The sequence below is a fragment of the Anomaloglossus baeobatrachus genome, chromosome 6 (genome assembly GCF_048569485.1).
Source record: "Anomaloglossus baeobatrachus isolate aAnoBae1 chromosome 6, aAnoBae1.hap1, whole genome shotgun sequence".
NCBI classification, from domain to species: Eukaryota; Metazoa; Chordata; class Amphibia; order Anura; family Aromobatidae; genus Anomaloglossus; species Anomaloglossus baeobatrachus.
Window position 1 is genome coordinate 125,665,508 of NC_134358.1, and position 72,089 is coordinate 125,737,596.

The 72,089-nt window shown below is 45.1% G+C and overlaps 1 protein-coding gene and 1 long non-coding RNA gene across 2 annotated transcripts; one reads left to right on the forward strand and one right to left on the reverse strand.

The window, feature by feature from the left end:
* Nucleotides 1-1,782: 1,782 nt before the first annotated feature.
* Nucleotides 1,783-12,355, reverse strand: LOC142317176 (uncharacterized). The gene is made up of 3 exons (XR_012754675.1): nt 11,906-12,355; nt 3,203-3,478; nt 1,783-2,786 (listed from the first exon to the last, which is right to left on the reverse strand). It is a non-coding gene; the product is annotated as an uncharacterized LOC142317176 (long non-coding RNA).
* GGH (gamma-glutamyl hydrolase) lies at nt 12,152-57,339 on the forward strand. The gene is given in 10 exon segments (XM_075353240.1): nt 12,152-12,191; nt 12,194-12,412; nt 33,565-33,679; nt 35,292-35,342; nt 37,893-37,977; nt 44,158-44,296; nt 45,399-45,505; nt 50,590-50,680; nt 52,871-53,008; nt 56,967-57,339. Coding segments are annotated over 10 exon segments (1,089 nt in total). The 5' UTR covers nt 12,152-12,166; the 3' UTR covers nt 57,086-57,339.
* The last annotated feature ends 14,750 nt before the right edge of the window (nt 57,340-72,089 follow it).

The following is a 72,089-nucleotide window of genomic DNA, read 5'->3' on the forward strand; positions in this document are numbered from 1 at the left end:
GGAAGCCCAGTCAGCAGTATTAACAGCGACCTCTGCTTCTGAGATGGAGCCAACCTCATATCAACCTCCACCAATCCCCAACACCAGCCAGCCAGACCCAGAAGAAATGTCCTCTGATTTGGGTTTGGGCACAAGTCAATCCACTAATGTAATTGCAGGCCAGTCTACAGGGGAACAAAGTGGCCCTTCACCAGTTATTGCAGAGAGTAGTCCACAGCAACATGCAGGCACACAGCCAAGAATATCAACTAATACCATGCGCACAATCTATCCGTGGTCGCCGACATAGGCGTTATGAAGATTTACGTTCCCTGCCAGATATCATTGATACCAGAATTATATACATGATGAATTCACTGATACCAGAGAGAGATTTTGCCGCTCCCTTTCTCCCTCTCTTGCATTGGTTCATGCTGATAGGCAGGAGAGATTGAGGGCGTCCTTAATAACACTAATATCTGCTACCCAACGTGAGCCAGAACCCATTTATTGTTTTGAAGTGATAGAACAATGGAGAGCCAAGCCACGTGGCCCACACACAAACACAACTCAACAAACTGTGGAAAGCAAAACAGAAGAACATTTCTCTAATTTTCAACTTCATCCTGTAGTGCAACAAACACATATACAGTGTCCATCTTCTTCTATGGTAACTGATGTACAAATTAGTCCAACAGTTGTCCCACACCAAACAGGTACATTAATGACACAAAGGCCATCTCAACAGCTAACATTTGTCCCACAAGTACCCCAACAAACACCAATGCAAACCTCTTTTAACTATCCTAGTATTGTTTGTAATGTTCATAGACTACCTCAAATGTTTCAACAACCAACATCCTACCATGTTCCTAATAATCCACAACAACAGTACTTTCAACAACAGACTTACCCAACTAACTTCACATACACACATACTCAGCCTCTTTCAACACATCAATATGTACCACCTATACTTGGTCTTCCATCTGCTCAAACAACTGCATCATTATTTGTTCCAAGTACAACAACTGTTACTAGTGGAAACACTGATCAGTCACTCACTACAACATCTACTGTTGTGCAGCAAACATATTCTGTAGATGTCAATGCAATGGAGCCTACACAGGAAAACATCACTAGCCTAGAGGATTTAGTTGAATCATAATGTGATATTGTATGTATTATTTTACAATTTGGTATGTTTTCTAGAGTATTGCTGGTGGGGAAACATATCAAAATGTAACACATTACGTACTCTATATGCATGTGGTCATATTTTTGTTTTCCTTTACAAAAATTCAATAGAAATTACTCTATCACTTCAAAAACAATACCTGCCTGTTAGAATGATGCCTTGCTCTGGACATGTTGTTTGGACCATCCATTAGAATAAACTGGGTTTAGGGAAAAAATGCACGCACATAAACTACTACACTAACATTCAGACACCTTTATTATTAAAAATCCAGCCACTATGCAGTATCTGCATATGGTCTGGTCCCATACTTGTATTCTAATAGTGTCAAACAAATTATGTTTGCGTGACATTATTGCATAATAAAGTATGGTGTTTTGTATGGGCTAATGGCCCTGACAAAATTGTATTTAAAAAAACCCAAAAATACAGGGTGTATTGCAAAAGATAACATACATACATAGGTAAAATAATAGTTCTGGACTAACTTTTTCAAATCAAATTTGCCATAATTTTATTAGTCATGTACATTCAGTAGTAATGTTTTTAGAATAACAACAATTCCTGATGTTATAACAATATAGTTATATCACAATAGCTTATGGGGACCACAAACACAACCAACCAACAAAAAACCCACAAATTATACCTATGTATGGTCATTTTCTCTTTTGTAATACATATGTGTTTGTGCTTATGTAACCAAGTGATAAAAAACTATAACAATGTCAAAATTATACATGACTATGGCGATTTAAACTAAAATAATCTTTAAACTGATTCCTCACTTGTAGACCAGAAGTGGACACAGTGGTTCTAACACTACCATTCTCTACAAATGGTGCATTTAAAGCAGGCAACTCCTCAATGTCTTCGTCATTGCTTTCATGTAATCTACAGTAATTATGTAACACTACTGTAGCTTTAATGACAGCCTTGACGGTGGTTGGTTGGAGTTGGATGGTGGTTTGATAAATGCGCCATCTTGAGGCCAAAATGCCAAAGGCACGTTCAACATAGCAACATGCTCTGGCCAATTTGCTATTAAATAGGGCTTTTGATCTGTCCAGCCCCCTTCTGGGATATGGACGCATCAAATGCCTAGACAATGCAAACCCATGATCTGCAACCATTACAAAAGGGACAATAGGGCCATTAGTACCAGGCAATGGTCTTGGTGCAGGCAAACTTAAACTATCAGACATTAATCGTCTTGCTAAACGTGAACTTCTGAAAATGCATGCATCTGAGGCACTGCCATAGGCCCCAATATCAGCAAATAAAAAGCAGTAGTTTGTATCTACCATGGCCAAAATAACTACAGAAAAAAAACTTATGATAATTAAAATATCTTGATGCAGAGTTTGGTGGTTTCTTCACTCTAATCTGTTTTCCGTCAATGGCACCAATACAATTTGGGAAAGCTGTTTTCTCCAAAAATTCATCTGAAATGTGCATCCATTCCTGTGTTGAAGGCAGCTGCATGACATGATGCCTAAGGGTCTCCCATAGCACAGTGCAGGTATGCAGGATAATCTTGCCAATTGTGGACCTTCCCAATAAGAATTCGAAATGTAGACTGCTGATGGATTGCCCAGTTGCTAGGTAGCTGAAATAGAATAAAAACATGACATTACTTTGACTATTCATGTAATTTGTATTTCACACCAAATATTTGTATCATCCAATGACTGGCGAGATACTGTGTATGTTTTTTTATAATTTCTTTGGTTGGGAAAACATATGTGATCTTTACTTTCCATATTGGAAAAATATTTAATTTTGTGTTTTATAAACAAGCTTGTTTGAGTTAAGCCTCTTGTTTCTTTAATTTTTGTAGAGATAGAATGGTAGATGTGACTTCTCAGATCTTATTTTGAAATTGCACTGTGGTTAAGTGATCAATATAAGTTTTCTACAAAGACCATAATTTTAAATTGCATAATTTCAACTAATGATGCCTTAGCGACTTAACATGTATTTCAATATAACAGATAAAGCATGAGTATACATGACAAAACCTACCGTAAAGTCACCAACAGTCGTTCCTCAGGGGAGATGCTGAGGCGCATAGAGGTGTCCTGATGCTTCAAACGATGGTACACAAGGCCAAGGATGTTGTCAAATGAATTCATGGTGAAATGGCAGTAGGCTTGGAATTTTGGTGGAAATTTCCGCATTTCGCCAAATAAAATATTAAATTGCCCATGTGTTTTCCTGAGCTTCACAAGGGGGTGAATCCACATCCTTTTCTCCAGTGGTGGCTCTTCTTCAATAATATGTCGCCTAACCCCAAATCTCCTAGATATCAACCAGAGCAAATACATGGTTGCTTCATTGGAGAGAGACATTTTGGAGTGTGTCTAATGTGAGAATGAGCTCAGAAGCCATGTTTTTTAAGGTTTTTTCAGCAAATTTAACAAATTGGGTAGTTAATTGACCAATTTAACACACCAGGAGCACATTTTGATGGGCTAACAAGGTTATTTGTGTGAAAATACGTATCTGAAAAAACGGACGGCACATGGACTGCACACGTACGTATTTTATGTCAATACGTACCGGAGAAACGCCCCAAAAATACGGAACACGGACCCGAAAAACGGACAGTGTCATACGGACGTTTTTTTGCGGAAGTGTGTTTTAGGCCTGAGCCGTATTTATGGCACACGTGTGTTCTCCGTGTGTTATCCGTGATAACACACGGAGAACGGGAACTTTCTGCTCACCTGTCCCTGGCTTCGCTGTCCGTGGTGTTGATCTTCGGTCTCCAGTCCTGCCGACTCCCCGCTGCTAGTGCTTCCGGCCGCAGTGAAGTGGATATGCAATGAGCATAATGAGCGGCGGTCGGAAGCAAGTAACAGCAACGGCAGAGACAGCAGGGTTGGAGAAGGTGAGTAAAGTTTTTTTTAGACACATGTGTTTTCTCTGGTGCGTGTCACATGGAACACATCCGTGTGGTCCGTTTTCGTTTCGTGTGACCCGTTTGCGTTCCATGTGACACCCGTGATGCCAGAGAAAAACAGACATGTCTACGTGTGGAGCACACAGGCACACGTATGCTCCACATGTACACACGGTCCATGGCAGAATACGCAGGTGAACGCAGACCCATTGATTTTAATGGGTCTACGTGTGCCCATGTCTCCGGTACGTGAGGAAACGGACCAAACACCTACCGGAGACACGGACGTGTGAAGGAGGCCTAAACCAAAGTTAACGTCCACATGTTTGGCAGTATTATATCAAAAGCAAAAGGTGAACTTTCCAATAAAACTTAACCTTTAATGTTAAGATTAAAATATGCCACTCTATAAAAAGACAAGCAACACATTTATCTATAGCCTATTAAAGCTGAGATCATAGATCATAAGAAGTCGGACAATAGCTCTTTTCCAAATGTGTAGAAAGTACCAACCACAATGGTGGAAGTCAGTGCTTACAACAACAACCTCTAATGGAACCGAGCTTGTATATAACGATACCAAACTTTACAGTAATCACAGTGGGAATATAATTAATCCAGCAGTCAGATGGTCTGTCATGGAGAGATCTCGATGCCCTATTGGGCCCTGTATTACACTGGCCCTGGCATTCCCAAAAAGACTCCCGCCCTAACAAGGACAGTCCACAGCTGACACCTAAACCATAAGTGTCTCACGACTGTCCATAAATGGGAGACACTATTGTGGACAGTTCAGGGACACTTATGGTTTAGGTGTCAGCTGTGGACTGTCCTTGTCAGTGTGCTGTGTGCCACCCTCCAGTGCTAAGTACCCCCCAGTTCTGTATGCCCCCACAGCGCTGTGTGCCCCCAAAGCCCTCTCCATGCCCCTCAGTGCTCTCAGTGCTCCCCAGTGCTGCCCGTGCTCCCCAGCGTTGTCCGTGCCCAGTGCAGTCCATGTCCCTAGTGATGTCTGTGCTCCCCCAGTGATGTCTGTGCCCCCCAAGTAATGTCCGTGCCCCCTAATGATGTTTGTGCCCCCTTAGTGATGTCCATGCCCCCTAATGATGTCCCTGCTCCCTAAGTGCTGTCTGTGCACACAAGTGCAGTATGTGTCGCATAGCCATGTTTATGCCTCTGTGATGTGTATACCCTCCAGTGATGTCTGTGCCCCTCAGTGATGTCTACGCCTCACAATGATGTCTGTGCCCCAATGTCTCCTGTGATGTACATGCCCCAGCTCCTCCTGTTATGTATATGCCCTTAGCGTCTCTTGTGATTTATATGCCCCAGCCTCACCTGTGATGTACACTACCATTCAAAAGTATAATTTATATGGCCTGGTGTCTCCTGTGATGTATATGCCTCAGCCTCTCCTGTGAAGTATATGCCTCAGCCTCTCCTGTAATGTTTATGCTTCAGCGTCTCCAGTGATGTATATGCCTCAGCATTTCCTGTGATGTATAGGCTCTAACCCTTCCTGTTATGTATATTCCCCAGCCCCTCCTGTGATGTACATGCCTTAGCCCCTCCTGTGATGTGTATGTCCCAGCCCCATCTGTAATGTATATGCCGCAGCCCGTTTTATGATGTATATGAACCAGCGTCTTCTGTGATGTACATGCCCCAGTGTCACCTGTGATGTATATGCCTCAGCGTCTCCTGTGATGTATATGCTTAAGCGTCTCCTGTGATGTATATGTCCCAGCATCTCCTGTGATGTACATACCCCAGTGTCACCTGTGATGTCTATGCCCCAGCATCATTGTGATGTATATGCTCCAGTCCCTCCTGTGATGTATATTACCCAGTCCCTCGTGTGATGTATATTCCCCATCACCTCCTGTGATGTATATGCCCCAGCATCTACTGTGATGTATATACCCCAGTGTCTCCTGTGATGTATATGCCCCACTCTCCTATTATGTATATGCTTCAGTATCTCCTGTGATGTATATGCCACAGCTTCTCCAATGTGATGTATATGCCACAAGGGTCTCCAATATGATGTACAGTCAGGGCCAGAAATATTTGGACAGTGACACAAGTTTTGTTATTTTAGCTGTTTACAAAAACATGTTCAGAAATACAATTATATATATAATATGGGTGAAAGTGCACACTCCCAGCTGCAATATGAGAGTTTTCACATCCAAATCGGAGAAAGGGTTTAGGAATCATAGCTCTGTAATGCATAGCCTCCTCTTTTTCAAGGGACCAAAAGTAATTGGACAAGGGACTCTAAGGGCTGCAATTAACTCTGAAGGCGTCTCCCTCGTTAACCTGTAATCAATGAAGTAGTTAAAAGGTCTGGGGTTGATTACAGGTGTGTGGTTTTGCATTTGGAAGCTGTTGCTGTGACCAGACAACATGCGGTCTAAGGAACTCTGAATTGAGGTGAAGCAGAACATCCTGAGGCTGAAAAAAAAGAAAAAATCCATCAGAGAGATAGCAGACATGCTTGGAGTAGCAAAATAAACAGTCGGGTACATTCTGAGAAAAAAGGAATTTACTGGTGAGCTTGGGAACTCAAAAATGCCTGGGCGTCCACGGATGACAACAGTGGTGGATGATCGCCGCATACTTTCTTTGGTGAAGAAGAACCCGTTCACAACATCAACTGAAGTCCAGAACACTCTCAGTGAAGTAGGTGTATCTGCTTCTAAGTCAACAGTAAAGAGAAGACTCCATGAAAGTAAATACAAAGGGTTCACATCTAGATGCAAACCATTCATCAATTCCAAAAATAGACAGGCCAGAGTTAAATTTGCTGAAAAACACCTCATGAAGCCAGCTCAGTTCTGGAAAAGTATTCTATGGACAGATGAGACAAAGATCAACCTGTACCAGAATGATGGGAAGAAAAAAGTTTGGAGAAGAAAGGGAACGGCACATGATCCAAGGCACACCACATCCTCTGTAAAACATGGTGGAGGCAACGTGATGGCATGGGCATGCATGGATTTCAATGGCACTGGGTCACTTGTGTTTATTGATGACATAACAGCAGACAAGAGTAGCCGGATGAATTCTGAAGTGTACCGAGATATACTTTCAGCCCAGATTCAGCCAAATGCCGCAAAGTTGATCGGACGGCGCTTCATAGTACAGATGGACAATGACCCCAAGCATACAGCCAAAGCTACCCAGGAGTTCATGAGTGCAAAAAAGTGGAACATTCTGCAATGGCCAAGTCAATCACCAGATCTTAACCCAATTGAGCATGCATTTCACTTGCTCAAATCCAGACTTAAGACGGAAAGACCCACAAACAAGCAAGACCTGAAGGCTGCAGCTGTAAAGGCCTGGCAAAGCATTAAGAAGGAGGAAACCCAGCGTTTGGTGATGTCCATGGGTTCCAGACTTAAGGCAATGATTGCCTCCAAAGAATTCGCAACAAAATATTGAAAATAAAAATATTTTGTTTGGGTTTGGTTTATTTGTCCAATTACTTTTGACCTCCTAAAATGTGGAGTGTTTGTAAAGAAATGTGTACAATTCCTACAATTTCTATCAGATATTTTTGTTCAAACCTTCAAATTAAACGTTACAATCTGCACTTCAATTCTGTTGTAGAGGTTTCATTTCAAATCCAATGTGGTGGCATGCAGAGCCCAACTCGCGAAAATTGTGTCACTGTCCAAATATTTCTGGACTTAACTGTATATGCCCCTAGTGTCCCCTTGATGTACAGTATATGCCCCAGCGTCTCCTGTGATGTTTGTGCTCCTCCTGTGCTGCATATGCTCCCAGCCCCTCCTGTGATATATATGCCCCCAGCATCTCCTGTTATGTATATGCCCCCAGTCAAATCTGTGATGTCTATGTTCCAGGCTCTCCTGTGATGTATTTACTGTAGCCCCCATGTCTCCGGTGATGTATATGCCCCAGCCTCTCCTGTGATGTCTATGCCCCCAGCTGCTTTAGCAATATATAGATTCCCCAGTCTCTCATGTGATGCATAAGCCCGAGCTCCTCCTATGATGTATATGTGCCGCCAAGCACTCGAGACCAAAACAAACTTGGAAAAACAGATGTGAGAAGCAACATGATAAACATCACCAAGCGTCACAACCAGTCATCACAGTAGGGGTGAAATAATTGGTTGACCAAATATATTAGAGTAATTTTCAAGTTGTGTAGCACCTGAAGGTTGGTAGAAATTTCCAAATGGCAGAAAAAAGACTCCCCAACTTTACCTTAGGCCTCTTTCACACGTCCGTGTCTCTGGTACGTGTTTGGTCCGCTTCCTCACGTACCGGAGACACGGGCACACGTAGACCCATTAAAATCAATGGGTCTGCGCTCACGTGCGTGTTCTGCCATGGACCGTGTGTCTGTGTGGAGCATACGTGTGCTCGTGTGTTCCACATGTAGACATGTCCGTTTTTCTCCGGCATCACGGGTGTCACACGGAACGCAAACGGACCACACGGAGGTGTTCTGTGTGACATGCACAGAAGAAAACACACGTGTCTGAGAAAAAAATAACAAAACTTGACTTACCTTCTCCAGCGCTCCTGTCTCTGCCGCTGCTGTCACTTGCTTCCGACTGACGCTCATTATGCTCATTGCATATTCACTTCACTGCGGACCGGAAGCAGCAGCAGCGGGGAGTCGGCAGGACCGGAGACCAAAGATCAGCCCCATGGACAGCAACACCAGGGACAGGTGACCAGAAAGTTCCCGTTCTCCGTGTGTTATCACGGATAACACACGGAGAACACACGTGTGCCATAAACACGGCTCACGGAGGGCAATATGCACCTTTGACACGTCCGTGAAAAACGTGCATGATTTTAACGGACGTGTGAAAGAGGCCTTAAAGGATTTTAAGCTGCGGTCATCTGATCACTTGTGTTATATGTATTATGCACTGCTATATATAGCGAAAATCATGGCCTTCTATGAATGTTAGCTAAAAGTTGGCTTTCACAGGAGGATTGTAATGACAAGCATAGGGGTCTTCAGCAGACCACCAGTTGTCATGGTAATCCATTGGCGCCCCGCAATCAAGTCAATGGACCCATGAAATCCTGCCAATATGTTTTAAATGCCGCTGTCAGAGATTGACAGCGGAATTTAACATGTTAACAGTGACTTCTGGACCTCTTTTCCATTTGCAGCTCTTATAAGCACATGATGGCTGACTAAATCATCATCTACTCAGAAAAATGCAGGCAACTTTGTAAGCCTGGTTGTATATTTCCAGCATAAGGCAACAGCAGCGACCAATGTGTCATATGTCCCGTTTTTTATTTTTTTCTGAATTGCATCTAGTTAATTAACACCCCTTAACGACCGCGGGCCATACTGATACATCCTACGTGGTCATAGTGTAATCACCGGCGGCTGCTACGGGAAGCTGCCAGCAATCCGCGCACATGTCAGCTGATATGAACAGGCACGAGTGGATCACAAGCACGAGTGGATCCGCGTGTTATTTGGGAACCTAAAGGTGGCACACTGTTATTGGGGCTCCTGTTGGCACACTATTATTGGGGCACCTGATGGTAGCACACTGTTATTGGGGCACCTGATGGTGGCACACTGTTATTGGGGAACCTGATGGTGGCACACTGTTATTGGGGCACCTGATGGTGGCACACTGTTATTGGGGAACCTGATGGTGGCACACTGTTATTGGGGAACCTGATGGTGGCACACTGTTATTGTGGCACCTGATGGTGGCACACTGTTATTGGGGAACCTGATGGTGGCACACTGTTATTGGGGAACCTGATGGTGGCACACTGTTATTGGGGCACCTGATGGTGGCACACTGTTATTGGGGCTCCTGTTGGCACACTATTATTGGGGCACCTGATGGTGGCACACTGTTATTGGGGCACCTGATGGTGGCACACTGTTATTGGGGAACCTGATGGTGGCACACTGTTATTGGGGAACCTGATGGTGGCACACTGTTATTGGGGCACCTGATGGTGGCACACTGTTATTGGGGAACCTGATGGTGGCACACTGTTATTGGGGCACCTGATGGTGGCACACTGTTATTGGGGAACCTGATGGTGGCACACTGTTATTGGGGAACCTGATGGTGGCACGCTGTTATTGGGGCACCTGTTGGCACACTGTTATTGGGGCACCTGATGGTGGCACACTGTTATTGGGGAACCTGATGGTGGCACACTGTTATTGGGGCACCTGATGGTGGCACACTGTTATTGGGGAACCTGATGGTGGCACACTGTAATTGGGGAACCTGATGGTGGCACACTGTTATTGGGGCTCCTGTTGGTGGCACACTGTTATTGGGGCACCTGATGGTGGCACACTGTTATTGGGGAAGCTGGTGGTGGCACACTGTTATTGGGGCTCCTGTTGGTGGCACACTGTTATTGGGGCACCTGATGGTGGCACACTGTTATTGGGGCACCTGATGGTGGCACACTGTTATTGGGGAAGCTGATGGTGACACACTGTTATTGGGGCACCTGATGGTGGCACACTGTTATTGGGGAAGCTGATGGTGGCACACTGTTATTGGGGCACCTGTTGGCACAGTGTTATTGGGGCACCTGATGGTGGCACACTGTTATTGGGGCACCTGTTGGCACACTGTTATTGGGGAACCTGATGGTGGCACACTGTTATTGGGGCACCTGATGGTGGCACACTGTTATTGGGGCACCTGATGGTGGCACACTGTTATTGGGGCACCTGATGGTGGCACACTGTTATTGGGGAACCTGATGGTGGCACACTGTTATTGGGGAACCTGATGGTGGCACACTGTTATTGGGGCACCTGATGGTGGCACACTGTTATTGGGGCACCTGTTGGCACAGTGTTATTGGGGCACCTGATGGAACAGTGTTATTGGGGCACCTGTTGGCACAGTGTTATTGGGGCACCTGTTGGCACACTGTGATGGGGGCACCTGTTGGCACAGTGTTATTGGGGCACCTGATGGTGGCACACTGTTATTGGGGAACCTGATGGTGGCACACTGTTATTGGGGCACCTGATGGTGGCACACTGTTATTGGGGAAGCTGATGGTGGCACACTGTTATTGGGGCACCTGATGGTGGCACACTGTTATTGGGGCACCTGATGGCGGCACATTGTTATTGGGGAAGCTGATGGTGGCACACTGTTATTGGGGCACCTGATGGTGGCACACTGTTATTGGGGAACCTGATGGTGGCACACTGTTATTGGGGCACCTGATGGTGGCACACTGTTATTGGGGAACCTGATGGTGGCACACTGTTATTGGGGCACCTGATGGTGGCACACTGTTATTGGGGAACCTGATGGTGGCACACTGTTATTGGGGAACCTGATGGTGGCACGCTGTTATTGGGGCACCTGTTGGCACACTGTTATTGGGGCACCTGATGGTGGCACACTGTTATTGGGGAACCTGATGGTGGCACACTGTTATTGGGGCACCTGATGGTGGCACACTGTAATTGGGGAACCTGATGGTGGCACACTGTTATTGGGGAACCTGATGGTGGCACACTGTTATTGGGGCACCTGTTGGCACAGTGTTATTGGGGCACCTGATGGTGGCACACTGTTATTGGGGCACCTGTTGGCACAGTGTTATTGGGGCACCTGATGGCACAGTGTTATTGGGGCACCTGTTGGCACAGTGTTATTGGGGCACCTGATGGTGGCACACTGTTATTGGGGCACCTGTTGGCACAGTGTTATTGGGGCACCTGTTGGTACACTGTTATTGGGGCACCTATTGGCACAGTGTTATTGGGGCACCTGTTGGCACACTGTGATGGGGGCACCCTTGGCTTACTGGTGGGACTGTGTGGAGCTTTCCCCCTTGTAGCTGCCTGGCTGAGGATGTGAGAGGAGATCTTTTTCCCAGCTTCTCCCCCATGACCTCTTGGAGGCCGGGCACTCCTCGGCTGGCAGTGCACAGTGGCACCTCCATGGCTGCAGAGCTCGGTGTGGTGGGTGGGTCCATGCTGGGTGGGTGGAATATCTGCGTGGCCCTCGCCAGGAGGAAGCGGCCGCCTCATCTTCCACTACTTCCTTTGTGGCCGGGACGGAGCTGATGCAATGCGGGCTTCTCGGCTGTGACTCGGGCGGGGGCGCGGGCTGGTGTCCGTGTGTCACACTCCCCTCCCCTGGAGGCCGTGCCCGGGGATCCGGAAGGAGAGGCTCCTCAGATGCGCCGCTGCCGTCATGGGCACCGCTGCTGTGCTGGGGCTGCTGGCGGCTCTGCTGCTGCCCATCACTAGGACATGGGGCTCCACCATTATCAGCGCCAGGGCCCCCGTCAATGACAGGCCGGTCATAGGTGAGAACCGTGCGGAGCAGTGGGCGGGCATGCTGGGACTTCTAGTTCTCCAGGGCACATGACATATGGGGACATTTTCTCTTGGCATTAGCATGACGTGCCCTGTGCCAGCCCTGCCGGGGATTGCTGGGCATCTGCCGGGCACTGGCTCCTGATTATGGCTGTATATGATTTAGGTTCCTTTATGTCACTGCTCCTATATATCAGGGATAGAAAACATGGCAGAGACCGATCTGTGTGTCACTACGAGACTGATGGCGGAGGGCTTCATCCCAGGGTCCTCGGTGTGGTACACATCGTTATTGTTGTTACTATTTCTTGGTAAATCATTATATGGATGATGATCTTCACTATTATATGGATGATCATCACTGTTATATGGATGATCATCACTGTTATATGGATGATCTTTACTGTTATATGGATGATCATCACTGTTATATGGATGATCTTTACTGTTATATGGATGATCTTCACTATTATATGGATGATCATCACTGTTATATGGATGATCTTTACTGTTATATGGATGATCTTCACTGTTATATGGATGATCATCACTATTATATGGATGATCACTGTTATATGGATGATCTTTACTGTTATTTGGATGATCATCACTATTATATGGATGATCACTGTTATATGGATGATCATCACTATTATATGGATGATCACTGTTATATGGATGATCATCACTATTATATGGATGATCTCCACTATTATATGGATGATCTCCACTATTATATGGATGATCATCACTATTATATGGATGATCATCACTGTTATATGGATGATCACTGTTATATGGATGATCTTTACTGTTATATGGATGATCCTCACTATTATATGGATGATGTTCACTATTATATGGATGATCTTATCACTATTAGGATGAATATCACTATTATATGGATGAGCATCACTATTATATGGAGAATATTATTATATGGATGTTCTTCACTATTATACGGATGATCTCTATTTTATGGATGATCATCACTATTATATGGATGATCATCACTATTATATGGAGAATATTATATGGATGTTCTTCACTATTATACGGATGATCTCTATTTTATGGATGATCTTCACTATTATATGCAGGTTCTTCACTATTATATGGATGATCATCACTTTTATATGGATGATCTTATTATTTAAATGATTATCACTATTATATGGGTGATCATCACTATTATGTAGTATCTTCTCTAGTATATGGATAAGCATCACTATTATATGGAGGATCGTCACTATTATATGGATGATCTTCACTATTATATGGAGTATCATCACTATTACATGGAGGATCATTACTATTATATGCAGGATCATCACTATTCTATGGGGTATAAGGTGACTGCTTACTGCAGAGTGTAATATTTTAGGCCGTGTGCCCACAATGAGTATTTGGCGCTGTGTACTTTCTCTGCGTTAGCGTCTTCCGTTTTCCAGGCCACAACCTATCAGTTTCTTTCTCTGTAACATGGAATTTTATCTGCAGATTTTCCCCATAGATCTTCATTAGATGCTGAAAATTTGCAGGAAAAAAACTGCACTTGTGTTTTTAGTGCATTTTCGTTGTGGAAACGCATGTACTCCGAACATAAGTACAGTATATCAGTACATTATTTCAAAGCCAAATATCAGGAAGTATCAAAAACAAAGCGGCTTTATTCAAAACACGACATAACATAGTTACATAGGTTGAAAAATGACCTAGATCCATGTAGGTCAACCTTCCTCCACGTTTTGTCATTATGACATGAGACAAAAACACTATAAAAATGCACACCAAAAATCATAAAACCCCCACAAGTCTCCTAATTTACATAAATGATGTAAAACTGCTGCAACATCCAAAACTCGTAAAAAGCTCAAGGGAACGTGGCCTTAAAGGAAACTTCTATTAGTGGATGCTGTGAACTGTATAAGTTTGGACCTTTGTTTAGTACCAGTATGTAACGACTAGAGACCAGAATAGTGTACGCACATTCATGTATGCAACGCGAGGATCCTCTCACCCCGGTGTATAAAATGGAAGAGTGCAGTGTGAGAAAGAATCGCACAGCCCTCGGACCAATATTAGTCAGTGAGTCCGAGCAGATCTGCGAGTGTTTCCTCAGCTCAGACTGAAGAACATATCGTGGTACATTGTGCATGATCGCGGATATGACACGACACTCGCCAATGGATGCGAGAAAGAAGACGAACGGAGCACGGACCATCCATGTGTCGTCTGATTTTTATGGATACGTTACCATTCTGTAGCAGGGATCACTGTAAATCGTCCTGTAAATGATTGTAGAATAGCTGCTGAGAAAAAAACATTGTCTACAGATGGCACACGTCATACAGATGCTCGGCGAGAAAAGAAAATCACACACTCACGTGACAACATTCACACTACGTTTTTTTAACATGCGTCCTGAACTTTTTTTAACGCAAAAACAGATTCAGTGCAAATGCGTTTTCATTTCAATGCATTTGCAATGGACTCGCATCAACATGCGTTCACCTGCGTTTGCGTGCGTTATAGTCAGGATCCAGCGACTTGCAGTTTTTTTTACTTTTTTCAAAAACGCTACTTGAAGCGTTTTTGAGCTGCGTCCAAATACTGCAAATTGCTGGATCCTGACTATACTGCATGCAAACGTATGTGAACGCTGGCATGCTGATAGACAGGATCCTGCTTGCTCTACTGAGCATGCCCAGAAACCAAGCTGGCGTGATCAGTCTCTCTCTCCCCCTCCCTCTCTCCCCCTCCCTCTCCTCTCTCTCTCCCCCTCCTGAGAGCTGCGGACACTCGTAACCAAGGTAAATATCGGGTAACCAAGCAAAGCGCTTCGCTTAGTTACCCGATGTTTACCTTGGTTACGTGTGGAGACGCTCATAACCAAGGTAAATATCGGGTATCCAAGCAAGTTACCCGATGTTTACCTTTGTTACTAGCCTCCACAGCTGTCAGATGCCAGCTCCCAGTCTATCACGTTCAGTTCCCCTCACTCCAGATCACATGACTCCAATGCCCGCCCATACACTTCAAGTGACAGGATCCTGCAAAATAACACTTGCGTTTGCATGCGTTTTTCTTTGTAAAAGCAGGATTCGCTTTTACAGCAAAAAAACGTTCATGCCGCATGTTAAAAAATGTAGTGTGAAAGCAGCCTTAGGCTATGTGCGCACTGGGAAATGGAATTTTCTTGAGAAAATTCCGCATGCTCTCAAAGATTACCGCACCCGCGGTAAAAAAACGCGGCAAACCGCACCCGAAAACCGCATGCGGTTTACCGCGGTTTGCTGCGGTTTTACCGCGGTATTGTTCGCGGTATTGCCGCGGTTTTGCCGCGTGCGGGTTGGGATGTGCTTTATTGCATTCAATGCAATAAAGCACATTGAAAAAAAAAAAAAAAAAAGTAATTTAATTCTGAGATAGTAGATAGATAAAGAGACAGAAGAATAGATAGAGGGATAGATAGATAGACAGAGGGATAGAGGGATAGATAGAGGGATAGATATTGGACAGATCGCTACATTTCCCACGGTCGGCAGTGAGTTCACATTACCGGCCGTGGGAAATGACCGGTAATTACCTCTGCTGTCTGCTGCATTCATTCAGCGCTGTGTCTGTGACAGTCGCGGCTGGATGGAAGCAGCGCAGGACCTGTGGATTACGCCGGAGCTTTGGTGCGGGAGGGGTTAATAAAATGGTGAACGAGGCTTGTTTGTTTTATTTAAAATAAAGGATTTTTCGGTGTCTGTGCTTTATTCACTTTACTTACGGGTTGATCATGTCAGCTGTCACATAGACGCTGCCATGATCAAGCCTGGAGTTAATGGCGGTGATCCACCACCATTAACCCCTTGTATTACCCTGCTGCCACTGCTACACGGCTGCAGGAAGAGCCGGGGACACTCCGGTAGTGCCGCATAATGGATGCGACAGTGCCGGGGCAGCTGCGGCTGATATTCTCGGCTGCCGGAGGGGGACATTATGCCTGCCCCTCTCCCTCCCCAGCCTGAGAATACCGGGCCACCGCTGTGTGCTTACCTCGGCTGGAAGGTAAATGTGCAGCGGAGCCCACGTGCTTTGTTTTCTATATTTCCGTTTGCTTTCTATGTGTGTTCTATGTGTCTGTGTGTGTGTGTGTGTGTGTGTGTGTTTACTCTGCACGGCTTCCTCTTCCTGTAATGACATCACTTCCCTGCAAAACCGCAGACAAGCGATGCACATTACCGGAGGTAAACCGCGAAATACCGCAGGGAATAACGCAGCAAAACGCAGTGAAACGCACAGAATTTGCTGCCTGCGTTATTCCCTGCGGGATTTCATGATTAACATTGGAGTCAATGGAGTGAAATCCCGCAGCGACATGCGGAAAAGAATTGACATGCATGCAATTGTTCTTGCTGCGGGAATCCCGCAGCAAAGCATGCAGCTGTCAAATTCCGCCTAGTGCGCACAGGATTTTTTTTGCCCATAGTTTTTGCTGGTGATTCACTGCAGAGATGTTATGAACATTTTCTGCAGCGAAACATGCAGCAAAACCGCAAAAACTCCGCGGCAAAATCCGGTAAGTGCGCACATAGCCTTACTCATATGGATTCCACTGGTCCAACTGTTCAGGACCGGAATGGGTCCAGATTATTACACTCCAGTGTGAGCCTTAGGGCTAAGCCACACGGCGAGAAAAACAGTGCGAGTGGAGTACGATAAAACATCGCATTCCCCTCGGACCAATTCTAGCCTGTGTGTCAGCACACATGAGCGATTATTTTCTCAGCCCTAATCGGACTGAGAAAACAATCGCAGCATGCTGCGGGTGCAATGCGAGACTCTTTCTCTCGCACCCATTCAAGTGAATGGGGCGAGAGAAAAATCGCACTGCACTCGCGGTACACCGGTGTACTGCTAGTGCAGTGCGAGAATGGCTATAGCCGGCTACACAGGCGAGAGGGAGAGAAATCCCTCCCTCCCCTCCTGAGTGCCGGCCCGCCCCCCGCAGATGAGGTCTGCTCGCACGAACGGACCTCAGTTGCAAGGACACACGCATGACACTCGGCTCTGCTGTACTGCCAGCACGAGCCGAGTCTCATGCAAGTGGATCGCAGTAGTGCCCGTGTGGCCCCAGCCTTATACACATTCTCCGGTCTGTTGGGCACTAGATTTCTCCATGACATTTTTATGGACACATTTTGCATTTACAACTTATTGCACTTTCATTATTTATCACCTTTCTGTTTGTCTGACTTTGCTTTTACTTGTCTACAACCTCACACAAGGGAGAATTGCTCTGTCTGGACCCTGACCTACTGAAGCGTGTGTTTGTTTAGGGCTCCATTACTGATGATTTTAAATGTTTATAGCAGTGATTATTCGTGTGTGTGTATATATAAAATTTACAGTGGGTACGGAAAGTATTCAGATCCCTTTACATTTTTCACTCTTTGTTTCATTGAAGCCAGTTGGTAAATTCCAAAAAGTTATTTTTTTTTCTCATTAACGTACACCCTGCACCCCATGTTGACAGAGAAAATCTAGACTTTTTTTAAATTTATTGAACAAGAAAAACTAAAATATCACATGGTCATAAGTATTCACACCTTTTGCTCAGACACTCATATTTAAGTCACATGCTGTCCATTTCCTTGTGATCCTCCATGAGACAGTTCTACTCCTTCATTGGAGTCCAGCTGTGTTTAATTGAACTGATAGGACTTGATTTGGAAAGGCTCACACCTATCTATATAAGACCTCACAGCTCACAGTGCATGTCACACCAAATGAGAATCATGAGGTCAAAGGAACTGCCCAAGGAGCCAAGGAGCTTGCCAGAATACTGGTAAGGCACAGATCTGGCCAAGGTTACAAACTGAGCAATTGTGGGAGAGCCTTGGTGAGAGAGGTAAAGAAGAAGCCCAAGATCACTGTGGCAGAGCTACAGAGATGCAGTAGGGAGATGGGAGAAAGTTCCAAAAAGTCAACTGTCACTACAGCCCTGCACCAGTCAGGCATTCATGGCAGAGTGGCCCGACGGAAGCCTCTCCTCGGTGCAATAATGCATAGAGTTTGCAAAAAACACATGAAGGACTCCCAGACTGTGAGAAATAAGATTCTCTGGTCTGATGAGACAAAGATAGAACTTTGTGGGGATAATTCTAAGCAGTATGTGTGGAAAAAACCAGGCACTGCTCATCACCTGCCCAATACAATCCCAACAGTGAAACATGGTGGTGGCTGCATCATGGGGGTGTTTTTCAGCTGCAGGGACAGGACGACTGGTTGCAATTGAAGGAAAGATGAATTTGGCCAAGTACAGAGATATCCTGGAAGAAAACCTCTTCCAGAGTGCTCTGGACCTCAGACTTGGTGAAGGTTCACCTTCCAACAAGACAATGACCCTAATAACACAGCTAAAATAACAAAGGAGTGGCTGCAGAACAACTCTGTGACAATTCTTGACTGGCCCAGCCAGAGCCCTGACCTAAACCCAATTGAGCATCTCTGGAGAGACCTGAAAATGGCTGTCCACCAACGTTCACCATCCAACCTGACGGTACTGGAGAGGATCTGCGAGGAAGAATGGCAGAGTATCCCCAAATCCAGGTGTGAAAAACGTGTTGCATCAATCCCAAGAAGACTAATGACTACTAGCTCAAAAGGTGCTTCTACTCAATACTGAGCAAAGGGTCTGAATACTTAAGACCATGTGATATTTCAAGTTTTCTTGTTTAATAAATTTGTAAAAAAAAATTTTCTGCCAAGATGGGGTGCAGAGTATACAATAATGAGAAAAAAATGAACTTTTTCGAATCTACCAAATGGCTGCAATGAAACAAAGAGTGGAAAATTTAAATTTGAATACTTTCCGTACCCACTATGTGTGTGTATATATATATATATATATATATATATATACAGTATATATACACACAATAGGTACCGAAAGTATATATATATATATATATATATATACACACACACACACGTATATAGTTGGCATCCTTGAAATTGTTCTAGAAAATGAAGTATTTCTCCTAGAAAATTGTTGCGATTACACATTTTGTTATACACATGTTTAGTTCATTTGTGTGTATTGGAGCAACATAAAAAAAACCTCTCAAGTTAATATTTGATTGCACATCCTTTGGAATAAATAACTGCAATCAATCGCTTCCTATAATCATCATCAAGCTTCTTACACTTCTCAACTGTAATTTTGGACTCGCCTTTTGCAAACTGCTTCAGGTCTCTCATATTTGAAGGCGCCTTCTCCCAACATCTATTTTAAGATTTCTCCACATGCATTCAATGGGATTCAGATCCAGACTCATTGCTGCCACTTCAGGACTTTCCAGCACTTTGTTTCTATCAATTTCTGGGTGCCTCTTGAAGTATGTTTGGGGCCATTCTCCTGCTAAAAAACCCATGACCTAGCAGACACAAATCCAGCTTTCTGACACCGGGCACTACATTGCAACCCAAAATCCTTTCATAATCTTCAGATTTCATAATGTTTTGCACACAGTCAAGGCACCCAGTGCCAGAGGCAGCAAAACAACCCCAAAACATCTTTGAACCTCCACCATATTTGACTGTAGGAAAGGTGTTCTTTTCTTTGTTGGCCTCATTCAATTTTCAGTAAACCGTAGATCGATGTACTTTACCAAAAAGTATATTGGTCTCATCTGTCCACAAGATGTTTTCCCAGAAGGATTTTGGCTTACTCACTTACATTTTATCAAACTGCAGTCTAGCTTTTTTATGTCTGTGTCAACAGTGGGGTCCTCCTGGTTCTCCTGCCATAGCTTTACATTCCATTGAAATGTGGACTGATAGTTTGTGTTGACACTAATGCACTCTGAACCTAACTTAATTGGGGCTGCTTATTTTGCATCTGGATTATCCTGCATTGTAACCTTTCATCAATTTTCCTCTGCTGTCCACGTCCATGGAGATTAGCTACAGTGTTATAAGTTGTGAATTTCTTCATTATGCTGTTTACCGTGGACAAAAGAACATCAAGCTCTCTGGAGATGGACTTATAACCTTGAGATTGTTTATATTTTTCAACAATTTTGGTTCTCAACTCATCAGACAGTTCTCTTTCTTTCCTCCATGCTTAGTGTGGCACACACAGACAAACAATGCAAGAATTGAGTCAATGTCTCCCCTTTTTATCTGGTTTCAGGTGTAATTTTCATATTGCCCACACCTGTTGCTTGCCACAGGTGAGTTTGAATGAGTATCAAATGCTTGAAACAAAGTTGTTTACCCACAATTTTGGAAAGGTGCCAACAATTTTGTCTGGCCCATTTTTGGGATTTTGTGTGAAATTATGTACAAGTTACTGATTTGGCATGAGAAAAAAATTAGTGTGCTGCGGTTTGTTGTGTAAATTGGATGGTGTGCACCTATTCAAGTCTATCATGTGGAAATCATCGGACTGTGCTCGGATGACATCTGAATGCAGTCTGGTTTCCATGCACTTGTACAATGGGGAAGATGGAGAAATTTTGTTCTACTTTTCCTGACACTGTGCTCCGATTCTTTCATCCAAGAGAATTGATCAGACTAAGGATACTTTCACACTTGCGTTCAGCGGAGTCCGTCACTATGGAGAATAGCGCAGTCCGTTAACGCACTGCGCTATTCTCCATAGACTTGTATGGATGACGCACTGTAACGCAAGTGTCAGCGTTGCATCCGCCGGACAACGCAGCGTCGTTATTTTGATGCTGTGTCGGGCGGAAGGAACGCAGCATGTAACGTTTTTTTGAGCAGCGGAATCCTTTGGATTTCACTGCGCATGCTCTCTCTGGCTCCCTGCACCCGTAACCAGGGTACACATCGGGTAACCAAGGAACCCTGGGTACGTGTGCTTTCCCGCTCGGCTCCGCCCCCTCCCGCACTCCGTATGTATACACACACACACACAATCGCACACACACACAATCGCGCACACACACACTCTCACTCACCTGTCCCCCAGCGATGCAGTCCCTGCGGCAATGACGTCCTCAGCCATGGCCCCGCTCGGCTCCACCCACTTCGCACTCCGCCCCCCGCTCCCGCCCCCCGCACACATTGTCGGCGACCGAACGATCAGCTGATCACCCGGCGGCTGGCTACTGTGAGTGATCGGCTGATCACCCGGAGGCCGCCTACTGTGAGTGATTGGCTGATCACCCGGCGGCCGGCTACTGTGAGTGATCGGCTGATCACCCGGTGGCTGACTACTGTTAGCGATCAGCTGATCGTTCACAATAGCCTGCCAACGGTAAAACTGTAAAAAAACAAAACGGATTGCGTTGTTTTGCAGCATCCGTTGCATCCGTTGTGCCACTATATGCAACACATCCGTTGCATCCGTCACACAACGCAATTAAACGGATACCATTCAACGCAAGTGTGAAAGTAGCCTAAGCTGACACTCTGAGCAGCATTTGATCCGAGTGTCATTTACATAATCGCCCGAATCCCTCAGAAGAGAGAATCTATAGTCCTGTGACCATTGCCCGAGGCCATGTTCAAAGGAGGAATATTTAGGGAGTTTTTTTACCTCAGTATTTGTAAGCCATAACCAGGAGTGGGTATGAAATACAGAAGTGGTGCCCGTGTTTCTATTATACTTTTCTTCTGATTGTTCCACTTGTGATTTTGGCTTAAGCCTGCTTTACACCTTACAATTAAGCATACAATATCGTATGCGATGTGATACGCCCCCATCGTATGTGTGGCACGTTCAATTTGTTGACCGTGTCGCACAAACGATTATTTCCCGTCACACGTACTTACCTACCATACGACCTCGCTGCGGGCGGCGAACATCCACTTCCTGGAGTGGGAGGGACGTTCGGCGTCACAGCGATGTCACACGGCAGCCGGCCAATAGAAGCGGAGGGGCAGAGATGAGCGGGACGTAAACATCCCGCCCCCCCTTCCTTCTGCATAGCCGGCGGGAGCCGCGGGACGCAGGTAAGCTGCAGTTCATCATTCCCGGGGTGTCACACACTGCGATGTGTGCTACCTCGGGAACTTTGAACAACCCGACGTTCAATTTTTAGGTTTTGAATGACGTGTATGCGATCAACGTTTATTCGTTCAATCGCAATCGCACGGAGGTTTCACACACTACAATACCATTAACGATGCCGGATGTGCGTCACTTACGACGTGACCCCGCCGACACATCGTTAGATATATTGTAGCGTGTAAAGCCCGCTTTAGGCTGCTTTAACACATCAGTTTTTTGCCATCAGGCACGATCCAGCAAAAAAACTGATGCGACGGATCTGGCGAAAAAACGGATCAGTTGCATCAGTTTTTTCCATCAGTTCCTTCAGTTTTTTGATGGATCCGTTGTGATACTGAGCATGCTCAATTCAAAAAAACCGTATCCGGCGGCCGTATATGTTTATTTGCCACATTACGCCGGAGCCATAGGCTTCCATTATTAAACACGCCGTACGGCGCCATATCCGGCGCAATACGCTTTTTTGCCGGAGACAAAAAACATTCTTCCCCTCAGCTTTCCAACCGGCTACCAGACAAGCAAATCTGGATGGAACCCAAGGCCATCCCCCAGAATCTGGTGCTAATAGAAGTCTATGGGGGAAAAAACTGATCTGTCGGCAACAGGCGCCAGGTCTTTTTTTTCAGGTTTTTGCCGGATTGTGCCTGATGACAAAAAACTGATGTGTAAAAGCAGCCTTATAAATACTGAGGTAAAATACTGAATGTGTGAATGAAGCCTAAGGGCGGCTTTGCACATTGCAACATCGCACGTGCGATGTCGGTGGGGTCAAATCGAAAGTGACGCACATCCGGCGTCACTTTCGACATTGTAGTGTGTAAATTCTAGATGATACGATTAACGAGCGCAAAAGCGTCGTTATCGTATCATTGGTGTATTCTCCGACATTTCCATAATGCCGGTGCTGCGACAGGTACGATGTATTTCCTCGTTCCTGCGGCAGCACACATCGCTGTGTGTAAAGCCGCAGGAGCGAGGAACATCACCTTACCTGCCGCCGGCGGCTATGCGGAAGAAAGGAGGTGGGCGGGATGTTTACATCCTGCTCATCTCCGCCCCTCCGCTTCTATTGGCCGCCTGCCGTGTGACGTCGCTCTGACGTTGTACGACCCGCCCCCTTAGGAAGGAGGCGGGACGCCGGCCAGAGCAACGTCGCACGCCAGGTGAGTGCATGTGAAGCTGCCGTAGCGATAATGTTCGCTACGGCAGCTATCGCAAGATATCGCTGCTGCGACGGGGGCGGGGACTATCAAGTGAGACATCACAGCATCAGCTTGCGATGTCACAACGTGCAAAGCCCGCCTTAGGCTATGTGCGCACTAGAAAAGTGATTATTCTCAAGAAAATTTCTTGAGAAACTTCTGGGAGTTGAAGATTACCGCACATGCGGTAAAAAAATGCACCAAAACCGCGGGAAAAACGCATGCGTTTTTCCCGCGGTTTTGCCGCGGTTTTCCCGCGGTTTTGCCGCGATTTTTCTGCAGGTTGGTCCCTGCGGGTTTTTTATGCTGTAACTGCAGTAAATAATATAGAAAATAGATAGATAATCGATAGACAGACAGATAATGGATAGAGGGAAAGATGGATAGATGAATAGGTAGATAGATAGATAGATAATAGATGAGAAAGGCATATAATGTCCCACCCCCCTGCATATTCTAAGCTGGCACCCTTTAGTGACTTTCATGTGGCACTAAAGGGTGCCTAGCCTTGTATTTAGCCATAAAATAAATAAATAATTTAAAAAAAAACCGACGTGAGGTCCCCCCATCTTTTGTAGCCAGCTAGGGTAAAGGAGACGGCTGCAGCCTGCAAACCACAGCTGGCAGCTTTACCTTGGCTGGTAATCCAAAACAGAGGGCACCCTACGCTGTTATTTTACATTAAATAAATAATTTAAAACAAAAAACGTGGGGTCCCCCCAAATTGGATCACCAGCCAAGGTAAAGCGGACAGCTGTGGTCTGGTATTCTCAGACTAGGGAGGTTCACTGTTATTGGACACTCCCCAGCCTAAAAATAGCAGGCCGCAGCCACCCCAGAAGTGGCGCATCCATTAGACGTGCCAATCCTGGCGCTTCGCCCCAACTCATCCCGTTGCTCTGGTGCGGTGGCAAACGAGGTAATATATGGGGTTGATGCCAGATGTGTAATGTCACCTGGCATCACGCCCTGGGGTTTGTGATGTCACGCGTCTATCAGATACCCGACATCAGTAACCCAGTCAGTAAGAAATAAAAAATAGACAACAAAAAAAGTTTTATTTGAAAAAACACTGCCCAAAACATTCCCTCTTTCACCAATTTATTGAAAAGAACAATCAGTTCCACGTCCGGCATAATCCAATAAGGAGGGGGGTCCTACGGCGACCCATACCATAGTCACTGTCCCAGGCAATGAAGAACAGAATGTTCCCCATTGGCTGGGAGAGTAATGCAGTGACCTGAGCTAACATCAATAGCCCAGGTCACTGCAGGGGATGAAGAGCGCTGCTGTCAGGAGGTTATTTGAGATCATTACCTGCTGTGATGATCTCCTGCACTGCTGACGTCAGCGCTGTCACTGCCTTCTATGCCCGCCGCGTTGTCAGCAGTATTGCGAGACCCCGTGACGTCACCGCTAGTGTCAGTCTCGGGCCGCTAGCGAGACGGGCATAGACAGCAGTGACCGCACTGACGTCAGGAGGCAGGAGATTGTGACAGGAGGTAATGATCTCATCTAACCTCCTGACAGCAGCGCTCGGCATCCCCGCGGCTGCACGCACTGCTGTGTGTCAGTGTCTGCCTGCGCTGCAGCGTGACAAGCTGCTGATACTGCGGGCAGACACTGACACACTGCAGTGCAGGCAGCCGCGGGGCCGGAGCGGGACACAGACTGCACGGGCACCTGGAGGTCACACGGAAGCGCTTCTGTGCGGTGTCCAGGGAGTGTGACGTCTGTGTTTACTCTGCTCCGCTTCCTCTTCTGTCATAATGACATCACTTCCTGCAAAACTGCAGGCAGCGATGAGCATTACCGCAGGTAAATCGCGGCTATACTGTGGGTATACCGCACATCATTGCTACCTGCGGTATACCCCCGGTATTTCGCGATTACATTACAGTGAATGGCGTGAAATACCGGGGGTATACCGCAGGTACCTGCGGAAAATAATGGACATGCTCATTTTCTCAAGAAATTTTCTCAAGAAAATCTTCAGAAAGAATTTTCTTGAGAAAAAAATGCAGTGTGCGCACAGCTATTTATTTTTCCCATAGGTTTTGCTAGGAAATGTCTGCAGAAAGATCACAAGCATTTCTCAAGAAATTTCTGCAGCAAAACTGCGGGTAAAAACGCCTAGTGCGCACATTTGAGCAGTCCTGTTTAGTTCGCTCTCAGGTGACTCTATTATGGCTGCAATGTCTGCACCTTTTATTATTCTACCAAATTGGACCTAATGTGTTACTGATCCGGTTCGGTACAGTCATAGAGGTATTGCCACCGGAATATAGATGTAAATTGCTCCTGTGTTATGGCTGTGTGAAGGATCAGACCGCTGTTTTCCTTGGCAGAAAACTCATGGCTCATGTGTGAGACATTTGGCAGATTACAACCGAATAAAGTCCAGACGTGTCCCTTGTGGTCATTGTGTTCTGGTCTTGGCTGCCATAGTAATGTTATGTGTTTTCTCTGGCCATAAACGGCAGTACATGACAGGACCGTTCTTTACTTCACTTTTGTACGTTTGTTTTTGCACTGTCGGAAGTACATGACGTTACCAGAAGGTGCTGTACTAGAAATGCCGCCTCAGCCTGAGGAAAACAATGCGAGCAGGTTTCCGGAGATTCCTATTTCAGCATTCATCTGGATTATTTTCCACTTCTACATTGCTAGAAACCAGTATCGTGGGTATAAATAAACGTCACGCGGCTGATTAATCCGCACATTCAGCATTATTTATTTATGCCCTAATAAACAAGATAAATGTCACATTATCTTTAGTCTAAGGTTTAATACGATTATGATAATACCAAATTTCCCCCTGTTTTTTAATCAGCTGTTTTTGTGCCCGAGAGTCATATGCATTTATTTAATTTTTCATTGACGGAGCTGGTCTTTTATTGTTGGATGAGTTGGTCTTTTTTGAGGTGTAAGGGGTACTTTGCACGTTGCGACATCGCTACTGCGATATCGTCAGGGTCAAATCGAAAGTGAAGCACATCCGGCGCCGTTAACGACGTCGCAACGTATAAAGCCTAGAAGCACCGATAAACGATCGCAAAAGCGTTGAAAATCGGTGATCTGTGTAGTGTCAGTCATTTCCATAATGTCGCACCAGTAGGAGATACGATGTTGTTCCTCGTTCCTGCGGCAGCACACATCGCTGTGTATGAAGCCGCAGGAGCGAGGAACATCTCCTTACCTGCCTCCACCGGCTATGCGGAAGGAAGGAGGTGGGAGGGATGGTTACGTCCCGCTCATCTCCGCCCCTCCGCTTCTATTGGCTGCCTGCCGTGTGACGTCGATGTGACGCCGCATGACCCGCCCCCTTAGGAAGGAGTCGGGTCGCCGGCCAGAGCGACGTCGCAGGGCAGGTAAGTGCGTGTGAAGCTTCCGTAGTGATAATGTTCGCTACGGCAGCTATCACAAGATATCGCATGTGCGACGGGGGCGGGGACTATGGCGCTTGGCATCGCTAGCCGATGCTAGCGATGTCGCAACGTGCAAAGTACCCCTTAGGCCTCATTCACACATCATTTATTCACATACGAGTGTGATCTCTTTTTTTTTTTTTCTCCAACAGATAGCACTTGCATCTATGATAGTCTACGGCAGGGGTCATGAACTTGGCTGAGTATAAGGCCGTACATAGAAAAAAAATTATTTAGGGGGCTGCATTCTTTGCAGGACAAAGTAACATTTTTAGTGATACCAAATTTTTTTTTATACACGTTTTGTAACATGTTTTTCTTTAACACTTTTCGTTTATTACAACAAATGTGCACTTTTTTATTTCAGTTTATATATAAAAAGGAATTTTGAAATGGTAGAAAAAAGTTTACACTTTATTTTTTTTTATTTTATCCCTTTCTTGTAAGTAATATTGTTTTACAATTAGCAGTAATTTTGGCCAATATCTAGCAATGTTCCCATCAGGTCCTCATCTTGTAGTAATGTGCCCATCTTGTCCACTGTAGTAATGTGCCTCATCCTTGTGACCAAAACAAAATTAGACTACGAGTGTTCGTGCAGAAAAGACCAAAAAACAAAAAACATACTCCTAAAAGCAATATTTTATTATTCTAAAGTATTAAAAATGCTCAAAAATACAGAGCATAATAACTCTTATATTAAAACAGTAGTCAACTGGTCACGTGAGGTGGGTGGGAGGACAAGAAGGGTGAAAGCCAACTAGTGAGCAAAGGAGCACTGATAATCTCAACACTCAAAAATGAGCTCTAGGTAGCATGACTCCAAATCTTATAATTTTAAATACGAATAGCCTATTGTCCTAAGGGATATATAAGGGGATGGTCTATCCCTCCCTTTTAACTACCTACCAGCGGAGGTGCACCATAAAGTATTGGGTACCCCCCGCTCCTCGTCGGCTTTCCCTATTCTGTCCCTTCGACCCGCAAGTCGCAAGAAAACCCACCACCAAGAATGGATAGTGCACAATAGTCAACAGGTCATTATCATAATATGATTACCTAAATAAATTGGTAACCCTGATGCAGCTTATCCTTTGAGATGAAAAAAGGGGAGCAAGAAAATGCTGCTATATAATATGTTTTGCATCAGATTTGGGAATCCATACACAATTCCTAAAGTATGGTCCTCAGTCCTCAGAAACACATCAGTTTCATCAGTTTGTTATATCTAAACAGAAAAAGAGATCGATTTCCCAATGGCAGCCGGCATTCATCCATAAAAAGACACCACAGGGAAGGTTGTACTGCTTTGCTGCCCGGTGCACCACGGTCATTATACCCGGAGCACGAGCGGGGAATATTTGCCAGACGACTTGCCCACTACTTAAAGCCATTGATGTCGGTCTGTTATCATTAAGAAAGCCAAATCTACTAAGGTATGAAAATGGACAATTCTGCTTATACTGCCTACGATAGAGAATGTATGTTCATGTTGTGGACGTCACTTTATGTCCTAATTTGGGAAATCGATCTCTTTTTCTGTTTAGATATAAAAAACTGATGAAACTGATGTGTTCGGATATGATAAAATCCTTGGTTCTTCCCCTGATGAACCCCTAAGATAAAAATAGGGGGGAAACGCGTTGGGATTGGGATTTGCTATCAGTGATCCCAGCAGATAAGTTCCCTGCTGGGATTATATGTTATTATTAAACATCATCGGTATATTGGTATTTAATATCATCTGTTTAACTGTGCAGGAATACACATATGTACAGTTATAATTGGCTATTATAGGTATGAGGACCATACTTTAGGAATTGTGTATGGATTCCCAAATCTGATGCAAAACATATTATATAGCAGCATTTTCTTGCTCCCCTTTTTTCATCTCAAAGGATAAGCTGCATCAGGGTTACCAATTTATTTAGGTAATCATATTATGATAATGACCTGTTGACTATTGTGCACTATCCATTCTTGGTGGTGGGTTTTCTTGTGACTTGCGGGTCGAAGGGACAGAATAGGGAAAGCCGACGAGGAGCGGGGGGTACCCAATACTTTATGGTGCACCTCCGCTGGTAGGTAGTTAAAAGGGAGGGATAGACCATCCCCTTATATATCCCTTAGGACAATAGGCTATTCGTATTTAAAATTATAAGATTTGGAGTCATGCTACCTAGAGCTCATTTTTGAGTGTTGAGATTATCAGTGCTCCTTTCCTCACTAGTTGGCTTTCACCCTTCTTGTCCTCCCACCCACCTCACGTGACCAATTGACTACTGTTTTAATATAAGAGTTATTATGCTCTGTATTTTTGAGCATTTTTAATACTTTATAATAATAAAATATTGCTTTTAGGAGTATGTTTTTTGTTTTTTGGCCTCATCCTTGTGCCCTTGAAGTAATGTGCCTCATACTTGTGCCCTATAGTAATGTGCCTTATCCTTGTCACCTTGTAGCAATGTGCCTCATCTCTGTGCCCTTGTAATAATGTGCCCATCTTTGTCCCCTTGTAGTAATGTGCCCATCTTTTCCCCTTGTAGTAATGTGCTTCATCTTTGTCCCCTTGTAGTAATGTGCCCATCTTTGTGCCCATGCTGGTCCCCTTCTTTTAGCAATGTCCTATCCTTTAGTAATGTCCTTTATTATGCCATAGTTGACATACAAACAAAAAAATAAAAATTGATCTCACTTGAACTCTTTTCCCACGGTGTCCTTTTTTCTGCTGCTTGCAGCCTGCAGACCCCCAGACAATCGCATCCCAGACCAGGGGCTGCTGCCGTCAACGCTTTACTTCAGTTGAATGATTGGTGGCCCCCAACGGAGACGAGCTCTCTGTACAGCTATTCCATTGACAGCCGCTGGCCAATCAGAGGCATGCAGCTGATGTCATACACTCACATCAGCTGCTGACCTGTGACTGGCTGGCAGCTGTTATAGGTAAGCAGAAAGCTTCTCTGTGTGGCGCCGGCAAAGCATTCAACTGCAATAAAGCACTGACCACAGCGGCCCCTAGACCGGACTGTGATTGTCACGGGGCCTGCGGACCGCAAGAAAAAGCAATTTTTTTTTTATTTTTTTTTTTTTGTGTGGACATTAGGTCTGTAGGATAAAACAGTCACCTGGACATCCCTATGGAATAATATTGGTCTGACTATTATCAGTTTTTTCACATACAGTGGTGGCTAAAAATACAATCATATGAATGTAATCCAAGGCTGACAGGCATTTTATTAGACTAGCTTCTGTGGTGGTCACAACTTACTTGGTTTCTAAGTGCTTAATCTGCAGGGATCAGTGTTTTCACCAAAGCCTGCAATTTCAATAGATATGAAGTGAAAGCTGCACACCAAATTCAGAGAAATATGAACAAGCACAACTGCTTTATAATACATAAGGAATGAAAAATACAATTAGCCATATGAAAAATTAAAAAAATTGAAATGTGACATTGCATAACTGCTGAGGATTATTTGAAAAAAGAGATATTTAGCTAATGTATTGATCAATTCATTACTGCCCTATAACCACTTCACGGTAATCTCTTATTTATCGGGTCCCTAACCAAATGTTACCTCTCTGTGCGGTTAAAACCTGCTTGTGTATGGGAAGCCAGGTACCTGGCTATATAGGAAATTAAATAAACATGGCTAAAGGGTGGGACTGGGTTCTCAGACAGAAACAAACTGCATAACAATCAAAAAGACTGCTGGAACACCATTGCAAATGTGAACAGGGTGCTAGCTAAAAAATACACTATCTATATAACGTGAAAGCTGCACACCAAATTCAGAGAAATATGAATTTTTCATATGGCTTATTGTATTTTTTATTCCTTATGTATTATAAAGCAGTTGTGCTTGTTCATATTTCTCTGAATTTGGTGTGCAGCTTTCACTTCATGTAGATTGTGTATTTTTTGGCTAGCACCCTGTTCACATTTACAATGGTGTTCCAGTAGTCTTTTGGATTGTTATGCAAAAGAGGCATGGCTATGTCTATCAGCCGCCGGGCTACGTCTATCAGCCGCCGGGCTACGTCTATCAGCCGCCGGGCTACATCTATCAGCCGCCGGGCTACGTCTATCAGCCGCCGGGCTACGTCTATCAGCCGCCGGGCTACGTCTATCAGCCGCCGGGCTACATCTATCAGCCGCCGGGCTACGTCTATCAGCCGCCGGGCTACGTCTATCAGCCGCCGGGCTACGTCTATCAGCCGCCGGGCTACGTCTATCAGCCGCCGAGCTATGTCTATCAGCCGCCGAGCTATGTCTATCAGCCGCCGGGCTACGTCTATCAGCTGCCGGGCTACATCTATCAGCCGCCGGGTTATGTCTATCAGCCAGGCTCCTGCATCTGATCGTTTGTATACAGAGGCAGTATCAGTCCAGTGACTGATATATCTATCATGGACCATTAATTTTCCAGTGCTTTTGAGAGCTATATCCATCATGTAGGGTTTATGAAAAATCCATTTTCATAAAATTGTTAGGGAACAACATATGTATTAATAGAAGGGAGGGGGATTGATTTGGATCTTCATCTGCTGATCACTGTGCAGAGTAACTATTAATTTAAAGAGAACTTGACTTCTTATACATGCTGCCCAATCCATGGCCCTATACACGTAGGCAGACACCTGGCAATCCATGGCAGCGAGCGGCGAGAAGCCACCAGGGACCGCCTGCCTGAGTAGACTCCCCGGCGGCAATTAAAAATGTGGATTTTCTCTGAAACGCCTCAGTGTTTGGACTTACAGAGTGACTATCTCAGTCCCATAGAAGTGAATGTACTTAGTGGAAATGGTCCCATGGCTTTATAAGCTTCAATCAGTATGTCAGCCTGTTGATCCTAACCGACTGTGTTCCCACTAATCCATTACTCCCAGTATTGGCATCATTTTCGTCAGTACACGGTGAGTGAATACATTAGATGCACTTGATGTAATTGTATGTTGGCTCTGCGGGCACATGTTTATTTTTCCATGAATTATACGCTTTGGCATACATGGCTCCTGTTGTCAGTCTTGGAATAATCCAGCTTGAGATTTGTTAGATGACTCATTTTTCACTTGTGTAAATAGCTCTGTGCTGGGTGACGTACACAGATTATCCAGGACTGCCTTACACAAATAGACTAGATGTTGAGCATATTGGTAATTATATTTACATTTAAAGGTGTTTTTTACATCCTTAGGGTTTGTGCACGCTATCATGACCCCCTGCGTCCTGGACGCATCATGCCCTGTCCTGCGGGATTACGAGTGCTGTCCGCAGGAGACCGCAGCTGCCGTGCCCACAATCGGGGTTCAGGCTGCTGCAGTCTCTCTCTGTTCTCCCTGCAAAGAACACTTGCAACTCAGGAGGTCGCACCGCATGTAAGATTCCACTGCGGAAAAACAAAGCACAGAGGACATGGGATTTCTATAAATCCCATCCAATGTGCTTGTACTGTACAATGCAGCATTTTGATGCGTCCAAAATGCTGCGAAACCTGATCATGGGCACGCAGCCTTAAAAAAATTGTCAAGAGGAAGAGAATATTATAATATAAACACCCTCAAGATGCAGACGCTATATCTTCAGTTGCTGCTACCGTCACAGTTACTATTTGTAACAGCGTAGTTATTTCCCTGGATGGTATTGTCATCAGGGGGCGGTGATGGAAGCAGGGGGAGTGATGCCTGCGCCGCCCCTGATGATGATTCCTTTCAGGATGGTGATAGAAGCTGTGGGGAGATGTTGCTGTCACTCAACCAGCTTTTACCTTTGCCCTTTAATGAATCATCACTAGGGGATGGCGCTGGTGTCACTCACATTGCCTCCATCACCGGCCCCTGATGACGATTCCTTTCAGGGAAAGAGACTGCGGTATTAGAAGCAGGGACTGTGATAACGGCAGCGACTGAAGATGTGGCCACACTTTATCACCTCTACTAATCCAGGAGGTCATCAGGGGACGGTGGTGACAGTAGCACTGCCACCTGATGATGTACTGTTTCAGGAGAGGTGATGGACACCGCACAGAAGTGAGTGCACCCACTGTTTCCGGTGAAGTCCCGTTTGAAGTGGTATAAAATAAAAGATATAGGGAGAACCGTAGGCAACTTAATAATGAAGCTAATTAAAAAAGTGTTTAGAGCTTAAAGATGAGTATTTCTGAAGGACTTTGTAGGTGATGGACCACCCCTTTAAAAACTCATTTACATATGGGTTTCTCTGGAATAAGACATCAGATTGCAGATATGACGGACGGTATCATTATTTCAGTTTCCTATGACCAACATGGCCATACAGACGGGTTAGGAGGATTGATGCTACTGACAAATTCCCTTTAGAAGCTTAACCTATTTTTAGACTTTTTAATTCTACTTTTTATCTTACTTAAGTGTTGTTTTCTGCATATAAAGAGGAACATAAATGTTAATGTTGTGTAGTAAATAATAAAAGTGAATTGTTTTCTGTTTTGCACTTGCAGGCGTTTTGGCACAGGAGACGCACTTTGAAGACCTGCATCATTTAGGCTCGTCCTATTTAGCGGCTTCTTATGTGAAAACCCTTGAATCGGCTGGAGCCAGAGTCATCCCCATAAGGTAACCTGACACTTGGTGACAAGCCGTCGGCTGTTTGACACACACGAGTACAGTGATTGTTCTACCGAGAAATAAGGCATAAGGCTTTAAACAGAATTTTTCCTGGAAGCGATGACAGTGCTGCCGAATGCTACACAAACAATATAGCATGAAACAACGTCATTGGAGAAAAATCCAAAAATGCACAGTTTCGATCAGCACACCACTGCAGCCAATCACAGGCTTCAGCAATTATGTGGCATCCAGTCATTGCTTCAGCAGCCGGTGCCATCCTCTGGACTGGCCTACATTGGACTCATAGGTGTGGCGGGAGGGGAGTATGCCTCCATTTATTTTATTACAGCCCATGCCTAAAAAAGAGAAGGTAATGTTGGACAACCCCTTTTAAACTTGGGCTGACCTGTTGATTTTTATGGTAACAACTCACTAACAAGTCACTAGTAGAAAGCCCCTTAACTGACAATGGGAATCTAAACACTTGTTCTCAGGAGAGATAAGCCACAGTCAATTTAATTCGCAGGTCTAAAGGCCCCGTTACACGCAATGACGTATCTAACGATATATCGCGGGGGTCATGGATTTCGTGACGCACATCCAGCGTCGTTAGCGACGTCGTTGTGTGTAACAGCTCCGAGCGAGTGTTGTTAGCTATCAAAAATACTCACTTTATTGTTGATCGTTGACACGTCGTTCATTTTCATAAAATCGTTGCTGTTGCAGGACGCTGGTTGTTCGTCGTTCCTGCGGCAGCACACATCGCTACGTGTGACACCGCAGGAACAAGGAACATCACCGTACCTGCGGCCGCCCACAATGAGGAAGGAAGGAGGTGGGCGGGATGTTGCGCCCGCTCATCTCTGACCCTCCACTTCTATTGGGCAGCCGCTTAGTGACGCCGCTGTGATGCCGCACGAACCGCCCCCTTAGAAAGGAGGCGGTTTACCGGCCACAGGAAAGTCGCTAGGCAGGTAAGTCCCGTGTGACAGATCCTAACGATGTTGTGCGTCACGGGCAGCGATTTGCCCGTGACACACAACCGACGGGGGCGGGTGCTTTCACAAGCGACATTGCTAGCAATGTCGCTGCGTGTAAGCCCCCTTTAGTCTATCGGCCATGACAATAATCAATGGCCTTTGGACTGGAGCGGGGGTAATGCCTTTTCCCTGACGGTATAGACAACTCTCCTTTAAATTAGGCAGCATGGCATGGCATCATCATTGTGGGATACCACGCAACAACTTGCCAGGCTCGCTGGGCAAAAGAAGAGCCACCGATGCCGTCAGGTAAGAGGTGGTTCTTCCATCCCTGTTCAGTAGCCTCAGACCACTATTGTGGCCAATGGATAGGGATGTGCAAATGGAATCTCACCAACTCCAGTGTGCTGTCTTCATTCCAACTCCACATTTCTTACCGACCATGGACGGCATGACTAGTGCCTGCACATCATACATAGGGACGCTTAGTGATCTAGTCCCGTCATATGCTTCTCCATCGGTAGCACAATGCTGAGAGTGGTCCTTCACTTTTACATTTCCAGTGTGTAGAGTAATGGCAGGTTCTTCTAGGTGGGAGCTATGAACCATTATATAACAACTGTATTTTACCTTTTTAGGATCAATCTTGCTGAAGAAGAGTATGTGAAAATCTTCAATGCCATCAATGGGTATGTCTGAACTATTCCATTTTGAGAAATCCGCATACACACCTTCTGCCGGTTTATAGATCAGGTCAATAATTGGGTTGGTTTGTTATCAGATTCTGAGATTTACTTATGAAATATTGTTTTAGTCCATTGTGATTTAGAACTTTCAGTATACATAAATCAAAAATGCTGAAACATCAAGGTTGTCATGTTTTCTTACTATTCTTCACATTTATATGTTTTTTATTTATTCATAATTTATTCCTACTATGTAATAATTTTGTTACATACTATCCAGGTTTCACATTCTGTTATACACCCATAACTTTAACTTTGTAGGGGTAAACCTTAAGAAAATGTCCCTAATGTATAATGGTGTATAAGGCTACTCGGTGAAAACAAGTTCTGGCTTATAGTCTGGATGGGTAATAACCTGTTGATCAGTGGCTGTCTGACCTCTGGGATCCACAGAGGGAATTTATACAGTGCCTACAAGTAGTATTCAACCCCCTGCAGATTTAGCAGGTTTGATAAGATGCAAATAAGTTAGAGCCTGCAAACTTCAAACAAGAGCAGGATTTATTAACAGATGCATAAATCTTACAAACCAACAAGTTATGTTGCTCAGTTAAATTTTAATAAATTTTCAACATAAATGTGTGGGTCAATTATTATTCAACCCCTAGGTTTAAGATTTTGTGGAATAACCCTTGTTTGCAATTACAGCTAATAATCGTCTTTTATAAGACCTGATCAGGCCGGCACAGGTCTCTGGAGTTATCTTGGCCCGCTCCTCCATGCAGATCTTCTCCAAGTTATCTAGGTTCTTTGGGTGTCTCATGTGGACTTTAATCTTGAGCTCCTTCCACAAGTTTTCAATTGGGTTAAGGTCAGGAGACTGACTAGGCCACTGCAACACCTTGATTTTTTCCCTCTTGAACCAGGCCTTGGTTTTCTTGGCTGTGTGCTTTGGGTCGTTGTCTTGTTGGAAGATGAAATGACGACCCATCTTAAGATCCTTGATGGAGGAGCGGAGGTTCTTGGCCAAAATCTCCAGGTAGGCCGTGCTATCCATCTTCCCATGGATGCGGACCAGATGGCCAGGCCCCTTGGCTGAGAAACAGCCCCACAGCATGATGCTGCCACCACCATGCTTGACTGTAGGGATGGTATTCTTGGGGTCGTATGCAGTGCTATCCAGTCTCCAAACGTCACGTGTGTGGTTGGCACCAAAGATCTCGATCTTGGTCTCATCAGACCAGAGAACCTTGAACCAGTCTGTCTCAGAGTCCTCCAAGTGATCATGAGCAAACTGTAGACGAGCCTTGACATGACGCTTTGAAAGTAAAGGTACCTTACGGGCTCGTCTGGAACGGAGACCATTGCGGTGGAGTACGTTACTTATGGTATTGACTGAAACCAATGTCCCCACTGCCATGAGATCTTCCCGGTGCTCCTTCCTTTTTGTCCTTGGGTTAGCCTTGACTCTTCGGACAAGCCTGGCCTCGGCACGGGTGGAAACTTTCAAAGGCTGTCCAGGCCGTGGAAGGCTAACAGTAGTTCCATAAGCCTTCCACTTCCGGATGATGCTCCCAACAGTGGAGACAGGTAGGCCCAACTCCTTGGAAAGGGTTTTGTACCCCTTGCCAGCCTTGTGACCCTCCACGATCTTGTCTCTGATGGCCTTGGAATGCTCCTTTGTCTTTCCCATGTTGACCAAGTATGAGTGCTGTTCACAAGTTTGGGGAGGGTCTTAATTAGTCAGAAAAGGCTGGAAAAAGAGATAATTAATCCAAACATGTGAAGCTCATTGTTCTTTGTGCCTGAAATACTTCTTAATACTTTAGGGGAACCAAACAGAATTCTGGTGGTTTGAGGGGTTGAATAATAAATGACCCTCTGAATAAACTTTTCACAATTTAAAAAAAAAAAAAAAGAAAAAGAAATAACATTCTTTTTTGCTGCAGTGCATTTCACACTTCCAGGCTGATCTACAGTCCAAATGTCACAATGCCAAGTTAATTCCAAATGTGTAAACCTGCTAAATCTGCAGGGGGTTGAATACTACTTGTAGGCACTGTAACTCCCAACCGTGGCTATCAGGCTGCCGGAAAATGCTAAGTGCCGGACTTGATAGCCCCATACGGAGGGAATAGAGCGGCGGCTGAGCGTGAGCACTGCCCTCCATTCTAACGGGGATAAACGTCTCATATTCTGCCAATCGGTGCAAAATTTCAACACCCGATCTGTTTGTTTTAAGGAAGCGAAGGATCCTCCAGCAGCGATATTTCTCCTCTCTCCCCTTAGAAATGACATGAACGCTCAGCTGATTCTTACGCTTGTGTATGTGATTGAGTCCAGAGGTGGCTGTATGTTGAATGAACTTCCATCCAACAGTTGACAGGTGTATAGCTAACTGTTTAGGTTTGATGTCCCTTCATACCAATGTGTGGTTAGTTATGGACTGTACCGTTGACTAGTTATCTTGTTTTTTTTTTATATATATACATTACTTCTTATAAACCCTGTATAAGGCCCACTGATCTCAAGACCTGATGTTTTATATTCCAGGGTTCTTCTTCCTGGTGGTGGCGTTGACCTTAAAGATTCTGGATATGCGAAAGCTGCCAAGATATTCTATGATTTAGCGCTAGCGGTAATCTTAATTTCACTTCTGCATTTTTTTAATCAATGTAGATTCTCACTGATGATATTTAAAAAAACAAACAAAAAAAAATAACTTACACACCTCTGTTAAAATGTCATTTTTTTTCTCTATGTAAAAACCAGGATTGAAGACGTCAGAACTCTTGCCACCTTTTAACTCCTTCACGACATGCACTGTACATGTATAGTGCAAATAGGAAGCGGGTGTATGGAGCAGGGTGATCTCGCGCCATACTCGGCAGATTATGGCTGTGTGTTACAACCAGGACCTGCCTCTAACAGTCACGGGTGGTGCTTGTTAACCGGTGAAATGCTGACGTCAAACTCTTGACAGCAGCTTTTAACACTCTCCCGTGATATAATCGCGTTGTGCCAATAGATTGCTCTGACAGCAGTGAGCCTGTGGAAGACCTTTGTCCTTGTCATTCTGGAGCACCTTTGAAACCCTACTGGTGGTCGGACTTCAAAGGAGACTGTGATTTTCACTGTACACAGCATTTTCTTATGGGGCTAAGAACTTTCAGGCAGAAGTTGTTAACTACCTGCCTGTGTGGCTAGCACCAATCTGTGCCAGCTCAGAATGATCACAGACCGCACATGCCAGCGATTCTTCAGCTCCTCGTGAGTTTGTGTCAACAGAGAAGCTTCTTCTTTTCTGCGCTACTCTGTTGACATAACGTCTCTACAGATGTCATGTTGATTGGCTTCTTGCTGCCTCCCTGTGGGGAGCCGGATGTCAATCATCAGGACACCCTATTCGGAAGAGAAATAGTTACTCTGTTAATGAGGTGTAATGAAGCAGCATTACTGCTGGAAGGAACGGTCTGTGATTACTCTAAGCCAGCTGTTAAGGTTGCGGAGGAGCGTCGAGCATCCGAGAGTGGACCTACTGGGCCCCACCCAGACTCCCCTGAAGGGGCTAACCTCAAGCTACACCCAATACAGGGACTGTCAGGTGCAGCTCCAGGGGGCTAAATGCACAACTGCCAGGACCAGTGAATTCAGCTCTAAGGGACAGCAGAGTCTCCAAAGTCCAGTACGGGTGTGCACAGATGTGATGGCACAGACGAAAAATCACAAAAGTGGCTACAGGATGTGGTATCCTGGACATGGCAGCACGAAGGAGGTGGCTCAGACGTGGCAACACAGAAGTGGTGGTAGCAACAGGCTCTACAAAGAGACATAGATTAGCGGGTACAGGTAACTTGTACTAGGATTTGTGACGCAGGACTAGACTCAGTGACGGGTACAGGGCCTGAGAACGAGCAACGCACTACGTATAGGCAACGTTGCTCAGGCACTTCTTAAGGAGAGGGAGCCTTAAATAACTTCACGGTGATTGGTGATCTCAATGCGGCGTGGCTGCGTGCGCACACTCCAGGCACTCCCAGACGACCTACGTATGACCTGCGTATGACCTGAAAGCAGGAGGAGGACAGGAACGGGGTGCATTATTCCACCGGACAAGTGAGGAGAACGGCGCACCTGCCGAGGCATGAGAGCGGGATCGTGCGCGGGCGCAGTATCAGGAGTGCATGCTACGTCAACAGAGATCAGCGCTGAGCAGTTAGCAACTACCTGCTTGTACGTTCTTAGCCCCATTAGAAATAAAATACATACATCCCGTATAACCCCTTTAAGTTTGGGTTGAAAGTTTAGAACTTTGATCTGTCCTATTTGATGGGCAGTATGGCGCTGTGTGTTATTAGAAAATCTATGGTGGCAACTTCAATAAAACACAAGCTGAAGCAAAAGCTCAAAACACAGGACTTTAATGATGTTATTTATTTTTGCACAGTTATTTCAAACTTCATCTTAGGCCTCCGACACACCTTCGTTAAAAACGTGCGTGGTTTGTCCGTTTCCGTATATACTGGAGACCCGGACAAACGTGCACCAATGTTAATCTATGTTTGTGGTCAAACTTGCGTTTTTCATCATGTCCGTGTCCGTGATCCGTATGTGTTTCCGTTTTGCACGGCAGCATGTCCGTTTCCTGCACGGAACATGCACACATGGACACCATGAAAGTCAATGGTTTGGTGCACACAAGTACATGATACGGATAAATCTCCGTATGCTCCCTGTACGTTTTGTGCTTTTTTGTAGTGATGTCGGCTATTCTTTCTTTTTCTGTCTATGTCGGTCAATCTCCCTCAGTCCGTCGGTCGGTCTCTCTCTGTCGGTCGGTCCCTCTCTCTGTCTGTTGGTCAGTCTCCCCCCTCTCTCATACTTACTGATCCCCGATCACCGGCGCGGCGCTGCACGGCGTTCACACTGCTCCGGCGGCTTTTACTATTTTGAAAAAGCCGGCCGCTCATTAATCAATTTCGTATTCCCTTCTTTCCACGCCCACCGGCACCTATGATTGGTTGCAGTTAGACACGACCACACGCTGAGTGACAGCTGTCTCACCGCAACCAATCACAACCGCCGGTGGGCGGGTCTATACTGTGCAGTAAAAAAAATAAATAATTAAAAAAAAAACGACGTGCGGTCCCCCCCCATTTTGATACTAGCCAGGGTAAAGCCACATGGCTGAAGGCTGGTATTCTCAGGATGAGGAGCTCCACGTTATGGGGAGCCCCCCCAGCCTAACAATATCAGCCAGCAGCCACCCAAAAATTGCGCATCCATTCGATGCGACAGTTCTGGAACTCTACCCGACTCTTCCCGATTTGCCCTGGTGCGTTGGCAATCGGGGTAATAAGGAGTTAATGACAGCAGCCCATATCTGCCAATAAGTCCTAGATTAATCATGGCAGGCGTCTCCCCGAGATACCTTCCATGATTAATCTGTATGTGACAGTAAATAAACACACACAACGAAAAATCCTTTATTTGAAATAATAAACACTAAAAAAAAACCTTGTTCACCAATTTATTATGCCCCAAATACCCATCCATGTCCGGCGTAATCCACGGACGATCCCGCGTCGCTTCCAGCTCTGCTACATGAAGGTGACAGGAGCGGCAAAAGAACACCGCCGTTCCTGACAGCACCACAGCAACTGAGGTGAGCCGCGCGATCAGCTGTGCTGTCACTCAGGTTACTCGCGGCCACCGCTAAATCCTCCACCTGTGACAGCAAGTCACCCGAGTGACAGCGATGAAGTCACAGGTGAGTTGCGGTCACGGGGGGTGGACTCAAGCTAACCGCGGGTAACTTGTGTGACGGCAGCGCTAATCGCGCTGCTCACTGCAGTCACTCAGGGGATTAGCGGTCACTGGTGAGTCCTGCACGGGTGATCGCTAATCAGTACGCGACACCCAGACAGAGCCGCGGGATGACAATGAAGTCGAGTGAAGTTTACCCGCGTTCATTCTCAGCGTGCGACTCTGTCTGCTGTCAGCGGGTAATCAAACACGACATTTTACATTAAATCCGGAACATTTCACACGGAAAAAACATTCATACGTCAGTTAAACATCACACGCACACGCGGGCATTGCACACGCACACACGGCTAGCATACGTCGGTTATACAAAGCCCACACGGACCATAAAAACGGACAAAAAAAGGATCACGGACCTGAAAAACGGCCCGTATTACACGTGCGTGGTTTTAACGGATGTGTGTCGGAGGCCTTAAAGCGATAAAAATACACAAAAATATTCTGGAGCTTCATAGATTGACATCTCATGGTTAACAATTGTCTGAAACGTCTGAGATCTCCATGTGGAGTCATACATTTCACGTATATTGTGTATTGTACACCGCACATGGATTTTGGAGAAGTGATATTATGCTGTCTGGAAAAAAGACATTTCCAGTAATGGAGACTCGTAATGGTATAAGTGCAGGAAATAGGAGCTACCACTGATATTGCACAACACAAAGTGATTAAACCTTAAAAAGCGAAAAACAAGTTCCTGGAAATAGAGAAGTTACTCGGTGACGTCAATGTTAGTCAAGATGTTACGTGCGAAAGATAAAGGGAGTCTGTCAGCCCAAAATGCTGTATAGCCCTATTAAAATCATGACTGTGTGCGTGATCGTCTACCGCTCCTTTGGCAAGAGCTGCGTTTTTAGGATTGGTGGGGTCCCAGTGGTCGGACCCCGGTGATCAGGAAGTTGTACTATACCCAGGTGATGACTTAAAAACTTGAAAAAAACCCTGTTAAGTTTCTTTGACGAGATGCTTGTGTTCACTGGACACTTGAAAACCTTTACACATCTAGATATCTGACAGTGTTTCACTTTTTAGTTACTTTTTTAAAACTTTTTAAGGTTTTTTTTAGCTGTAAACTACCTATACTCGGCTGAGTTCACATGTCCAGTAATTGTCTGTTAGAACGGATCCTGCAGAAATCGGTTGGGAAAATATCTGCCAGATCATTTTTTTCTAACATTGGAGCCTATGGAGAACGGATCCGTTAGTGGATTGCTACTTATCTTCCATTTGAAACAGATCCTATAAGAAAAAAACAGATCCTTTACAAATGCAAGAAAAACATATAGCTCAATAGTAATCTGTTAACGCATCCGTCCTTCATAGACTCCCATGTTAAAAAATCGGATCCAGCAGACACCAGTTATTTAGCAACGGACAAAAAAGTTGTGTTTTCAGAACTTTTTCCCAACAGATCTCTGCAGGATCCGTTCTAACGGATGATTACAGGACATGTGAACTCAGCCTAACTTAACCCAATAATGACCCAATACCATCCTTTAGGGTATGTGCCCACGATCAGGACTCACTGTGTCCTGGACGCAGCGGGTCCTGACCTACGGTCCGCGAGTCTCCTCCGCAGGAGACCGCTGGAGACCGCAGCTGCTCGTACCCACGATCCGGGTTCAGTGCGCTGCTGTCTCTCGCTTGTGTTCTCCCTAAGGAGGATGCATGCGAATCCGCAGCTAACAATGGACATGCTGCAGTCTGGAAAGACGCACCGCAGGTCAGTGTTTGCTGCTGAAAAAACAAGCACAGTGGGCACGGGATTTCTAGAAATCCGATACACTATTCTTGTACTGTATAATGCTGTGTTTTGGACACAGTGAAAACATGCTACATCCAAACCATTGCAAACACTGATCGTGGGCACACACTCTTAATGAGGGCAGTGATTGTGGCGAATTAAAACTCCTGTGACCTAGCAGAAGCAGGCCTAATGCCTAGCTGTTTGTGACAGACAGGACACTAAGGAGATGATAGCAGTTTTTGGTTTTCTCTTGTATCTAAGTCTACATGGCACATAGCTAGTGCTGAGCACTGAATGGAGAATGCAGCCACATCTAATGGACCCAACAGTGACATGAACGCCAATTGACCTATATGCCTTCTCCCCCTTAGTATGGCTGAGCTGAAGGGTTTTAGAAGACCCCGAGCAGCTCTACCGTAACTTAGCTCTCATGTCAAGTTAAAAAAAGTGAAAAAAACATCTGAACAATTACAAATTTATTATTTTTTTAACTTTTTGAAAAAGATTTACTCTAGCCACAACTTTACTCTAGCCACAACTAAAAAAGAAAAATATAGTTTGTGTTTAAATTTTAGGTATGTTTATTTATTTTTTTTAGTTTGGCGGCCCAAGTATTTTGGTAGCCTGTGGCTGGCTTCACTTGTTTTCATAGTCTGTGTATGCATGCCCATACTTGCCATGGGCCTCCTGAGCTCAATGCTCTCTTATGTGCCTATTGGGCTTGGCTGTTGAGGTCGGGGCACAAGACCTGCAGTCAGATCAGAAACTGGGACATGTGAAGATGGACTGACCCTCCCACAAATGTGACTCCACATGGCCATCTCCCAAGTGTCCGATGTGGCTGTGTACCACCCTGGACTCTCGGGAAAGATGAGTCCTTCTTCATAGTCTGTTGGGGGTTTGGATAGGTTGAAGTCCGTAGTTGGCTTCAGGACAATTCTTATGCCCATACATATTGGCAGATATAAGACTTGGTAGAGGGAGAATAATCTGAGAGTAAGATCATTGAATGAAAATCCCAATACGCTATACACCTTTGTGCTCTCCTAACGTGTGGCAGCGATTTAAGGTGGATGATTTCAGTATGATCACCAAAAATATATTACTGGGTGTAGAAGAAATACGTGACTAGTTTACAGAGATCTCTAATTTCAGCCTTCGACCTTTGAGTCAAGGAGGACTGTTGTGTGAATGGATCATTATTCCTAATAGACATTACTAAGCTCATTTTTATCTTTCTTTCAGGCTAATGAAAAAGGGGACTACTTTCCTATTTGGGGGACCTGTTTAGGATTTGAGCAACTGACTGTACTGACAAGTGGAGAACTGTTACTAACACTGACCCAGACAGAAGACATCTCATTGCCTCTGAACTTCACTGAAAGTAAGTATATAGTGTAGTATGTGCTGTATGTTGTAGCTTATGCATACACTGACCTATTACAGTGATTGTTTGAAACCCATATCAGGCTAGGGGATAAATTGCCTATCATTGAGAGTCCAAACACTGTGACACCAATCGATCCCAAGAACAGGTCTCTGTTTATAGTCACCCTTTGTGACTGCAGTCTTGTAAATCCCCATAGTGCACATGCACTGTAAGGATTTTCTGGTGTTGACGCCGGGAGCATTCGGTTATGTGGCTGCAATATGCGATTTTCATACATGTGGTCATGTTCTAACTAGATGAGCACAGCCTCACTGAATGCAAGTGAATTGAGTAAAGCTGGATTCACTCTGAAAGGCACATAATTAGCCAGTTCCCGCACCGGACAGTTCTCACGGCGCGCAGTATGTGTGCTGTGAGGATTCACAAGTGGCATAGTGACTTCAGACTTGTAGATACAGGCCTGACAGCTACTTTAATGATTGACAGAGCATAAAATGCGCAGGATTAAATTAATTGTAATACAAGTTAAACTGATTAATGAGTGGGAGAAGGTTCAGTCAATTCTAGCTCTACAACATGCTGCCCACAGACAGGACTCCATGGGCAGTGAGATGTTTTCCTTAAAGGGAATCTGTCAGGTGCAATATACACCCAGGACCACGAGCAGTACTAGGTGTATATTGCTAATCCGTGCCTAACTGTCCCTATATCTAGTAGCATACATAAAGAGATCTTTAGAAAAAGTATTTCTAAAGATCTTTTATCACACGCTAATGAGCGCATGGACTAGTCGCAAGGACGTTATATCCCCCGACTAGCCGCCCTCTTAGCATGTTAGCACGCCCACAGGGGTGTGCTAATATGCTAGTCAATGCAGCGTCACCAGCGGTGATGCGTGTACTTGTGTTCGCTTTGACCGCTGTTCTGAATGCCGGGCCTATTGTGCCGAAATACGTATACAGTGAGCGCTTTCCCCTCTGCCCTATGCCGCCGCCTTCAGGTAGGGTATAATGGGAGACCTAACTGCATGCTTTTCACATATTTTAGATGAAAACTAGAAATTTACATTTATTTACCCTAAGCTTTTCTTTTCTAGATGTGTTTAATAGCAAATTATTCCGGCACATTCCCGCTGCTTTATATAAAGCCCTCTCCACCATGTCTATAACTGCAAACTTCCACTCCTGGAGCCTCTCGATACAGGTACATCTCCAGGCGCGGTTCTGGCCAGATAATGACTGGTTAGCCTTGTCCTCTTATTTGTATTGATCATTTCTCATGCTTGACTTTTACCTTTCAGTTGTTTAGAAATCTGTAATCAAAAGCAGTCATTCACAAAGTAAAAAGTTATTGTAAAATAATTCCTAAATTAATGGGATTTTCCCATCACAATGTTTTATGACCCATCGATAGGATTTACACTGAACAAAAACATAAACCAAGCACTTTTTTGTTTTTGCTCCTGTTTTTCATGACTTGATCTGAAGATCTAAGACCTTTACTATGTACACAAAAGACCTTTATCTCTCTAATATTCTTCACAAACTTGTCTAAATCTGTGTTAGTGAGCTCTTCTCCTTTGCGGAGATAATCCATCCACCTCACAGGTGTGGCAGATCAAGATGCTGAATAGACAGCATGGTTATTGCACAGGTGTGCCTTAGGCTGGCCACACAGCACAATGCCACAGATATTGCAAGTTTTGAGGATGCGTGCCATTGCCAGCCCAGCAACTCAACATCCAGCATCTTCACCTCCATGATCATCTGAGACCAGTCACCCGGACAGCTGCTGCCACAATTGATTTGTATAACCAAAGAATTTCTGCACAAACCGTCTCAGGGAATCTCATCTGCTGCTCGACGTCCTTATCGGGGTCCCCACCTGACTACAGATCATCATTCTAACTGACTTGAGCGGGGAAATAAGTCTGGTACGTTGGAGAGATGTTCTCTTCATGGATGAATCCTGGTTTTCACTGTAGGGCAGATGGCGGACTGCGTGTATGGTGTCGTGTGGGTGAGCAGTTTGCTTTTGTGAATCAAGTGGCCCATGGTAGCGGCGGGGTTATGAGTATGTTATGGACACTGAACCCAACAGCATTATATTGATCCCATTTTGAATACACAGAGCTACAGTGCCGAAATCCTGAGGCCATTGTTGTACCATTCATCCGCATCCATCACTTCATGTTGCAGCATGATGATGCACGGCCCCATGCTGCAAGGATCTGTACACACTTCCAGGAAGCTGAAAACATCCCAGTTCTTGCCGTCATACTAACCGGACATGACGTGTGAGATGGTCTGGATCAGCATATACGACAGCATGTTAAAGGTTCCTGCCAATATCCAGCAACTTCACACAAGCATTGAAGAAGAGTGGACACCCTCCCCTTCCCCCCTGACCCTTTCAATACTGTAAAACTGCATATTTTAGCATTTTACAGTGATTTTTCATTGTGGCCAGCCTAAGGCACACCTGTGCAATAATCCTGCTGCCTAATCAGCATATGTCACACCTCTGAGGTGGATGGATTATCTTGACAAAGAAGTGATCACTAACACAGATCTAGACAAATTAGTGAACAATATTTGAGCGTAAAAGGCCTTGTGTGTAGTAGTAGTAATAATAATAATAATAATAATAATATTATTATTATATAAAGGCCTTGTGTGTAGGTAGAAAAAGTCTAAAGGCCGCTTTACACGCTGCGATATCGTGATCGATATCGCTAGCATGCGTACCCGCCCCCATCGGTTGTGCGACACGGGCAAATCTCTGCCCGTGGCGCACAACATCGCGCAGACCCGTCACACTACTTACCTGCCTACCTACGTCGCTGTGACCGGCGAACCGCCTCCTTTCTAAGGGGGCGGTTCGTTCAGCGTCACAACGACGTCACAGGAGCGTCACTGAACCGCCGCCCAATAGCATCGGAAGGGCGGAGATCAGCGGAACGTAACATCCCGCCCACCTCCTTCCTTTCTCAATGCGGGCGGCCGCAGGTAAGGTGAGGTTCCTCGTTCCTGTAGTGTCACACATAGCGATGTGTGCTGCCGCAGGAGCAACGAACTACTTCGTACACCGAGCAGCAGTGATAATCGAGAATAGGGGGGCATGTCACCGATGAGTGATTTTGAACGTTTTTGCGACGATTCAAAATCGCTCATAGGTGTCACACGCAACGGCATCGCTACAGCGGCCGGATGTGCGTCACAAATTCCGTGACCCCAACGAGATCGCTTGAGCGATGTCACAGCGTGTAAAGCCCGCTTTAGATCTTTGAGTTCAGCTCATGGAAATGGGAACAAAAATAAAAGTGCTGTGTTTTTATATTTGAGTTGAGTAATATATCAATCAGTGTGAAGGATCTCATGAGTTTTGGTTTTAATTGTAATAAGTGGCAGCATTTTTAGTTGTGTTTTATCTTGCCACTCATATACATTTTAAAGGGAGTCTGTCAGCACAGTGACTGTTCACACCATGTCTTTGAGCTCGGTGCTCTCTTGGAATGGCCCCCACCTACTTATGTTCCCTCGATTTCCACCCCCTATTCTTTCATTGTCAGCTCTAACTCTGAAGCTTGAGGAGGGCAGAGTTTGAGGGAAAACAAGCAGGTGGGTAGCTGTAGTTCAGTGATTAGCCCCACCCTGATGCACCGAGCGCCTGGACTTGTTGTGACCGGTCATTCTGTGCCGACAGAGTCCCTTTAAGTTGCAGAGAGCTGAGCTGCAATAGCACACGGCCAATGTCAAGGAGTAATACTGTGCTGTGCCTGACTTGGGGAGCTCAGGCCCTGCACTAGATCCACAGCCGTTTCCCCTATACACCCTATTCCCCTAGTGGTGACTTGTCTCCCATGAGAGAGGAGAAGGCATATTAAAATCTAATATGCCTGATTATTTCTTTTTGCTGACATTTGACATTAGTAGTGAGTAGAGATGAGAGGAGCCGTGGAAGTTACTTGACCAGAAGCCCATTGGAAGTCACTAATTGGGTCCCATAGTCACTGGTGTGCATACCTTATCTCCATATAGTGATGTTTTTTTTATGTTTTTGCACCCAGTTCAGACATAGCATGATTTTCCAACCGTTATTCCTTATTTGTTAGTAGTTTTTCGTTTGTGAACCCTCCCCAACCACACCTATTGCCAATCCACATCATACGCATAAATAGCCTGGGTCTCAGCGTCCCATACACGGTAAGTTTTTTAACTGCATGAGAGGACACACACAAGCTAGGGACCCCAACGTAGAGAAATACTTTGGCGTAGTGTTGGGGCTCTATTGCATTGATCAATTCAGTAGCTAAATTTCTCTTTATTCATATATTCATGGCAGTAATGCAGGTTCCATTTTTCACATTTTCACTCTTACATATAGCTATTGGATTTTTCATGTCAGTATTCACACAGCAGTTTCTGCTATTACATGTATTCCCCTTGCATAGTCACTGGTGTGCATACCTTATCTCCATATAGTGATGTTTTTTTAGGTTTTTGCACCCAGTTCAGACTTAGAATGGTGTTCCAGACGTTATTTCTTATTTATGAGAGAGGAGAAGGCATATTAAAATCTAATATGCCTGATTATTTCTTTTTGCTGACATTTGACATTAGTAGTGAGTAGAGATGAGAGGAGCCGTGGAAGTTACTTGACCAGAAGCCCATTGGAAGTCAGTAATTGGGTCCCCGCCAGTCAGCCAGCCATAAACAAATCACTTCCGCGGCAGGCGGGGTTTTTTGTTTGGTGCACACTTCATCCGATCACGCTGTTGTTATCCCCAGTATGAGTTAATCATACACTGCAGGTGGCTTGCACTGGCCGGAGCCAGAGCATACCGGTGTACAGCAATGCTCACGTGAGTGGTTTGCATACGTAAAGCACCCACACAATTTTTTTTTTTGTTTGGTATGAACACCAAAACTCGGGTTCGCTCACCTCTAGTAGTGAGTTGCGACACTGCCACTCACATATGAACTGCCAGCGCAGCTGAAATTAGTGGGTTTTAACTCCTATTCATCTACTACTAATGGCCAACTTAAAGAGATTGTCCATAATGTAGATAATTTAAAATAGGTACGTTTTGGATTGGCGAGGTTCCAAAATCTGGCTCCCCCACCAATCGGCTGTTTGCAGCTCCCTTAGCGGCTAGATACGCGCAGTGTACAGAATTGGACCAGCTTGGCGCCGTATGCTGTGTAGTGGATAGACTCAGGTGCTGCTGCAATGCTCCTATTAAAGTGAAATTTGCTGTAGTACCTGAGAACATCCATTAAAGTGAACGGAGCTGCTCAGGCCCTGTAAACTATGGACATCCCATGACCAAGCAGCTACAAACAGTTGGTCAGTAGGAGGTGCCGTTTTCAGACCTCCTTCTGATACTGATAAGCTAAGTCCTGAGAACCCCTTATAGGATCAAAGTAAGATTCTAAGCCATCACCTGGGATACAGATTGTTGGTATTATCACAATAAAAATGGCTAAGTGGCAGGATTACCACATGAAACAAGTGCGCTACTACTTGTAGGGACATTTTCTTCCATTAGAAATGGAATTTCCTACTTTTAGAAAAGTGAACCCTTGCTCTGAGGTAATGTAAAATAACAAAATCAAATAGTGCTTGACCTCCCCAGGCCCAATGCTGGTTCTCTGATGCTTCTTCTCCAAATTGAATGCTTTGGCTGCAGTGGTGACGTCACCACAGCTTACATCACCGCTGCAGTCAATCATGGAGTTGATGCCATCTTCATTGGTCGAGGCGCTGAGTTCTGTGATTACCTCCATTGGTGATGTGAGCAGTCACTGTGGTAACACCGCTAAAGTTAAACGGGGCCAAGATCTAGCACTGGACCCACGGAGGTCGAGTTTTGTTGTTTTCCATCACAGGAAACTTGAGATTCACTTTTCATAAAATGGAAATCCTTTTTAACTCGTGACTACTGTGTTATAATTCTTAGCAAAAAGGCTCACGTCAAAATAACTGCAAGCCGACACTATACCAGCCAATGACTGTGCACACAGAGGGGTTTTTGCTGAGTTTTAGTAGCAGAACCTCTTTGAAAGATTAGAAGAGTTTCCGCTAAGTTTATTTTTCCAAAAACTCCTCAAAAAACTTTGTCTGCATGTAGCCAATCCAATCATACAGTGAGCTTTGTATCCTCCAGTGGATTTCTCAGATCTGCCTGGTTTTTATCGATGATGGACATTTTTCTCACTTTTAACCTTTTTTCTTTGTACCTTTCATGTATTCTAATTTTTTTTCCATTCCTGCATTTCTTATAGAACTTTACAGCTAATGAAAAGCTCCGAAAATTCTACAACATCCTGTCCACTAACTCTGATGGTGCTCTGGAATTTATCTCCACATTTGAAGGTATTAACTGGGGTCTGTCCCAAAGTAGGGTTTGTATATTATATTTGGGGTGCACAGAGCCTGGAACAGGAGTGGATTCCTAGGATCTCATTCTGTATAAATCTAAAAGAAGAAAACCCTCTAAATGAAATCCAGAGTATATTGTCCCTATGAGTGCCAATCACCTGCATTTTTTCGCCATTAAACCTTATTGCACAAATTTAAATCTGAAGGTCAAAGTTGATGACCAAAACATTATGGTTTGCCTAGCATTAAAATAAAGAATTTAAAGGGAATCTGTCAGTAGGATCTCCCTCCTAAAGGGGGCTTTATACGCAGCGATATCGCTAGCAATATCGCTAGAGAGCGTACCCGGCCCCGTCGTTTGTGCATCACGGGCAAATCGCTGCCCATGGTGCACAATATCATTAGGAGCCGTCACACGGACTTACCTGCCTAGCGACATCGCTGTGGCCAGCAAACCGCCTCCTTTCTAAGGGGGCGGTTCATGCGGCGTCACAGTGTCATCACTAAGCGGCCGCCCAATAGAAGTGGAGGGGCGGAGATGAGCGGCCGTAACATCCCGCGCACCTCATTCCTTCTTCATTGCCGGAGGACGCAGGTAAGCTGCAGTTCGTCGTTCCCGAGGTGTCACACGTAGCGATGTGTGCTGCCTCGGGAACGACGAACAACCTGCGTCCACAACAATCAACGATTTTTTTGAAAATGAACGGCGTGTCAACGATGGACAATTTGGTGAGTATTTTCCATCTATAATGGCCGCTCGTTGGTGTCACACGCAACGACGTCGCTAACGATGCCGGATGTGCGTCACGGAATCCGTGACCCCGGTAATATATCGTTAGATACATCGTTGCTTGTAATGGGGCCTTAAGCCATCTATATGTGCATGTAGGCCATGGGAAACTGAATAAAATTTTACTTTTATATCTGCGATCTGATGTCTAGTTCCAGAGAAATCCTTGTTTTTCTTATATGTATATGAGATGTTCCAGACTATGGGCCTGACACCGAACTGTATAAGAATCTGCCTCCAGACATTATTGTAAATAGAAGAGGAGTTTGCAGTGATGGCCGCTCTCTGCTCTCCTGATCTCACTGTATGTGAGTATAACTGACACATCTGCAGGTTCCTCTCAGCTGCAGCTTCCATTTCACAGGCAGTGTTGCATTATTGTTGCAAAACAGCAGAGCTGTGAGAGCTGCAGCTGCTAAAGTGTGTGTTATAAGATAAAGTTCAGTTCTCCTGTTCTGTGTAAATTACATGTCTCACACTGTTAACACCCCTTTTATTAAAAATAATCTCTGGATGCAGATTATCATGCAGATCAGTATCCGGCCCATAGTTTGGATCAGCTCAATTTACAACATGGATTTCTCTGAAATAAGACATCGGATCACAGATATTAAAATATCACTTTATCCAGCTTCCTATGACCTACGTGCCCATATAAACGGCTTAGGATTGCTGATCCTACTGTTTTGGACATGGTTATGGACTGTTATGATCAGTATTCAGTATTATATGAAGATATCCAAAAACAGGACTCAAAAATGGCATTTGAACTGTACTCAGACATGGGACTTTCTGATCATAAGACTTTTGTTATTCATGCTGACTTAGCTTAATATACTGTGAGCCCTCGCGGGCAGAGACCTCTCTCCTCCGGTACCAGTCTGTGCCTTGTATTGTTTATGATTATTGTACTTGTCCTTATTATGTATACCCCTTTCACATGTAAAGCACTATGGAATAAATGGCGCTATAATAATAAAAAATAATAATAATATAAAATGATGAAATGCATATATATATCTCAAAATAAGCTCTCTTTGCAGTTTACCCAATAGAGGGAGTATTACGTATTCTTGGCTCCTAGTCCACTGACTTCTATAAATGTATTTGAACTTCTGTGATTAAACCAGTCATCTTTTCTACTCGGACCTATTGTCATCTCTGGTCTGTGTAGTTTAATATAGCAATATAGCATGCATGCCTGACAACTGACTCATGATTTGGAATGCAGACGGGTTTAAGATGTGGATGCATAACTTTAATTGCATCACCCCAAATTATGCCCCCCTTATCATTACTGACAGATTCCCTTTAATTCTGAAATATTTCACAAGTGCCATATTCTGTATTTAATTATCCTATTATTACCTTGTGTTCTGCCTTGTGTTTTGCAGCATATGATTACCCTATTTATGGTGTCCAGTGGCATCCAGAAAAAAATCCATTTGAATGGAGAAAAACTTCCGACATATCCCATGTTGCAGAAGCCATACGTGTGGCTTTTTATATGGCTGACTTCTTTGTTAATGAAGGTAAGAAAGTTATAGAAAAAATGGGGTTCACGAACCCACTGCTTCCGTGGACATAAACTAGGGAATTGGGCTCAATTGAGAATTCATGTATTTTAATGGAGAGAGCTAAGACTGATGTGATCGGACATCTCTGAAAACAAAATGTTCGGCTGTTAAAGGGAACCAATCACCAGTATTTTCGTATATAAGCTAAAGCCAGTGCTATACTGGCTCTATCAGGCTGATTCTATACAGACCTGTAGTGGTCAGCTCGGATGTTTAGGTTTTGAAATCAAAGAAAGTGAAGTTTGTAAAATGAGCGGCTTCTTGAGTGACAGCAGCTGAGGAGCAGATAATATATTCATAGTTATCCCCTCCCCCTGTTAGAATTAGCATAAGTATTATACAAAGGGCTCACTTTGTCTAGCAGGACCTGTGTGAGGTCATACCCATGTGACTAGAAGGGGCGGGGCCTCAGCCACCAAAGCTGGATACCAGGTCACATGGGTATGACCTCACACAGGTCCTGCTAGACAAAGGGAGTCATTTGTATAATACTTATGCTAATTCTAACAGGGGGAGGGGATAACTATGAATATATTATCTGATCCTCAGCTGCTGTCACTAAAGAAGCTGCTCATTTTACAAACTTCACTTTCTTGGATTTCAAAACCTAAACATCCGAGCTGCCCACTACAGGTATGTATAGACTCAGCCTGATAGTGTCAGTATAGCACTGGCTTTAGCTTATATACGAAAATCCTGGTGATTGGTTCCTTTTAAGATTTCAGTGCACCGTTCCTTCCTTCTCTGAACAGATGGTTGGTGGATCCCACTGAAATCAGCGGGTTTGAATATATTTCATTTAGTGTATGTGGGCTTTAAAAAGAGAGACTGTTGGCCCCAATCTGCAAATTTAGCTATGTAAACCTTTATATAGTAAACATAGATCTTAGAAAAATCATACTAAGAACATACATTTTTGAGGTGTAGTTGACAAAAAAATAACTTTTGATACATATGCATATAAGGGTGCAGGAAGCCCTCCCTAAACGCCAACTTTTGTGCACACTGATACTGGAGTATCCCTGAGAAGCGCACAGTGTCAGTGCAGGTGCGCACTCAATGTAAGTAAGGGGCTTTTCCACTGCTTGATAATCTTCAATTATCATTGTTAAAACCGCATGATTCACAATTATATGCAAAGATAAACAGGCTGCTGCTCACCTGATGAAGGGGAAAAAATGCCAGTTCACCAGGTGAACTGATCTTTTGTGCAGCACAAAACATTCATTGTTATCTGCATCTTGTATAGACAGGAATTGCGCCACAGAGAACTTTGGCAACCTATGTGAACTGAGCAATCAAGTATAGATTGCACAGTGTGCATCGTTTACTTTGGTCTGCCTGTGAAAACACCGTCAAACGACCACTGATGAGTAAAGGTTTACCGTATCAGCAGTCATAAGTCTCTTATATAAATGTTTAAGTATCTGGATTTGCAGTTTGGGAGGTGACAGACTCCCTTAAAGTGAAGAAAGGGAATGCATACTTCAGTTCTGGGCTCAAACCTCCATGTTTCCAGAAGTAAAGTGTGGTAGCTACTTGCCAGCAGACTATATAGGGGTTGTTCATTGGCCACATCCCTTGACGCTTAACTGGCTACATAGGTGAAATTTTCCTGGTGACCAACCATTACCTGATCGTAAAGTAGATTTTACTATAGCTGGGGTAATCATTAAGATGTTGTTCAGTAAGGTCTAGAAATATTTGAACATTGACACAAGTTTTGGTATTTTGGCTGTTTTACCAAAATATATTCAATATAGTTATATAATCAATCTGGGCTTAAAATGCAGATTCCTAGCTTTGATTTGGAGCTATTCACATCTTAATTGAAGTAAGGGTTTAGGAAATACAGCTCTTTAATATACAGCTGCCTCTTTTTCAAGGGACCAAAGGAAATTGGACATTTATTTCAAAAGCTCTTTAACTGGCTGCGTGGGCTATACCCTCATTAACCAATCAATCATCAATTAATCAGACAAAAGGTCTGGAGCTGATTCCAGATGTGTCATTTGCATTTGGAAGCTGTTGCTGTGAACCAAGAACATGGGGTCAAAGAAGCTCTCAATGGAGGAAAAACAGACCATCATTGGGCTAAAAAAAGAATACAGCCATCTGACAGAGCAAAAATATTAAGCGTGACTAAATCAAGAGTTTGGTACATTCTGCAAAAAAAGAGCGCACTGGTGAGCTTGGAAACTCAAAAGGACCTGGACGTCCACAGTAGACAACAGTGGTGATGGACGCAAAAGCCTTTCCATGGTAAAGAAAAACCCCTTAACAACATCAACTCAAGTGAAGAACACTGTCCACGAAGTAGGTGTTTTAGTATCTAAGTCTACCATTAAGAGAAGCCTCCGTGAGCGCAAATACCATTCATCAGCCTCAAAAATAGAAAGGGCAAACTAGACTTTGCAAAAAAAAAACATCTAAAGAAGCTGTCCAAAAGTATTGTATGGACAGATATAAATACCATGTTTTCCCTAAAATAAGCCCTCCCCCATAAATAAGCCCTAGCAGGGATTTTAAGCATTTTCGGAGCAAGGCTTAAATATAAGCCCTCCCCCGAAAATAAGCCCTAGTCGCGGTTCAATAATGAAGTGTCCGTGCAGCTACAAAAGTTACAGATACTGCAGGACACTTCATTATAGACAGCGGACACCCCGCAATCACACTCACCAGATGCTGAGCGGCAGGACCTGTAGCGATCGCACCCCCGTACACATCACATCACACACACAATCACCCTTCAGATCCCTGACACACTCACCACAACCAGCGATACCGATCCTGAAAAGCCGTGCGGTGGAGTGCAAGGACCTGGGACACATGACTTCCTTCCATCCCTGTAGCCGGGGTAGATGCTAGAATGTACGAGCTCCTGACAGGTATAACCTAACGGACGCACTCTGTACTGCTGGATGATAGAGTGTGTGTGTGATATGTGATGTCTGTGTATGAGTGTCTGTGTTATCAGTATGTGTGTGTGTGTGTCTGTCCAGTAGCAGGAGGCAGCATGCAGCATACTTGCTGGCAGTGGCTACCAGAGATCACAGGGAGGACTTCGGAGTCACTCAGCCGTCCGGGGTCTGGAAAGTATGAATCTCCTGGGAAAGGGGGAAGGGGTTCTGTTTTTTTTGGGGGGTAAACTTACCCCCAACCGTGTTTCTCCAAGAATAAGACCTCCTCCAAATAAGCCCTAGCGCTTTTTGGGGGGCAAAAAAAAGTATAAGACAGTGTCTTATTTTTGGAAAAACACGGTAAGATCAACCTGTACCAGACTGATGGTAAGAAGAAAGTATGGAGAAGGCTAGGAAGGGCTCATGATCCAAAGCACCGCACATCATCTGTAACACATGGTGAAGGCGGGGCGATGGCCAAGCATGCATGGCTTCTAGTGGTAAAAATGGTTGCAATTCCTAAACATTTCACAGCATATCTTTGTTTAACCTTTTTATTTAAACTAAAAGTCTGCACTACAATTGCATCTCAGTTGTTTCATAACAAGTAAAAAAATAGTTAAATGCAGAGCACAAATCGCGAAGATTTCAGTCACTGTCCAAATATTTCTCGACCCAACTGTAGATGCCTGCTTTACCAGAGACACTTATCCAGCAAATCTCATCTATAGCTAATGAAGGGGTTAATGGGATGTGGACCAGTGCCAGGATCCCATCTACCCCCATTTGGGTGAACATCGGAGCATGGGGCACCGGCGGCCGTACCAGAAACGCCTCTTCTCATTCAATGACAGAATCCCATTGTGTCTTTATTTAGCAAACTAGTCAAAGTGCTATCAGTACGGAGATGTGTTTTTTTGTTTTCTTTTTACTTCTTCTTTTTGTGCCTCGAATTATTGTGCTACTTATTGTACATTGTATCTAACACACTTTTTTTTTTTTGTTTTTTGCAGCCAGGAAAAGTCAGCACCAGTTTTCTGAAGAGGATGAATTACAATTCCCACTAATATACAACTACTGCCCGAAATACACAGGAAACATTTCTGTCTTTGAGCAAATGTATTTTTTCTGAAGACATTTTAAAGCTTAACGTGTTGCGATTCATTCTGAGAATATATTTTTGCTATGCACTTTGTATTGTTTGCAGCTAATGTGATGGCAGAAAATGGTTTTACGTCTCCATTCGATCAGCGTTCGCTGTTAGTGGATCAGATCTTAATGTACATGTTCCAGTGATCACACAATGTATTTCATCCATGCACCGCAGAGAGCGCAGTGCGTCTTGTTAACTTCTGGAAACTGCATACAATTAAATGTTGACTTGAATATTCTGGCTTTATCCCTAGTCCTCCGTGCTCCAGTTCTTAGGGTGTAAAGGGAATGAGTGCGATTCTTTTTGCATTAATTGATTATATAATTAATTTTAGTGCAGAATAAAATGTCCTTTTTTAATTAATTTATTTTTTCTGCAGCCACTGTTGGCTGAAATCTTTATTTGCTGTTGTGTAACTCTCTATATCACATAAATAATTCTCAAGCAGTATTCGGCTAAAAATGTTGGATACTTTATTATAAAAATTTGACATACAAAAATGCAGACATAGACATAATAAAAGACAAATACAATACTGCTAGATACCAGTAGGTGGCAGGCTAACTATCCAAGGATACGGACATGACCATGTATAACATATCAATGCGACACAATATTTGTGTTAATGTGCAAGGATGGGTCAATAAACCTAAGGTTGCAACCCGAATTTTGTATATATCTAGGGACAAACCGTGATGATATAAGTAAGTCAATTAATTGGAAGTATGCAGTCATACAAGAATATAAAAGTTATTATAGCACATATGCTTATGGATAAAATATAGTGTTTTATTTAGTGTGTTATATAAAAAGTACACAACCAGTGCTAGACTTGTATGACTATATATTGCAGGTTGAATATGCAAGGCTAATATAACTGCTTTATAGGTGTAATATGCTTAGCATAATGCATAAAGATAGCAATTGCATATATCACACTGCAAATATAAAATGACAGTTGTCCAATGAAAGGGTTAATGCAACTTACAAGGAGAGTAGTCCTGCCACGTCTGGTCACCTCAACATATGTTTCGACAATGATATCTTCATCAGGAGGTGTGGTTAGAGTATTTAACACGTAGGTATATAAAGGGCTAAACAGCCAGTCATAGTCATACACAGAGAGCACGTGTCTATCAAAGCAGCTGTAACATATTAGAACGTTGAGACAAATCCAAGTGAGGACATCAGGCTGTCAGAACATTGGCAGCCAATTAACAGCATAGATAAATATTGCGTTCCACTGACGTCAGTGAGTGGAGCGCACACGTGGTGCTGAAAAGAACTGAGCATATCTGTCAAAATATCGTCAGCCAATTACCAGCGCAGATAAATCCTGCGTTCCACTGGCGTCAGCGAGTGGAGCGCACACGTGGTGCTGAGAAGAACTTAAGCATATCTTTCAGAGCATTGGCAGCCAATTATCAGCGCAGATGAGTCCTGCGCTCCACTGGCGTCAGCAAGTGGAGCGCACACGTGGTGTAAAAAGAACTAAACACAGCAGTCATGTGAGCGGGTATAGCGGCGCATGCGCGTTGTGCTGTGTTCCAATATTGGAAGTTCCAGGCTCTGGACCGTCGGAGAGACGCGTCCCCCGTCGCTAAGCAACGGGGCAGCACGTCTACCCCTGCTGCGCCGGAGCGCTGTACCTCCTGGAAGACAAGCACAAGGTAATGCGCTCCTCGCTCACTGACATAATGTAAATGTCATTAGTGGCTATTTCAGCATATCATAGATTAATAGACATACATAGATAAAGTAAGTTATTAATTTCTTTTACAAATTGTCTGTTAGGTAGATATTTAAATATTTAAAGGAGATATCATATATATTATACAGTAAAATTACATTACTTATTGCTATCAACATAGAAACTGCTGATTAAATGGCACAGATGTCAACAATGCAGTGCTGGTTTTTTGGAATGTTCCAAAGGGCAAATTCAAAGCTCACATCAGTCTCAAACGAACCAAAAACTTAAAACAGCATAAAGGACAAGGATCTGAAATAAAAATACAGATAGACAAAAAAAGATTAAAAATACATGAAAAACCTAACAAAGTTAAAAAATTACCCAATATCTCTGAAATTACATACAGAACAACATGTATTGCAGATCTATACGCTACTTTTTAATCATAGACGAGGAGTCATATTATATTGTGTGACATTGTTGAGGGAATAAGGGCCCTTTATCTGTTAGTGGATTCTATCTTCCTTTTATAAGAACGAAGTGAATCCAAAGTTCTCATTGAGTCCTTTGGGAGAGACTGTGTCCAGCCTATATATCCACCGACTTTCTGTCTGGGATAGGATTTGAAAAAGATCTCCTCCTCTATTTCCCAGAGAGACTTGGTCGATGGCAATAATACTTAGCTTGGAAGAATCCGAATCATGGAAGTTCTTAAAGTGTCTTGCCACCGTTTTAAGTTGTTCGAAGGTTTGTGCCGTTTTCGCCTTCTCTATATCACGTATGTGCTCTCGAACTCTAACCTTGAGTTCTCTGGTAGTCATATCCATGTAGATTTTTTGACATGGACAAGTCGCGTGGTAGACTACCCCTTTAGAAGCACAAGTCATGTGATGGAGAATTTGGTAGGAACGGGTCCCCACAGAATTAGGAAAGGTTTTGCTTTTCTTTAAATTTTGACAGGCCTTGCATGTTCTGCAGGGAAAGAAGCCTTAATATTCCGGGGATGGCCCACCTTGTGGAGTAGCCACATAGTGGCTTTTGACCAACAGGTCACCCAAGTTTTTAGCCCATCTAGCCGTGATCATAGGTTTGGGAGTAAGAATCTTTTTCAAGATCGAATCCGTGAAGAGTATGTTCCAATATTTTTTAACAATGGAACAAAAATCTCCCCACTGGCTGTGAAAAGTGGTAATAAACCTCACACAGTCATTGGGCTTTTTTGTTGGCTTTTCACGATATAGCAAATCATCTCTTACGGCTTCTTTTGCTCTATTAAATCCGTGCCGGATTGTTCTATGGCTGTATCCACGGGCCCTGACTCTTTTGTAGAGCTCTCTAGACTGCTGCCTGAATTCATCTTCTGTGGAGCACACCATTCTCACTCTAAGGAATTGGCTGTATGGGATTCCTTTGATGGTACTTGGTGGATGTGCTGAATCTGCTCTCAATAAACTATTGGTCGCGGTCGGCTTTCTGAAGATTGATGTTTCTAAGTATCCTCTTTCTGTTCTTTGTATATCTATATCAAGAAAGCTCAACCTGCAGCCAAATTGGTAAGTTAGTTTTATGTTAATTGAGTTCTGATTCAGCTGATCCATGAATGTTTGAAGTTCTAATTGTGTTACTTCCCACAGAAACCAAACGTCATCGATGTAACGTATCCAATTATGGACACGCTCCATCTGATTCGTTGGATTGACAACAAATAGATCCCTCTCCCAAGCTCCAAGGAACAAATTTGCATATGAGGGGGCACAAGCCGCCCCCATTGCTGTTCCCTGGAGCTGAAGGTAGGTCTGATCTTTAAAAGTGAAACAGTTGTGCGTTAACACAAACTCAAGCGGAGTCAAGAGAAGCTCCACAAGTGGCCTGTCTAGATTACTATTGTTCAGGAACCATGATACAGCCTTTAAACCATCTACATGGCGTATTGATGTGTATATACTCTCTATATCTGCAGTGACCATGATCATGTCATCCTGCAGTTATATGTTGTTAAAATTGGCGAGGGCTGCTGTAGTGTCCTTTATATAAGATGGAAGACTGGACACAATAGACTTGAGATGGTATTCTATAAGTTGGCACACACTTTCACATAACCCACCATTACCTGACACGATTGGTCTTCCTGGGGGATCAAGCATGTTTTTATGTAATTTTGGTGTTAAGTAAAAGGTTTGGAGTCTAGGTTTAACTGTAGTAATAGCATCGCAGATTTTTGTAGAAATGATTCCCCTATTAGAAGCCTCTATTACGATCTCATTTAAATCCCGTTGGAATTTGGGTAAGGGGTCACTATATAATTTTCTATAGCATACCTGGTCAGAAAGTTGTCTAAAAGCCTGTTTCTCATAGAGACACTTAGGCCAAATGACCAAGTTGCCTCCTTTGTCCGCAGGCTTGAAGACAACGTCCGACCAGGTTGCTAATTCTGCTAAAGCTTTCCTCTCCAACATGGATGTATTGGATTTCTTCATGTGAAAGAGTGGCAGATTTTCAATTTCCATAGTCACTGTTTTAACAAATATGTCCACTGCTGGGCATACATTAAGACTAGGGAATTTTTTAGATTTTAAGCCTAATATCGAAGGCAGTTCACTTACCGTTTGATCCTGTTCTTCATTAGCCAAGCTTTCGAATATCAAGAAAGCCTCCCTTTCCTCTCTAGTGTAAAAGGTCACATCCAGTGTATCCGTCTCTTTTTCAAAATGGAGTTTGAAAATTAATTTTCTGGCAAACAAGTGAATGTCCTTCACTGCCGTGAACCGGTCTGAGAGGATGGAGAGAAAGTCAAACCCCTCTGTAACACACCCTCTTGAATAGCTGAAAGTACATGATTAGATAAATTGATTACCTTAGGCTTGTTCACAGCAACAGCATCCATACTTTTTCCTTGTTGTTGTGGCCGACGTCCCCCACTTCGGGTATGTGTATATCTATAGTTGGATGGCTCAGCTTCAGATGTATTAGTAGTAATGCTAGAGACAGAGGATATGGATGCAGATGATGAAGACCTGGTTAAATTTTTCTTGAAGGACCCATTCTTGAATTGCCATCTATATATTCTGCCAGACTCGTAATCTTTTATATCTCTTTGATATTTTTTCTGTTTCTGTATACATATCTCTTTTTCGTATTTTTGGGCCTCATCATCAAGTTCATTTGAGAACTGAGACAACTGTGTCCCTTCTGTAGATCACTGAAAGACTCCATAATCATTTGCTCCACTTCTAAAACTGAACTTGTCTTGTTTCTCAGTAATAATACTCATGTAGGACATAGAGCATTGAGCGGCAGCTTCTTCCCATTTTTTAATCAGCTGGGCGTCATCTAGATCAAAAGACGGATACACTTGGATGCGTAACCCACGAGGTACAACTTTTTGACGTATGTAATTTTCTAAGGTGGTTTTCTTTGTCGCTCCATTGGGAGACCCAGACAATTGGGGTGTATAGCTTCTGCCTCCGGAGGCCACACAAAGTATTACACTTTAAAAAGTGTAACCCCTCCCCTCTGCCTATACACCCTCCCGTGGACCACGGGCTCCTCAGTTTTATGCTTTGTGTGGAAGGAGGCACACATCCACTCATGCATTCTCATAACTTAGTTGTCGGTTGGAAGAAAAGAGGACCCCCACGGGGTCCCCAGCATGCTCCCTTCTCACCCCACTATGTCGGCGGTGTTGTTAAGGTTGAGGTACCCATTGCGGGTACAAAGGCTGGATCCACATGCCGTCTCCTTCACCATCCCTTATGCGGCTCTGGGAGAAGTGGGATCCTGAGCGGTCATCCATTTACTGGGACCGTGCTCCATCCGCAGCCCCTGGTGGAACCTGCCGGACCAGAGCCTTTTCAACCCCAGGGACCGGGCCCTGCTACTTAAAGGTACTCTGTGTCCCCATTGGGGACTGTACAGGAAGCGCACCTTCTTCCCGGAGGCCGCGGTAGTCGTAAAACTGGGGAGGCACGTGGACTTCCGCGCCGACCGGGCCTGCTTGTCGGGCGCGGTCTCAAATTTAGTCCCCGGCTTCACCGCGGCCTAGTCGCGAAAATCCCGCCCCTGGGCCTGCCTGTCAGGGGTAAGGACGGGATTACTGACATGATGTCGGATGTGATGGCTGGAGCATCCTGCATGTCTTCCTCCCCCCTCACTGACCACTGTGGGGACCCTAGACGGTACCCCTTGCGGGTACGGAAGCTGGAGCCACAGACCGTCTCCTTCACCATCCCTTATGCGGCTGGGAGAAGTGGGACCTGAGCGGTCATCCATCTGCTGGGACCGCGCTCCATCCGCAGCCCCTGGTGGAACCTGCCGGACCGGAGCCTCTTCAACCCCAGGGACCTGGCCCTGCTACTTAAAGGTACTCTGTGTCCCCATTGGGGACTGTACAGGGAGTGCACCTTCTTCCCGGAAGCCGCGGTAGTTGTAAGACTGAGGAGGCAGGTGGACTTCCGCGCCGACCGGGCCTGCTGGTCGGGCGGGGCCTCAAATTTAGTCCCCGGCTTCACCGCGGCCTAGTCGCGAAAATCCCGCCCCCGGGCCTGCCTGTCAGGTGTAAGGGCGGGATTACCGACATGACGTCGGATGTGAGGGCTGGAACATCCTGCATGTCTTCCTCCCCCCTAACTTACCACTGTGGCGAACCCAGACTCCCGCTCTTTGCTGGCACCTCCCTCGGCCCCACTCCTCCCCTGAGAGCTCCGGCGGCCATTTTCTGGCATTCTGCCGGTGGGTGCTTCTCAGGGGAGCTCAGGGTGAACACAGCACCCGGTACTGGTCCCCCTAGGGTGCCGGATACATATGTATATATTATATATATTTCTGTTCGGACAGACTGTACCCCCTTTTTCATTTACCTTCAGTGGTCACTCTCCTAGGAGACAACAGGCACAGGTTTTTCTCGCGGTCTGTAGCTCTTATGGGGCTATGTTACCTGCGAGATCCACCTACCCTCACTGTGAGCAATGCTCGACTCCTGCCTCGCTTGCTCAGCCGGAGCCTCGGGCACTGGTGGGCCCCTCGGCTCATGTAGACCCCCCTGCTCCCACTGAGCAGGCTGCAGGGACAGAGTCACAGGTGTTGGCCCTCAGTCATTTTCATATGATCAAATGGCCTTCTAAACTCCTTGAGACATTGCAGTCCAGACCGGACCTTTCACAGGCCCTGACCCTGTAGCTTGTCTCATCCAGGCCTCGCTTGGTTAGCACCGCAGCGCGCTCCAAGGTTGAGCCCTAGTTCTCAGGCGGAGGACTCCTGCCCGGACCGCAGTCCAAGACCGGCTAAGCGGTCTCGCTGGGACTCTTCCCCGACTTCCTCACGCTGCTAGGGATCCCAGCTTGAGGACTCTCAGGAAGACGAGGCGGACGGGGGAGCTCAGGGCTCTGGCCCTGACTTCACCCTTAACCTTGATATTCCTAAGGGGGGCGCCTTAGTAAATGATCTTATCTCGTCCATCAACCAGGTGCTGGTTCGCTCTCCTCCGCCTCCTCCTGTAGAGGAGTCGGCTTCTCAGCAGGAGAAACACCAGTTTCGGTTCCCCAAACGTACACGCAATACGTTTTTTGATCACTCTAACTTCAGCTGTCCAAAAACCCGGAGCGGTGCCGGACAAGCGCTGGGTTAAACGTCACACTGACACGCGTTACCCCTTTCCATCTGAAGTCGTTAAGAGTTGGGCTCATTCTCCCAAGATGGATCCTCCAGTCTCCAAATTGGCTACTACGTCCGTTGTGTCTGTTGCAAATGGCCCATCACTGAAGGATGCCACTGACAGACAGATAGAGCTCTTGGTGAAGTCCATCTATGAGGCCACGGGCACGTCTTTCGCCCCGGCCTTTGCAGCCGTGTGGGCTCTCCAAGCAATCTAGGCTTGTCTGAAGGAGTTTAATACTGTCACATGGAATTTTGCTCCGCATGTTCCGTCTTTGACTCTCGGGCATCAGCCTTTTCGTCCTGCGCCATGAACGCCGTCCTGGACTCCACTAGCCGCACGGCTGTAGCATATGCTAACTCCGTGGCAGTTCGCAGGGCCATGTGGCTGCGCGAATGGGAACCAGACTCGGCTTCAAAAAGGTTCTTAACTGGTTTGCCTTTTTCTGGCGACCGTTTATTTGGCGAATGATTGGATGATATTATTAAGGAATCCAAGGGAAAGGACTCCTCCTTACCCCAGTCCAAACCTAAGAGACCTCAGCAAAGAAAAATCCAATCGAGGTTTCGGTCCTTTCGTCCCTCCGCCAAGCCACATTCTTCTTCGTCCAACAGGCCGGAGAAAGGCCAGAGGAACTCATATGCGAGGCGGCCCACGTCACGACCCCAAAAGGCCGCAGGGGGCACTGCCTCCAAAACGGCCTCCTCATGGCTCTCGGCCTACCCTAGCCGCATCCCCGGTCAGTGGCAGGCTCTTCCGCTTGGCGGCGCCTGGTGGCCACAAGTTCAAGACCGATGGGTGAGAGACATTCTGTCTCATGGTTACAGGATAGAGTTCAGTTCTCGTCCTGCGGCTCGTTTCTTCACCTCTGGGCCCCTTCTCAGGTGGCGTGTCAACAAAGCCTTGCCGTCGCTCTGGCGACTCTCCAGGGACAAACAGCTTTCTCTGCAAGCGGGGGTGCAATCACTTCTTCGGAGTCAGTCACACCCCTTAAGGCGCCTAATGCACTTCCTGGGGAAGATGGTTGCAGCTATGGAGGCAGTGCCATTCGCAAACCAAGGCGGCACTTGCAGTCGTCAAGCCTTCCAGGAAGTCCGGCGGATTCTGCAGTGGGTGGAAACCACAGGCTCCACCATCTCCGCAGTTCACATACCAGGCATAGAAAACTGGGAAGCAGATTTTCCCAGTCATCAGGGCATGGACGCGGGGGAATGGTCTCTGCACCCAGAAGTGCTTCGAGAGATCCATCGCCCCTGAGGAACGCAGGACGTCGATCTCTCAAGGTCCCGGCCTTCATGGCACGGTCTCAGGATCACAGACCTCTGGCAGCGGACGCTTTAAGTCCAGGATTGGTCGCAGTTTCGACTGCCTTATGTGTTTCCCCCTCTGGCGATGCTGCCCAGGGTACTACGCAGGATCAGGTCCGACTGCCGTCGCACCATTCTCGTCGCTCCAGACTGGCCGAGACGGTCGTGGTATCCGGATCTGTGGCATCTCACGGTGGCTCAACCGTGGGCACTTCCAGACCGCCCAGACTTGCTGTCGCAAGGCCCGTTTTTTCCATCTGAATTCTGTGGCCCTCAACTTGACTAGGTGGCCATTGGTCCCTGACTCCTAGAGTCTTCAGGGTTATCTCAGGATGTCATTGCCACCACGAGACAAGCCAGGAAGCCAACGTCCGCCAAGATCTATTACAGGTCTTGGCAAGTCTTTCTATCCTGGTGCGCTGATAACGGCTTTCCTCCATGGCCATTTGCCTTACCCACATTCCTTTCATTCCTACAATTTGGAATGGACAAGGGTTTGTCCCTCGACTCTCTCTCTAGGGCCAAGTATCCACGCTCTCCGTGTTTTTTCTTTCAAAAGCGTCTAGCCAGGCTTCCGCAGGTCCGCACGTTCCTGCAGGGGGTCTGCCACATGGTCCCACCTTGCAAACGTCCGTTGGAACCCTGGGATCTTAGCAGAGTCCTGACGGCTCTTCAAAAGCCGCCTTTTGAGCTGCTGCGGGATGTCTCTCTCTCCCGTTTTTCGCTGAAGGTGGCCTTCCTGGTGACAGTCACATCTCTTCAGAGAGTGTCTGAGCTTGCAGCGCTGTCATGCAAGGCTCCCTTCCTGGTTTTCCACCAGGATAAGGTGGTTCTTCGTCCTGTCCCGGAATTTCTCTCTAAGGTGGTATATCCTTTTCATCTAAATCATGATATCTCCTGGTCTTCCTGTTGCCCTAATCCAATTCACCAGTGTGAAAAGGTTTTGCACTCTTTGGATCTAGTGAGAGCACTCCGGTTCTACGTGTCTCGCACGGCGCCCCTGCGCCGTTCAGATGCGCTTTCTGTCCTTGTCGCTGGCCAGCGTATGGACTCTCAGGCCTCCAAGTCGACCTTGGCTCGGTGGATCAAGGAACCGATTCTCGAGGCCTACTGTTCTTCGGGCCTTCCGCTCCCTTCAGGGCTGAAAGGCCATTCTGCCAGAACTGTAGGTGCGTCCTGGGCATTGCGGCACCGGGCAACGGTTCAGCAGGTGTGTCAGGCAGCTACGTGGTCTAGTCTGCACACTTTCACGAAGCACTATCAAGTGCATACCTATGCTTCAGCAGACGCCAGTCTAGGTAGGCGAGTCCGTCAGACGGCGGTTGTCCACCTGTAAGAGGGGGCCGTTTTTCGGCTCTTCTTATTGAGGTATTCTTTTACCCACCCAGGGACTGCTCTTGGACGTCCCAATTGTCTGGGTCTCCCTATGGAGCGACAAAGAAGAAGGGAATTTTGTTTACTTACCGTAAATTCCTTTTCTTCTAGCTCCTATTGGGAGACCCAGCACCCACCCTTGTGCCCTTTGGGCTGGTTGTTCTTTTGGGTTATGGTCTTCAGTTCTCCGAACATCCTTCGGATTGAATTTACCCTAGACCAATTTATAAGTTTCCTCCTTCCTGCTTTTGCACCAAAACTGAGGAGCCCGTGGTCCACAGGAGGGTGTATAGGCAGAGGGGAGGGGTTACACTTTTTAAAGTGTAATACTTTGTGTGGCCTCCGGAGGCAGAAGCTATACACCCCAATTGTCTGGGTCTCCCAATAGGAGCTAGAAGAAAAGGAATTTACGGTAAGTAAACAAAATTCCCTTCTTTGTCCACCAAAGCCTCGTTTTCTTTTGTAGCAGCGACCTATACTTCTTCTTTAGTTCCATAAGATCATTGGGTAAAACATTAAAACCACTGGCAGCATTGTATTTGAAAATATCATTAGCCTTGTTACACCAAGTCTCTTCCCTGGCTTTTAGATCCATAGTGAGGCAAGGCAGAAAGAGAGAATCTGTTATAAAAACAGAAATAAATAATTGAGTACAAATGCAGTGTAACTCTCTGATCACAACATTTATATACTGCACATACAGCAGTCCTTGGATATAGGAGATTACAATCTGTGAACTGAGCATGCTCTGTGGACTATAGTTCACAGCTGTGGGAGGAACCCAGTTTCCATTTTGGTTTAGTCCACCGCAGTTCTCTGAGCTACAATTTCCTCCTATTACCATTCAGTGTGAGCTGTGGGTGACAGGAGGTGTGGGAATGTGGTAACGGGTAGAGCTGATGTGTAGAGGACGGGCTGTGGTATTGTACTACTAATACCAGGCTACCGTAGCTGTTCTCACTGCTGCAGAGCTGTGCTGAACAATGATAGCAGCACTGCAGCAGTAACACCTTCCAGCAATGACAACAGCTGGGTAATCTGGTATTAGTACAATGTCAGGCTGACGACGTGTACTCACCGTCGCTGTCACTGCTGTGTTCTGAGCACCGCAGTGTAAGCATCCCGCTGCTGTGCCCTGAACACTGACCCTGCTCAGCTCATTCAGTGTAACACGATTCATACTACTGTATGCAGGGATGTCTGACCGAGCATTTACTGCTGCATCTTTAAAGCATAACTGAAGTTAGCAGTATAGCCGCATTTAAACGTTCCCTGCATTACAGACATCTGTATGAGGCATTAGGTTTAATGAGTAGAGCCTTGTATCTATTCCCATCATGCATGACATGGTCTGCTGTCCGTATGGAGCACGGAGATAAGTCAGTTTTTCTCCGTCAGCACTAATGACACATGGACCACACAGTGGTGCAACACGTACTGGAGAAAACATGTGTCTTTGAAATAAAATGAATTTCTATACTCACCTGTCTCCAGCGATGATGTCTTTGGCACTGCTGTCACTTACTTCAGGGCCCGCTCAATGCATATTCACCGCACCACGGACCCGTAAACAAGTCCGCAGCGCCAGAGACATCAGCAACACGGACAGCAGCGTCGGGGACAGGTGAGTAAAAATTACCTGATCTTCGTGTGTTATCACGGATAGCACACAGAACACATGTGTGCCAAAATCACGGCACACGGAAGGGCAAATGCACCTTCAACACGTCCATGAAAAACGTGTGTGTTTTCCACACACGTGTGAAAGAGGCCTAAGATACACTCTGTTGTGCCGTGCATCCAGTCCCATCATGTGCGACACTGTCTGCTGGGCCACTCATCCAGTTCCATCATGTGTGACATGGTCTGCTGGTCTGTGCACCCAGTACCATCATGTGTGACATGGTCTGCTGGACGATGCATCCAGTACCATCATGTGTGACATAGTCTGCTGGTCTGTGCATCCAATCCCATCATGTGTGACATGATCTGCTGGTCTGTGCATCCAGTTCCATCATGTGTGACATGATCTGCTGGTCTGTGCATCCAGTCCCATCACATGTGACATGGTCTGGTAGGTGGTGCTTCCAGTCCCATCATGTGTGACTTTGTCGGCTGGGCCACTCATCCAGTCCCATCATGTGCAACATGGTCTCTGTAGCTAACCCCATCCTGTGCGATGAACTACTCTGAGCCCCGTAACTAACCACATCTTGTGTGGCATACCCTGTGCATCTAATTCCATCCTGTGCGATGCACTCTGCAGAGCCCTGTATCTAATCCCATCACTTGATAAACACTGTGGAAGCCTGTAACTAATCCCACCTTGTGTGATACAGTACATGTATCTAATCCCAGCATGTCATACAGTTTGCATATCTAATTTCAGCCTAGGATACGGTGAGTAGCACAAAGTAACAGAATTGGCGCTGACAGCCGTCCTCGTTGACTCTGTCCACATGTCAGTATCACTTTGCAGTCACCAACAAACTATCTCTGCACTGTGATCCTAAGTTTCATCCTCCCTTATCCTCTTGTAAATATCCAGAAGGGGAGGGAAGGAGACAGATGTGAGCAGATCCCGATTACTTTGACAATTTTCCATCAACATCAACTGCAGTAAAACTTATAGTATTTTGTGTTGTTGTGTTCTGATACATTTGTGCAGCAGGTGAATGTCTCATGCTCTGTCACTTGCCATCTGTTGACGTTCCTCTTGAGCATTCGGCTGGAACTTGTTTTCTCACTTCCCATCATTCACTGATCTTGCCAGAATCCAATATGTGGCCTGTCTTGAACTTACCTTTATCTCTCTGTTACGCCAGTAAACAGTTTGACGAACGAGCAAGAGCAGAGACAAAAGCCCCGATTCATAATTGGGGGGAGGTTTAAAATTCCTTTTCTATTTTTGTCTTATAATATTCACTGATATTTATTGCACAAAAATCATCAAAATGGCACATGCAGTTTGTAAATTTTGGCTCAAAGTAAACAATGTTTTTTTCCCTATCATTTTATCATTTTTGAGACTTTAAAATTCAAGTACAGAAAAACGCTTCAGGGGGGATTGGGGTAGGGGTGAGGTTTTAAGAAATCTCAACTGAATCATTCCACAACGTCTGGGACCGCTAGTGTGAAAAATAAAATGAGGCAATTAAATATCAAATAGACTTAAATGAAAACGTGTAAATAGAATGATGAAATTGGTACAAACAAAACACAAAAAGGCACAAAACTTGACAAAAAAAATGCCGCTAAGGTAATGATGAATCATGGCCAATGACCTACTTCCTGCAACTCGCCTCTCTGCAGTAGTGTCTGATTACAATTGACAGCAGGCAGTGGTCAGCACGTTAGAAAAAGGAAAGGAGACGCAAAGCGGTCTGTGCTTTGGGGGAAGTGATATTTTTTTTGGGGGGGTTGGGGGAGACAATTCTAATTAGTATATTGTGTATTTAGTACACTGTATCAAATGAGTTCCCATTATCTGAAGGTACGTTTAACCCCTTCCCAATATCTGGCTGGCATACATGTACAGCACACTTCAGGCGTGGGTGTATGGAGTGAACGAAAACTGAGCCAGCACCATTCCCGGAAGATGCTAGCTGTGTTAGGCCATGTGGACTCATTGAGTATTTGGTCAGTTTTTTACCTCAGTATTTGCCAAAACCAGGAATTGGTAAACAAATACAGAAGTGGTGCCCATGTTTCTATTATACTGTTTCTCTGATTGTTCCACACCTGGATTTGGCTACAAATACTTAGAAAAACTCTCCAAATACTCAGTGTGCACGTGGCCAACATCTGAATGTTACAGCAGTTATAGGAGCTGAGCTCTGATCGCTGCTGTTTATCCCTTAAATGCCGCTGTGAATATCTGACAGTGGCATTCAAGACCATGATCCAGAAGTGCATTCTGCGTGCAGATCGGACGCCCCAATTTAAAATTTGCGAATCAACTGATTGCTCCAATCGAAGCCATGTTGGTCCTTTTATGAAGCTCATAGAACAAGCGATCAATCGCAGGTTCAACTCTGTTAAAGTAAAACTGTTAGGTGCAATATGCACCCAGAACCACGAGCAGTTCTGGGTGCATATTTCTAATCCCTTCCTAACCTTTCCTGTATCTAGTAACATAGATAAAGGGATCTTTAGAAAAATTATCTCTAAAGATCTTTTATTATATGCTAATGAGCACAGGGACAAGTCACAAGGGCGTTAGTTCCTGCGCTCATTCCACCCTCTTAGCATGTTAGCACACCCACAGGGGTGTCATAGCATGCTATTCAATGCAGTATCACAAGCGGGGCCACGCACACCTGTGTCCACTGATCCGAGGTCCTGTTTACATAATTTCAGTGGTCTTGTAGTGGAGGAGAAAGTGTTAACGAGGACAAGGTAGCTGATATAGCTTTATCATGCAGATTGAATTATAAGAGCAGTCTGTTTGCTTTAAAAGGTGGCTGGTTCTTTAAATCATTATCTTCTTTTAGCCATGGTTACCTGAAAGGAAACTTGCAGTCATCATCACTTTACATAATAAAAAGGGCTTTACAGGAAAGGACATTGCTGGTTGTTAGATTGTCGCTAAATCAACTATATCAGACCATACAAAAAGAGATGTTCATCTGCTGTGAAGAAGAAGGATTCAGGATGCCAAAAAAAGTCCAGCAAGTGCTAAGACCTTCTCCAAAAGAGAATACTATTACGGGATCGGTTCAACACAAGTACAGAGCTTTTTCAGGAATGGCAGCAGGCAGGTGTCACTGCATCTGTATGCACAGATGCTGATCTGTTGTCAAGAAGCACAGTAAAGAAACCACTTCTTTCCAAGAAAAACAAGAACAGACTTATTTATTGCAGGAAGTACAGGGATTGGACTGCAGAGGACAGGGGTAAAGTTTTTTCCCGATGAAACGCCCTTCTGATTGAGAGCTCATTTAGATGGATAATTGTCCT